Raw genomic sequence first — 72,089 nt, 5'->3', positions numbered from 1 at the left:
TGTGGGTCCAGTTAGCTGAACTTCAAGCAGAAGGGTGAGTCTGCTTGGGATAGAATCAGCTTCCTGCTGACTTGCCAGAGAAGTAGGGAAGCCTGCTTGCTTCTGCCCTGTGGGACTCCTGGAAATGAGAGTCATAGAACTTGAGAACCCTTGAAGTTTCGCTATTCATCTTCCTTATTTTGCGGCTGAGAATAATGAAGTCCAAGAGGAGAATCCAACCACAGGTAACTGGTGGCTGAACCAAAGGAAAAATCTGTTTCTCTGACTCCTTCCAGCAGTCTTTTTGCTTTGAATGCCATCTCCACTTCAAGGACTCAAAGCTCCTTCTTATTCCATTTTGTAATCACTTGCCTGTTCCCCACATCTCTAGAGAAATTTCCCACAGATCCTATATTTAGAAAGATATTTACATATTATGTAATTAGACTTCTAGAAAATGATTTCAAACTACATCTTGAATAGTTATATAAAAAAAAGTCATATACAACTCTTTGTGTTTTTGTTTGCTTGTTAGAGAATAGTGGCTACCAAAAATGACTCAGATATATAAGGAATAGTTACTCACCTCACTACCAGATTCTAAAGAAGTGTGTCACAAATGCTAATGCACATGCAAGACATCCATTAAATCAACATTAGCAAGGAGGCAACAATGATTTGCACAAAATATTCAGTAGCTCAGTGAAGTGCTGACTTTCAGTCTTTTTAAGCTTTCTGGCCTTACTTTGCAGGAACGTTTCTCTTGAGCCAAACACAACAGCTTTGCAGAGATAGTATTCCGGGCTCTGTAGTCAGACGTTCAGAAACCCTCCTAACTAATGGCTAGGCCGAGGGACATTTAGGGACCTCAGGCGCTTTGCCTACACAAGCAGGCTACAGACGTTGCTAGGTTTTATACCGTGGCCTTGTGAGAGGTAGGTGGGGAGGGGGGGCAGTCTCTAAAATATTTCTAATATATCTTAGAAACTTCGATTTTACCAATGAGATGCCATTCCTAACAGTCCTCACACTAGCCAACAAATCAATACTTTTCACCGATAAACACCCTTCTCTGACATTCAGTATGCAAATGAACACAGGGTAGCTTGCTTGAGGTTTGGCTGTTAGAAATACATGTAGTAGCTGCTTCCGAAATGTGTCGTTTTCCAAATAAAGCCAGCTGACCGCCTGCAGACTGTGTACTCTGTGGTAAAGCAATCACTTGCACCTGGAGTTAAAGCTACGGTTACTAGTTGACCTTGATCCATGGTTTCTTTTCCCAAGAGCATGGGCTTCCCTTTAGAACATAGCCCTAGAGAAACTATCTCCAACCTCCTAGATATTCTACCCACTTGGGGATGTGCTCCTAGGAACTACCACAGGTTCTTCAGAGGTGGGATGTTAGAATTTCTGCCTTTTTATCAAGCTGCTAATTAAGTTATTTTCATCATGATCCATGTTGGTAGCTCTTTGCTCATAATATAGAATCATAAGCAGGCAACGGAGCCAAAGTATAAAGCAATGGCCACAGTGGAACATATGGTCTAAAAGGAATTTTCTATATTATTAGGTCCAAGTGGACCCTAACCTACTATCACATGCAGAGTAAATTGTAGCTCAATACCTTTGGACTTCAACCAGCCATGTGGAAGCGAGTACCTCCACCACAGGCTAACTGATGTAGAATGACACAACCAAGAATGTATTCCTTCAACTTAAACTCTTGTCGAGACTTGAATGCAAATACCCACGAAGGGAAGCATTTGAAATTAGGGAAGAGAGCAATGGGGGAGATAGACTTTGTGGAGGATGGGGAGTTGGACAAAGGCCATTCTCTTTGCCTCTCAAATCAAACTCTATTTGCCTATTTGCTCTACCCGCTTGTAGGATTTGCACTGATAAGGAAACAGAACCAAATCCTCTTACCCTGACACATCCAAATAACCTCGTGAGAAGGGATCAAAAAGAGTTCAGGTGGGTTTGTACTCCATAGGTATAATATTTGCCTTGTCTGATTTGTCATCGTGTGCAAACAGTGGCTATTACTTTTATGGTCCGTGGAAGGGCAGAAGGCAAAGCTCTGGCAGAGAGTATACAGAACATATTCCTCAGTGATGGAAGAAGACATTAAAAGCTCATAGGCAAGGAGTCCCTGTATGTGCAGCCCATCCTCGTGAGTTACAGCATTAGTGCTTGCTGTGCACAGCCCTTCCCTGTAATTGGAAGCTGGTCCTCCTTAAAACAGGAAAATCGTGGTAGTTTTGCAGGATTTATTGGGATCTATTGTGTGTGAAAGTACACACTTGAGAGAAAGAGGCATGGGAAAATGGTACTTCCAGTACACTACGTCCAAGAGTGTGTTTATCTGCATTTGGCCCAAGACCTCTGCCTTAGAGGCAGCCCCTTGCAGGGCCCGGGCGACTGGAAGGACCAATTCAGACTCTGCTCCCTGCATGGTCCACAGCTACTACATAATAGACCAACCCCAGGAGCTCTAACTGGGTTTGTCTAACTGTTGCAGGAAGGCAGACCCCTTCCAGGGCCCAGGAGTGGGCTCTTGTCTAACACTCGGAAATGAACTGCCCGAGGAGGCACACGTGCTGACAAAGCAGGAGACTTTATGGGGAAGGGGAGCCTGGGAGCGGAGAGCAGCAGCGTGAGGGAACCCAGGAGAACTGCTCTGCCACGGGGCTCGCAGTCTCGGGTTTTATGGTCATGGGGTTAGTTTCCGGGTTGTCTCTGGCCAAACATTCGGACTCAGGGTCCTTCCTGGTGGTGTGCGCATCGCTCAGCCGAGACGGATTCCAGCGAGGAGGATTCTGGGAGGTTGGTAGGACTTATGGACTGGTGTCTCCTTTCTCCTTTTGATCTTTCCTGAATTCTTCCCGGCTGGTCAGTGATAGCTCGTTAGTTCCGCATTCCTTACCAGGATCTCCTGTTACAAGACACCTTATGCAAACGGTTACTATCCGGTCTGGCCAGGGCGTGTGGTTTCAGTCAGTGGTTCTCCAGACCTAACCACTAAGTTCAGGTGTGGGATGGGTCCCTCCTCGCCATCCTTCAGGGATCCAAGGAACTATGGATGAACACCAAGTGTATATGAGAAATATTTTGGTTATCTGAATGACCAAATATATATATTTCTTATAAATTGCAACATTGCAATCTGTTTCTCCTGGCAAACTTGAGTGACTACCTCTTCTTTATCAGTTAAAATTTTAACCTCACTCCATTCTTTTGCTTCTAGATAAAAGTTATTAAGATTCCCAATCATTGAATTACCCCTGTTTTCTGACAGTGATTTACCCAGAGAGTAACCTTATTTCCTTGAATCTCCCCAAATCACTTCACAGAAGCCCAAATCCTGTAATGGAGTCTTCCTAACGCTCTCTTACTGAGATAGCCCATGGTTCCCTATGGTGTGTAGTCGCCCTTGCTACTCCAAGCATCCGTAAACAACTTAGGATGCAGATGCGTTCCAGATGAAGAGCCTTGAATTAAGAGTTTCAACAGCCATTAAAACTAAACCTCAAGTCATTCTGAATAAAAAAAAATACGTCTGTATATCCATATGTGAGAACAAAACACCTAGTTCCCGCCTCCGTTGAGGGTTGAGATGGCTCTGTGTTTAGCAATACAATTACAGAGACTCCACTTCCCAGAAGGGACGGAAGAAGTGTTTCAGATTTATCTTTTGCCCTTAGGAATGTCACCACCACCACCCTACAGCCATTTTGCTAAGAGAGGCAAAGGAGTCTTAAGTGATTCGTTGGAAACACCAAAGGAAAGCGATTGTATTTGTTTTCCACCCTGGTGTAGTGACTGATTTCCCTATGGATTTTTCAAGTATCTATATCTAGATTTATCATTTGTACCTAATATTTTAAAAAGCATTTGACCAAGTCATTTGCAGGTATAAACCCAAAATGCAATGCAATGCAATAAGTATCATGAGAGCAGTGAACTCAGACAACTAAGGAGCACAAAGGGAGGGAATCTTTGTTCCCTCCCTTTGTTCCCTTTGTTGAGGTTAAGGAAGACTTCCCAGATAAGGCGATGCTTCTGCAGAGTTGAGTAGTTATTAGACAGGCATGTGACCTGCAAGGTATTCCCTGTAGAGGAAGCCACATTGGTAAAGGAGAAATGGTCAAGCTCCTTGGGAGAAATTTACATAGATCAATTTGACTCCCTTGAGAAAACTTCCCAAAGCCCTCAGGCTGAGTTGGTCTGTTCTCACTTTTAGGAAACACATGATATATTTACATACCAGTGTATTTCTATACGACATACTGGGATTGTTTTCTATGTATTTCTTTCTTGCAGTGGAAAGAATGTTCTGGAACATTCCTGATAGCAGTACAGTATATGAGACCGAGAATAGGGCTTTAGTGTCAGATAGAACTAGAGCTGCCATTTATTCATCATGCAACTTAGGCAAGCATCCAGCAGGACAAAGCAGGTGCTCTGAAATATTTTTGAATGAACATAGAAAGTCATTTCAGCCCTTTGAGCTTTAGTTTCCTCATGCATAAAATAAAGATAATACCTACATGGAAGCAGGGAGAACATTAAGGGGCTATGGAATAATCCAGAGAAGTAGTGATGGCGGATTGCATTCAGAGAAGCAGATTGATTCAGGACGTCTTCTGGAGGAAGAGTCCTCAGAACCTTCTAATGGATTGGATATGAGACATAAGGGAAAGAGAGAAAACAAAAAGGGCTCCATCCCCTTTTTGACCTTCAGTTCCAAGTGTCACTTACTGATATGGGAAAGACTAGAAGGTATGTTGCAAGACTTTTCATCCTATAAGTGACATTTAAACGGGATACAAGGAACTACCGAGGGAGAGTATAGTTTGGGAGGAGAAAGGGTCCCGGGACATATCCCTGGGAACATTCCAACATTTAAGAGCCAAAAAGAAAAGCAAGAGTTAACAAGAGACTGGGAGTGATGGGCATGAGTGAGTGGCCCCAGTGAAGGAGAGGCAAAGTCAAGAGAAAGTGATATCACAGAAGCCAAGGAGAAAAAGTGTTTGAAGAAGGAAGGAACATCCATCTGCCCCAAATACTACCTAGAAATCAAGTGAGGCAACAAGAGAAAAGGAATGTGACAAAGTGAGGGTCGCTGGGAACTTTGATGAGCAGTGTTAGCTGGATGTCAAGGTACAGTGAAGATAGGAACTCAGGACAACTCTTCAAGGATGTTTGCTTGGGGAGGGTAAGAAAGAGTAAGGAATTGGTAGCTATAGGGAAATTGTCAAGAGAGGTCTTTATGGTTCTGTTTTGTATCGTATTAAAGGCTGGAGCCACTTGTTTCACGTTGGTATGATCTGGTACAAAGCAGAAATTAATGATGCAGGAGAGAGAAGGGACCGCAAAACAAAACAAAACAAAACAAAACATTCCCAATCATTGAATTACCCCTGTTTTCTGATAGTGACTTACCCAGAGAGTAAGGTTCTTCTTGAGAAAGAAAAAGAGGATGGTTGATATGTGATTGATAGAAGCAGGGATAGATTATTCATCCAGCTGAAGGGAAGGTAAAGAATTTAGGTTGATATCCTGTAGGTTGGTGAATTTAGTGGAGGAAAGGGGAAGGAGTACCTATCTCGTTGTACCTAATTTCTCTTAGCGCTTTAGGGCAAGGTCATCTGTTGACAGTGAAGGGGGCATAGAGGAAGCAAGGTGTTTCAGCAGAGAGGGCAATGTGTCGAAAAGTCACTTTAGGGAGTGGGAAAGGGAATGCTAAGGATCTATAATGAGATTAGCAAGCAGCATTGTATGCCCATTGGAAATGTATGCATTAGAGTGAGACAAACACATGAAACTGTGTGCTTTGCTAAGCCAATATTTGGCTACTCAGCTGCAGGAAAGAAATAAGTGGATGTTTCGTTTCTCCAGGATTGTATTGACCAGGACGGTACAGAGGAGCAAGAGAATTAAGGTGTCTGTGCAAAAATTAGGCACATGAGGGGGAAGACGGCTAGGGCTGAAGAAATGTCTGTAAATGAATGAATGACTTAGGACAGAAAAAACTTCAAAAGTGGAAACATGCGTCATTAGTGGGTTACTTATCAACTCTACATGTTTGCCTTTTCTACTGTGATTGCTATTGAATATTGCCTGAAGCTTGGAGTTCTCAAGTGCCCCTTCTCTGCACGTACTTGTGAAAGAAGCACACGTCATCTGGTTGGGTTGAAGTAACCAAGGAGACGGGAATGATTCTTGCAAAAACCTTGAATGACATTTTCAGGGATGCAATCTTAGCTTCTTCTTAAATGGCTTTATAAATTATAGGTTTGCAGGGTCAGGAAGCCCATCACGAAAAGGTCTCAGAGGCAGAGTGTGAGAGTGGGGAACGAGCGACCTAAGAGGACAAAATGTAGAGAAGGATCAGAATGGACCACCTCCCCCACTTTGTTTCTTCTTTGCTGCCTTAACCGCCAAATGGAAGTTCATCTGCTGCTCTTTCCAAGTTTTCTGTCTCCTTTCCTTGGCCCCATGGCCCAGGCACAGTGGTTTTTTTTGTTGTTTTATTTTTTTTTGCGGTACGCGGGCCTCTCGCTATTGTGGCCTCTCCCGTTGCAGAGCACAGGCTCCGGACGCGCAGGCTCAGTGGCCATGGCTCACGGGCCCAGCCGCTCCGCAGCATGTGGGATCTTCCCGGACCAGGGCACGAACCCGTGTCCGCTGCATCGGCAGGCGGACTCTCAACCACTGCGCCACCAGGGAAGCCCAGGCACAGTGGTTTAATGACAGCTCTCTTCTATCTTTTTTTTAAAGTTTTTTTTTTTTTGCATGTGGACCATTTTTAAAGTCTTTATTGAATTTGTTACAATATTGCTTCTGTTTTTTGGTTTTGGTTTTTTGGCCATGAGGCGTGTGGGATCTTAGCTCTCTGACCAGGGATTGAAACCACACCCCCTGCATTGGAAGGTGAAGTCTTAACCACTGGACCACCAGGGAAGTCCCCAACAATCTCCCTTTTTGATAACAACTTCTTACGTGAAATGAGTGAGACGCCAGATTCCTGTCAATTCTAAAAACCATCAGGAGCTTTCATTACTCTCAACTACTAGTTTTGTTTTCCTTCCCCAACAGATGTTTGTTTGTTTGTTTTTTATTTTTGCCTCCATTAGAGGGGCCCCAAGGGCTCCTGAGATAGGGATACATTTTATTTTATTTTATTTTTTATAAACTTATTTATTTATTTTTGGCTGCGTCGGGTCTTCGTTGTGGTGTGCAGGCTTCTCATTGCTGTGGCTTCTCCTGTTGCAGAGCACGGGCTCTAGGCGCGCGGGCTTCAGTAGCTGTGGCTCTCGGGCTCAGTAGTTGTGGCTCGCCAGCACTAGAGCGCAGGCTCAGTAGTTGTGGCACACGGGTTTAGTTGCTCCACAGCATGTGGGATCTTCCTGGACCAGGGCTCGAACCCGTGTCCCCTGCATTGGCAGGCGGATTCTTAACCACTGCATCACCAGGGAAGTCCTTGTTTGTTTGTTTGTAAATGCCCTTCTGCAGATAGGACCCTCGCAAATAAATAATAGCAAACACATAGGCATCAGTGTCTCTGTTTAGAAGTATCGTGAGTGAAAGGAGGGTGCCGGTTGCCTGGGGCCCCTTTTCCTTCCCCTTAGCCTGACTGCTAAACTGGCAAAAGCGCAGGTAACAGCTTCCTCTCAGAGCCTTCGAGCACAGTGACTGCGTGATGACAGCTGTGGTTGGAGGGCCCGAAGCTGCTGCACAAATACGTCTGCTGTTCCTGAGGAAATGGTATGTGAATCGCGTTTTTTGAGTCCAAGAAAGAGAAGACTAAAAGGTGCTTGAATTTACAGTCTTCTAGCATCTGAAAGTGGTTATTTTTTTTCCCTCCTAAGCAGAAGGATGGCTTTGAATGCCTACAACAAAACACGAAGTAGTAAACTTAGAGCAGGGAATCTTTCCCGTGGGCATGAGAAAGCATCTCCTAACTAATTTTCCTTGTGGAAACACCCAGATGTGCTCCTGAACAGATCAGCCATGTCTCTGTCCCTGGGTCTGTCGTATATAGGTGCTCAGTGAACCTCGCTCTTCACCGTTCTGTGTGCAGGGAGCAAGGCCACGTCAGCACCTCAGCCCCAGCACCTCCTTCCCAGGGCACTTGATATGCGGGGCAGCATCAAGTCACAATGTGCTTGTCTGTTCCTCCTGGAATTCACACCCACCTCTGTCCACCCAGCACGACCTAGGTGTCCCCTCCAAGAAGAGGGAGAGGGAGAGGGCTGGGACCTATACGCATTAACTCCTGCCACATACAAGGCCCTACGGATGAGAAAACTGAGATTCAGACCCAGGACGTAATTTGCTCAAGGCCTCTAGCCAGGCTGACTCCAAACCCTCTGCAGCGCCTTTCTGAAGCCTTTGAAATTTGCAGCCTATCCTTTTTCAGAGGCTCTTTCTGCCTGGCCTGTTTGTTCCAGCTTGACGGCAGCTGTAACCCTGCTGTTCTGTGAGGGGTGAATCCAAGCCCTTGTGTAGATACTGTGCTTTCAGGCTGAGTGGTTTATTGCTCTGATAATAAGAGGTAGACTATTATTCGGAAAATTCAAAGGCTTCTTTTCATTCTTGCCTTAGGTAAAGACACTGCATTATCATTTTTAGCGGAAGCCTCAGAGGGAATTCCAAGCTGAGATGAGCAGGCCCATCTTCCAAGTCCTTCCTTCGCTGTTGGCTGAGTTTGTGGAAGTCACCTGCAATTGTTGGCACTGGTTGGTTTTTAGGGGTTACAGGGTGATCAACTATCCCATTTTTTTTCCCCCTTGGGACTCTCCCAGTTTTAACACTGAAAAGTCCTGCATTCCAGAAAAAAACATCAGTCCTGAGCAAACCAAAAGGTAAGTAACCCTAGTTAAAACCTCAGCTGGAAGCAGTGATAGAAAGACAAAAAGGGCTGGTAACCAGGAACTCAAGCAGAGGTTTGTTAAAAATTGGTTTACTGTCCTTAGGCATTTGAAGCCACTTTTATATTTTTCCTGGTGACAGGATGGGATCTTTTGAAGGTCCAAGAAAATAACCTAGAAGTCCATTAAATGGGGGCTAGTTAAATAAAATTTGGAAACTCTATCTCTAGAATATAGGACAGACTTAAAAACTAAGATAACAGATGTATATATATGACTATGTTAAATAATTTCCAAGACTGGAGGAAAATAAGTATAAGTCATTTGCATATGTACCCTATTTGTGGGAGGGTACTGTATTAATTTTATGTCACTGTGTAACAATGTTATCACACACTTAGTGACTAGAACAATGCACATTTATCATCTCACAGTTTTTGTGGGTCAGGCATCAGGGCTTGGCTTTGCTAGGCTCTCTCTAAAGCTACAACCCAGGTGGCAGGCAGGACTGTGTTCTCATCTGAAGGTGTGACTGGAGAAGGGTCTGCTTTCAAACTCACATGACTGTTGGCAGAATTCACGTCCTTGTGGTTGTAGGAGTGAGGGCTTTATTTCTCAATGACTATTGGGGGTTGGGGGCCACTCTCAGCTCCCGGAGGCTGCCTGCAGTTTTTTTTGCCACATGGGGTTCCCTAGTATGGCTGTTTGCTTCCTCAAAGCCAGCAAGAGAGCAAGAAAGTCAAGCAAGATGAGTGCTCCAATCTATATAACATAATCATGCAATCAGGTGGAGACTGACTTTTCATTACTATTCACAGTTTAATTTTTTTTTACCAAGTGCACAAATTACTTTTCATCTTGCTTTTCTTCCAGCATTTTAAAAATGATTCTATTGTCTTTTTTTATTGAAGTAAAGCTGACCTGCAACACCACTTTAGTTCCAGGTACACAGCAGTGATTCAATATTTCTAAACATTGCAAAATGATCCCCATGATGAGTCTAGTTACCGTCCGTCCCATACAAAGTTATCACAATATTATTGACGATATTCTCTTGCGCTAAGAATGCAAGTTGAGGTCCTTTTTCTGCTTAGGTTGCAAGTAGCTAATTCTCTTAAACCAGAGAGAGCAAAGGTTGATAGGAGATGTGAGGTTTTGGATATAAACTGGGTCACTTTTAAGGTTTACCACCCGATGTCTTATGGTATCCCCAAGTTAGTGTCACTCTTCCTGCATTTAAAAATATAATAAAAGCAATCAATTAACCAAACTAAATGCATAGAATTTGCAACTCTGTATATGTTTCTCCATGGTAACTTTTATTTTATCTTGCAGAGCTCCACAATTTTATTTATTTTTGCTGTCATTTTTTAGAGGAAAAAAAGAGACACAATGGTGTCATAAATTAGCAAAATTTGAGATTTTCCCAGTTAGCTAAAATTTGTATAAGTCTTTTTTGTTTGTTTGTTTTGCCTTTAAGAAAATGGCAATCTTTGGAAGTTACTTAATGGAAGAAATGCCTTTTTGTGTTTGATATTTACTTCTGTAGCTGTCACTGTTTATATATTTTTTAAAAGACACATTTACTTATTTAAACTTAAAGGAATCAGTTTCTTTAGAATGTGTGTAAACGATTAGGAAATTTCTTTTATGTGTTGGATGTTCCTGACAAAATTTTTGGTAGCAGCCCCAAGAGAGCTGTAGTCCCATTTATAATGGGAAAGGTGGTGTCACATTGGTGAGTGAGGCCTATTGCTTTAAGTAATAATGAGTTTTCTCTCGGGCCCATAGCGTAAAAGGGATTTTTAAGCATTGCAAAACAGAAACCACATAGACCTGTTATACTGCTTAAATCTGAGGTCTGACCCTGTATCCAGGGACTCACTGTATGGCTCTAAGAGTTTAGATATGGCTAAAACCTTCAAGGAAACTTGGTCACTAGGCCGGTCATTCTCATCCTCTAATACTGACCAATGATGGTTTTGTTTCCTTTGTTTCCATATTGGTTTATTTCTGGTATCATTGTGAATTCATGGATTTAAACATATTTACAGCGTGTTATGGACTGAATGTGTTTCCCCAACATTCATAGGTTGAAATCCTACCCCCTAATGTGATAGTATTAAGAGGTGGAGCCTTTGGAGGGTAATTAGGACTAGATAAGGTCATGAGGGTAGAACCCTAATGAGTGGGATTTGTGTCCTTTTACAACTCACAAGAGAGCTTGCTTCCTCTCTCTGTCCTCCACCATGTTAAGACACAAGGAAAAGTTAGCTGTCTGCAACCCTGAAGAGGCTCTCCAGACCTGCCCATGCTGACCCCCCAATTTTGGATTTCCAGCCTCCAGAGCGGTGAGAAATTTCTGTTGTTTATAAGCTGTCCAGTCTATGGTATTTCTGTTACAGCAGCCGAGACGTACTAAGGTACTGTGTTTTAATCCTTTGTACTTATTAATGGACAAATTTTCTCACCTTTGGCTGGTAGGAGCCAGTTCAGACAGGCTCTTTCAGTGTGAAAAAGATCCCCTGATCCCTTTCAGTATTTACAGACAACATTCTGGGTATAATTGTATCGTGGCAAATGGGCTGGGCATTGTTTCTAACCTTTTCAGTGGACACAGTAGGAAATAATATATTTTCCTTAAATAAAATATAAATAAATAAATAAATACTATGTTCAGGACAAAAAAATACAGCGTAATACAGTTATAGTTCAAATCTAAGCCTATAAAGTTTTCATTTAACCTCGTCAATTTTATATTTGTATATCCTTTCAACTCTGCTGAAAATCTCACGTAATTACTTATTTGATATTGTTCACAAAACATACAGAAAAATCTCGGAATAATCATATTAACATTTCCTCTAACAAAACAATTGCTGAAAACAGTGTAAGTTTTTTTTCCACAGTGCTTTTGCCTCTGCATCTATCCCACTAGGGCCAATCATTCTATTGTTTTTTAAAGTCACTTGGAATAACTCTTCTCGGTGTGGTTTTGTCACCAAATAGATACACAGTTAAGGTGGTCCATTTCATTTTACTTTCAATTCTAAGTGATTACCTTTTAATTTATTTAAATGTTGTTGAAACACACTATTTACATGGCTCCAAAGTAAAAACTACAACGTGAGATATGTTCAAAGCAGTCTCACTTATATGCTCCCTCTCCTCTCGTTCCCCTTAAATCAGTCTGGCCCTTGTACTCAGAATGGTCTCTTCAAAATACAAATGCTGTCACCCTGCCCCCCTCCCCTCCTGCTTGAGAACATTTGCTCACTGCTCCAGCCACTTCGCAAAGGTCAGCTGGCCTCTGCATGAGCGAGGCTTTGCCCACCTCTCCAGCCTCATGCTCCAACTAAAATGGAATTCATTCAGAGTCTTGAAAGTACCAAACTCAGTAGCACTTCTGGGCCTTTGCCAATCTCATTCACTGTGTCTGAAACACTCCCATTGTCCAGAGTCTGTGTGTGAGTCTGTCTAAATCCTACTCACCCTCTGGTATCAGCCTATTCGCCACCATCTCCAGGAATCCTCTACCTGAATCAGGGTCCTCTTGTGTGTGCCCATGGCACTCCATACACGTAACAACCAACACACTGGTATGTATGTAATTGCCTACTAATGTGTCTGCATTCTCCGCTGAAATGTAAGCTCTGTTAGGAGAGAGACTTTGTCTTTTTGGCTCACCATGTTATCCCCAGAATCGAAAACCTTTCTGGACTCTAGCCCACATGGTTTCTTTATGTGTATCCAGGTACTTTTGTACAGTCTACACACTGCACGAATAGCAGCCCTGCCTGGCATAAAGTATTTGCTCATTAAACAGCTGTTGAATTAATATTAATTATCCCTGGTTTTGACATTTACTTACTGATAGTTTTACTGCTAATCCTCTTTTTCTCTTTACATTTTCTTTTTAGTGTTTTAGAGCATCCTTTAACAATGAAATTCCCTGAAGATGGTTATACTGCCATTTTCCAAACAACAAATTCAGGCTTGCATATAACTTCATTTGGGAAGGCACACGGCTTACTCCACCACACCAAGATGCCCCCAATCTATCAAAAGAAGACATGTGCTTTTTATTTGAAATATGACTCCTGTTCTCAGCTCTTTGAAGAAATAAGTGGGTAGTATAGGAGAGGACACAGCTGGAACCATTACTGTTTGTTGTACAGATAGCAGGCCCTGAACTTCATCTATTCTAAAGTGTGGGGAAATTTGGAAGCATAAAGTTTACAATCACAACTGTGCAGCTTGAGCTCCACTGTTTCTTTTATTAAAGCACGTCCTTGTGTCTAATCTGCCTTGTGGAACTCAAAACTGGGAGTTGGGTTGACCCTCTTCACGTACAGCAAAGCTTTAGAATAATTAAGGCAATAAGTCATTTAAGTACAAAGCCTCCTTTTTTTCCCACATTGTTGAAAGTATTGTCAAAATACCACTTTTTTTTTTTTTTTTTTTTTGCGTACATGGGCCTCTCACTGTTGTGGCCTCTCCCGTTGCAGAGCACAGGCTCTGGATGCGCAGGCTCAGCGGCCATGGCTCACGGGCCCAGCCGCTCTGCAGCATGTGGGATCTTCCCGGACCGGGGCATGAACCCGTGTCCCCTGCATCGGCAGGCGGACTCTCAACCACTGCGCCACCAGGGAAGCCCTCAAAATACCACTTTTATCATAATTAAGGCTCTTCAAAACCCCAAGATAATCATTTTGAATGCTTCCTCCCATGTTCCATCACAGCATAGTCTTGCACGACAATGAAAGTCATGCCACATTGTACAGAAAGGACAGCTATTCTGTCTTCCCTGGGTAGGGCACATTTTACACCCTTTCTAGAAGATACTTCAAATCTGGAGATAGTGCACTGCTGAAGTATTTTTTGGAACAGTGTTTAAAGAACAGGAAGAAAGAGTTTAATTGCCTTACAGGGAGAATCTGGACTGAAACCTATCTCCTCTTCAAGAAATCTTTCCGAAGCTCCTTGTATTGCTTTCTAAAATATTTATGTGAGCAAATATCTTGACTTATCATAAAGAAAGTCTGGCATGACATAGTCAAACAAATTCATTTCTAAAAGAAGATAAACTCCCAGTGGATACTGAGGTGGCCAGCTGCCATTCAACAGTTAGATCTGTTAACAGTAGTAAGTAAATATTAGGGAAAGCAGTTTTCTCATTGACTTCAAGAACGGGCAAATACATGATCATGGAAATAATTCTCTGAAGAATAGATTTAAAGATTTGTGTTGAGAAAGACTAAAAGTGAGTCTTCCACATGGTACTGAAAGCAGGAGCAAAGCTTTGAGATTCCCCAGAAAATTCATTTTTCCTTTTCTGAACTTAGAAGATTTTATATAAAAAAAAAAGAAACAATTTTTAACTGTATAATTGGTGTACAATATTAACTGTATAATTGATATACAGTAAACTACATATTTAACATGTACAACTTGATGAGTCTTGATATCTGTATATACCCATAAAACCATCACCACAGTCAAGGTAATAGATACAACCCACTCCTCCGAAGATTCCTCATGTACCTTTGGGGATTTTTTTGGTAAGAACACTCACCATAAAATCTATCAACTTAACAAATTGTTACATGTATTGTACCGTGTTGTTGACTATGGGCACTGTGCTGTACAGCAGATCTTTAGAACTATTCATCTTGCATAATTGAAACTTTATACCAACTGAACAACTATTCCCCATTTCCCTTTCTTCCTGGCCCCTGGTAACCGCCATTCTATTCTCTGCTTCTTTGAATTTGACTTACGTAGCTACTTTATAGAAGTGGAATCATACAGTATGTATCCTTTTGTGACTGCCTTATCTTATTCCAGGTTCATCCATGTTGTCACAACTGGCAGGGTTTCCTTATTTTTAAGGCTGAGAAATATTCCGTTGTGTGTATATATACCACATTTTTTTGTACCCATTCATATGTTGACGGGAATGTTGGCTATTTCCATAACTTGGCTATTGTGAACAGTACTGCAGCGACACAAGAATGCAGATATGGCTTAGAGATCCTGATTTCAATTCTTTTTGGTATATACCCCAAATGGGGATGCTGGATCGTATGGTAGTTCTATTTTTAACTCTTTGAAGATAAAGATGTCCCAGAGGAAGTGAAGCTGGCAAAAAAAAAAACAAAAAAAAACCTTCACGTTAAAGGAAAACCCAGTGATATTTCATGACACTGAAGGCACAAAGAACACAATGTTGAAAAGTGAACCAGTCTTAGAAAGGAGTATGACAATTCAACAAGGTATGGAAAAGACGTTTTCTCCATGCATGTTGTAACTTCTACAATGAGAAGAAAGTAAGCTCTGTTCAAGTTGCTCTTGATACGTTTTTACAAAAACATGAAAAATTTTCATTGTCAATGTGTCTAGTGTTTTCATTTATAGTATACTAAATTCATACTATTTTACTATTCATATTTTCACTACTTCCCTTTATGTTTACAAGTGACATGGAGAGGTTTTAATGTTTCAACAAAAAGTATTAAAGATCAAGAAGCAATCATAATTTTCCCCATTGATTATTTTTTAACATCTTTATTGGAGTATAATTGCTTTACAATATTGTGTTAGTTTCTACTGTATAACAAAGTGAATCAGCTATATGTACACATATATCTCCATATCCCCTCCCTCCTGCGTCTCCCTCCCGCCTTCCCTATCCCACCCCTCTAGGTGGTCACAAAGCACCGAGCTGATCTCCCTGTGCTATGCGGCTGCTTCCCACTAGCTATCTACCTTACGTTTGGCAGTGTATATATGTCCATGCCACTCTCTCACGTCTTCCCAGCTTACCCTTCCCCCTCTCTCTGTCCTCAAGTCCATTCTCTATGTCTGTGTCTTTATTCCTGTCCTGTCCCTAGGTTGTTCAAAACCATTTTGGTTTTTTTTTTTTTTAGATTCAATATATATGTGTTACCATACTGTATTTGTTTTTCTCTTTCTGGCTTACTTCACTCCATATGACAGTCTCTAGGTCCATCCACCTCACTACAAATAATTCAAGTTCATTTCCTTTTATGGCTGAGTAACATTCCATTGTATATATGTGCCACATCTTCTTTATCCATTCATCGGTCGATGGACACTTAGGTTGCTTCCATGTCCTGGCTACTGTAAATAGTGCTGCAACGAACATTGTGGTACATGACTCTTTTTGAATTATGTTTTCTCAGGGTATATGCCCAGTAGTGGGATTGCTGGGTCAGATGGTAGTTCTATTTTTAGTTTTTTAAGGACCCTCCATACTGTTCTCCATAGCGACTGTACCAATTTACATTTCTACCAACAGTGCAAGAGGGTTCCCTTTTCTCCACACCCTCTCCAGCATTTATTGTTTCTAGATTTTTTGATGCTGGCCATTCTGACCAGTGTGAGGTGATACCTCATGGCAGGTTTGATTTGCATTTCTCTAATGATTAATGTTGTTGGCATCCTTTCATGTGTTTTTTGGCAGTTTGTATATCTTCTTTGGAGAAATGTCGATTTAGGTCTCCTGCCCATTATTGGATCAGGTTGTTTGTTTTTTAGATATTGAGCTGCATGAGCTGCTTGTATATTTTGGGGATTAATCCTTTGTCAGTTGCTTCATTTGCAAATATTTTCTCCCATTCCGAGGGTTGCCTTTTCTTCTTGTTTATGGTTTCCTTTACTGTGCAAAAACTTTGAAGTTTCATGAGGTCCCATTTGTTTATTTTTGTTTTTATTTCCATTTCTCTAGGAGGTGGGTCAAAAAGGATCTTGCTGTGATTTATGTCATAGAGTGTTCTGCCTATGTTTTCTTCTAAGAGTTTAATAGTGTCTGGCCTTCCATTTATGTCTTTAATCCATTTTGAGTTTATTTTTGTGTATGGTGTTAGGAAGTGTTCTAATTTCATTCTTTTACATGTAGCTGTCCAGTTTTCCCAGCACCATTTATTGAAGAGGCTGTCTTTTCTCCATTGTATATTCTTGCCTCCTTTATCAAAGATGAGGTGACCATATGTGGGTGGGTTTATCTCTGGGCTTCCTATCCTGTTCCATTGATCTATATTTCTGTTTTTGTACCAGTATCATAGTGTCTTGATTACTGTAGCTTTGTAGTATAGTCTGCAGTCAGGCAGCCTGTTTCCTCCAGCTCCATTTTTCTTTCTCAAGATTGCATTGGCTATTCAGGGTCTTTTGTGTTTCCATACAAATTGTGCAATTTTTTGTTCTAGTTCTGTGAAAAATGCCATTGGTAGTTTGATAGGGATTGCATTGAATCTGTAGATGTCTTTGGGTAGCACAGTCATTTTCACAATGCTGATTCTTCCAATCCAAGAACATGGTATATCTCTCCATATGTTTGTGTCATCTTTAATTTCTTTCATAAGTGTCATATAGTTTTCTGCCTAGAGGTCTTTTGTCTCCTTAGGTAGGTTTATTCCTAGGTATTCTATTCTTTTTGTTGCAATGGTAAATGGGAGTGTTTCCTTAATTTCTCTTTCAGAATTTTCATCATTTGTGTATAGGAATGCAAGAGATTTCTGTGCATTAATTTTGTATCCTGCTACTTTACCAAATTCATGGATTAGCTTTAGTAGTTTTCTGGTAGCCTCTTTAGGATTCTCTATGTATAGTATCATGTCATCTGCAAGCAGTAACAGTTTTACTTCTTCTGTTCTGAATTGGATTTCTTTTATTTCTTTTTCTTCTCTGATTGCTGTGGCTAAAATATCCAAACTCTGCTGAATAATAGTGGTGAGAGTGGGCAACCTTGTCTTGCTCCTGATCTTAGTAGAAATGGTTTCAGTTTTTCACCATTGAGAATGATGTTGGCTGTGGGTTTGTCATATATGGCATTTATTATGCTGAGGTAAGTTCCCTCTATGCCTACTTTCTGGAGGGTTTTTAATCATAAATCGGTGTTGAAATTTGTTGAAACATTTTTCTGCATCTATTGAGATGATCATATCATCTTGGATTTATCCCTTGATCATTATGTAGTATCCTTCTTTGTCTCTTGTAAGAGTCTTTATTTTAAAGTCTATTTTGCCTGATATGAGAACTGCTGCTCCTGCTTTCTTTTGATTTCCATTTGCATGGAATATCTTTTTCCATCCCCTTACTTGCAGTCTGTATGTGTCCCTAGGTCTGAAGTGGGTCTCTTGTAGACAGCATATATATGGGCCTTGTTTTTGTGTCCATTCAGCCAGTCTATGCCTTTTGGATGGAGCACGTAATGCATTTACATTTTAGGTAATTATCAATATGTATGTTCCTATTACCATTTTCTTAATTGTTTGGGGTTTGTTTTTGTAGGTCTTTTCCTTCTCTTGTGTTTCATGCCTAGAGAAGTTCCTTTAGCGTTTGTTGTAAAGCTGGTTTGGTGGTGCTGAATTTTCTTAGGTTTTGCTTGTCAGTAAAGGTTTTAATCTCTCTTTCGAATCTGAATGAGATCCTTGCTGGGTAGAGTAATCTTGGCTGTAGGTTTTTCCCTTTCATCACTTTCAATATGTCCTGCCACTCTTCTGAATTGCAGAGTTTTGACTTAAAGATCAGTTGTTAACCTTATGGGGATTCCCTTACATGTTATTTGTTGCTCTTCCCTTGCTGCTTTTAATATTTTTTCTTTGTATTTAATTTTTGACAGTTTGATTAATATGTGTCTTAGCATGTTTCTCCTTGGATTTATCCTGTATTGGATTCTCTGTGCTTCCTGGACTTGGTTGACTATTTCCTTTCCCATATTAGGGAAGTTTTCCACTATAATCTCTTCAAATATTTCTCAGTCCCTTTATTTTTTTTTTCTTCATCTGGGACCCCTATAATTCGAATCTTGGTGCATTTTGTGTTGTTCCAGAGGTCTCTGAGCCTGTCTTCCAGTCTTTACATTCTTTTTTCTTTATTCTGCTCTGTGATAGTTATTTCTACTATTTTATCTTCCAGGTCACTTATCCATTCTTCTGCCCCAGTTATTCTGCTATTGATTCCTTCTAGAGAATTTTTACTTTCATTTATTGTGTTGTTCATCATTGGTTGTTTGCTCTTTAGTTCTTCTAGGTCCTTGTTAAATGTTTCTTGTATTTTCTCCATTTTATTTCCAAGATTTTGGATCATCTTTACTATCATTACTCTGAATTCTTTTTCAGGTAGACTGCCTATTTCCTCTTCATTTGTTTGGTCTGGTGGGTTTTTACCTTGCTCCTTCATCTGTTGCATATTTCTCTGTCTTCTCATTTCACTTAACTTACTGTCTTTGGGGTCTCTTCTTTGCAGGCTGCAGGTTTGTAGTTTTTGTTGTTTTTGGTGTCTGCCCCAGTGGGTAAGGTTGGTTTGGTGGGTTGTGTAGGCTTCCTGCTGGAGGGGACTGGTGCCTGTGTTCTGGTGGATGAGGCTGGATCTTGTCTTTCTGGTGGTCAGCACCGCCTCCGGTGCTGTGTTTTGGTGTGTCTGTGAACTTATTATGATTTTAGGCAGCCTCTCTGCTAATGCGTGGGGTTGTATTCCTGTCTTGCTAGTTGTTTGGCATGGAGTGTCCAGCATTGGAGCTTGCTGGTTGTTAGTGGAGCTGGGTCTTAGTATTGAGACAGTGATCTCTGTGAGAGCTCTCACCAATTGATATTACATGGGGCTGGGAGGTTTCTGGTGGTCCAATGTCCTGAACTTGGCTCTCCCATCTCAGAGGCTCAGGCCTGACACCTGGCCGGAGCACCAAGACCCTGCATCCTCACAGCTTGCTAGGTCCTCTGGTCTGTATATTCTCCTTTTCTCCAAATCCTATCACCAGTTGGACCTCTGTAAAAAACGAGTACTGAAACCGAGCAGGACCTGGTGTGTCTCCTGGGAACAGGAGACTTTCTGTTCACCTCTCTGATTATTAAAATCACTTTTCATGGTTTCAGTTTGCATCTGCAAAATGAGGACTACCTGTATTCATAGGAATTTCAAGTGTGAATGAGTGAGTAGGAAGGGTGCTTCAACCACGAAACTGAAACTTAGGTGATTCAAACTATTGGGCACCTTTTTTCAATGTATGTCAAAGAAAAGTCTTTCAGGCTCCAACTACCTTATGAGCCCCATGGGAAAACCTGACGGCATGAGAACAGGAAGGTGTGAGAAGAATGCTAGCTTTGGAGAACCAGAAAGCTGAACTAAATGTTGGCTCTTTATCTTATTAATTCTATAGTCCTGAGCACTCATTCAATAGCTGGGGTTATTGAAATTGAATATGAAAAATACTGTGCGGAGTACCTGGCAGAGACTAGGGACCCAAAAGAGTGTTGCTATATTTTAACACAACCACATGAGAATCAAAACATAACATGCAATAGTAAAAATCCAGTGGAGGTAGTAGAGCCCTTTCCCCACAATCGAGGGCAGGAAGCTACCACTTATTAGGGGCTTAGTGTCAGGGTCTTTGACAGACTCACTCAGTCAGTACAACAGCACAGCAAGGTATGGAGGGAACCCTTCCAAAGACAGCCTGCTGATTTCAGTGACTGTGGACCTTCTTGTGTAAGACATGGTCAACTCTGGGTGATGAAGTTTAGGCCAATAGTTAGGTTAAACTATGGGGCATCTTGGATTTTCTAATAAAAATTTCAGATATCCTAGAAAGAATTTTCAAACTCTAGGTATTTTGTTTTGTTTTGTTTTGTTTTGCATTTAATTATTTCCCTGATTCTGCATTCATAGAAAATGTACCTTAACATCTCTGTTTCTCAATTTGTTTGAGTACACTACAAAGAGAATCAAATTTTAATAACTACTATTATTGTGTGTTTATATGTAATGAGGCTATTTCCATGTTTGCACAGATGGCCTGGAATAACTAAACGTCATTACAACCCATTCTCGTAAACATGGAGCGTCTCTACTAGTTTCTTTGATCTCTATCAATACAATATTGTAATTTTGATATTTGTTTTTGTAATAAACTTTATGCTACACTGGAAATTTACTAGAATCTTTATTCATTCGTGTATTTTTCAGAGGGGCATGGGAAAAAGATTTTGTGGTGGAATGCTCCCTCCTAGAGGTTGAATAGATAGATTTGGGTAGATCATTAGTTAGCTGGGATCTAAAAGAGAGTTGAGTAGATGCAAAGTTGACCTTGGAAATAGTCTTGGTGCCTGTTTATCTCTTCAGCTTATCTACTATCACTCCTCCACACATTTTTACTCTGTCCTGAGTTTACAATTCATTTTCTTAATGTATTATGTTATCACTTGTATCTGTACCTCAAAACAGTGTAATAGTCCAAGAAAAAGATATGGAAGCCTGGACTATGGTGGTACAAGAGTGGATGGAGAGTAAGTATGCTTAAGAAAGGGGTTAAAGAACCAGAAGAACAGATCCTGGTACCCATCTAAATACTTTACAATGATATAAAAGACCCTGTGCTATCTGCTCCTACATCATTTTCTCGCACTGTCACAGGAAATGTGAAATCCAGGCTCCCTCCATGCCCTACAGTTTTCCACTTGTTCTGTACGTATTCACCTCCAGATGGCTCTATTTGCCTGGTATGATTTCCTCCCCAGTCTTGCCTCCTTCATTTTCCAGGGTAAATGTTGCCTTACCCCGCTTTCCCTAGTAGAATTAAGCACTTTCACCTAGTTATTCAGAAGGCCTGTTAAATATATTTCAGATATGATACAACAGGGTAAAAAAAAAATTATTATTGCTTTGCTGTTGGCACCAGAGTTTCTGTTTGGGAAAGAAGTGTTTTTATTTAGGAAAATGCACTGAAAAGCTGAAGCTAACAGAAAGTAAGGCCCCGGAGGGGATGGGTTAGCAAAAGCAACACAGAGACAGTGACCCTAAAAAGACATATAGAGCTGGGAGAGAACAGAGCGGAGAGAGGTCAAAGGTAGGCTGAAGAGATAAAGGGAGTATGGTGGGAAGTGGAGATGGACATCGCCAGAATCGGCAGAGAGACTCTTATGAAAGAGGAATCTTAGGTTCAATTTAAATTCATCTACCATGTGGTCAGGAGACGTAACCCCACCACGGCAATCTCCACTTCTCCCCAGTGAAAATCTCTTCCCTCTGGTGGTAGCATCATATGATTGGAACTTTTGGAGTATGAAGGAGACAGATCTGTGACCCGTATTTCAGTTGATGCCAAGACTGAGAGAAAAGGATGGAGATCAAAGAAGACAGAAGAAAAAAGAATTCCAGAGAAAGTGAGTTACCAGAATTGGCAAGGAAATTTAGAAAAAGAAATAGAAATACCGTCTTTCCCCCATTCCAGATCCTTGCCTCCCTTCCCCACTGTGAACCATATACCAGTAATTTCCCCACCTGTAAAATTAGGGGGATAAACTAGGTGGTCCCTCCGGGCCTCTCCAGCTTTAATATTCTATGAATCTAAGCTTTTCACCAAGCTTACGGAAATTAACAAAAGTTATGTCCTGTTGTGGAAGGATATTGCGTGCTACGAATGAGCTTGATTAGGCTCTGGAGATGACACAAATAATGACAGTCGTTTAATGCCTAGGTGAGAAAAAAAAAGCAAATTAAGAGACATATGCTCATGGCACCAAACAATGGCTTGTTCTGATTCATCTGGCAGTTGTGTTGCATCTGTTCTAAAAATTATGATGTGTTTTGAAATTACTACTTGGGGGTATATACAATGTGTGCAGACATTTATGTAATTATGTGATTAAAAAAGTTTCCAGTGTCTGTGGACACAAACATGCCAATATAAGCAAAAAATATCAACATCCCATTCTCTCCATATCTGGCAGTTTAAAGGTGGTCAACACGAGCTATCGAGTAGCAAATGACAATGAAGGCTCAGTCCAATCAATTGATTAAAATGCGATTATTTGGAAGGAAAATATTAAATTGTTTCTGTTTATCTGCTAGAGGTGATTATCTGATTGTGTTTAAGAAACTCCAGTCACGAAGAGCTATCTTTTTGAAGAACTGGAGTGGGTTGGTTGTTTCGAACCTATTTAAACGATGGTAGCTCTGCCTGTTTTGAAGTGGGGAGACTGAGGCAAGGTGAGAGAAGGCATGGTTGTTACTTCTAAAATGAGCAAATATTGATGCCTTTAAGTCAATTTGCCGTTAGTCATATATTAACTGGATGCACATAGAACCAGTGGAGTCCTGGACAGAGTTCCTTAGGAACCGTCATAGAATCTTTGGCGCCATGTATAGAAGTTAAGCCCACAGACACTGGGTTCAAGCCTGGACTCCAAAATTTATTGGTTGTGTGATCTCAGTTGCTATCTGCACTTCAGTTTATTAATATGAAAAATTATATATATAATATAATATATATAGCTATATATTATAATATTATTATAACTATATATATATAATATATAACTCCTAACTCTTGGGTTTGTTGTGGGGATTACATGAATTAATACAGATGAAGTATGTAGAGCCATGCCTAACACATAGCAAGCACTACATAAATGTAAGCTATAATTTTTGTTAGAAGATTTTGTCATGAGGAGAAATTTAGAAAGAGTATTGATTAGGAAAGAGATAAGCAAGTGTTCTTTGTTACACAATTAGAGACAATATGATGCAATGGTAGGATGGACACAAGGCACCTGGGTAAACAGAGAAGCTACTACATATTTCTTGCCTACTATATTCCAGACACCAGGCTAGGCACCTTACCTGTGGCAACTCATATAAGCCTTCTAACAATCGGAGAAATAGTTATTATTATCTGCAACTTACAGGTGAAGTGACGGGTGGCTCAGGGATATTAAGTTACTTAGCGGAGAGCACAGAGCTCAGAAATGGGTGAGTCATGATGGATCACCCTGTGGTCTTTGCACTACAGCAGGGCACCTGCCTAAAAGCAGACATGAAGGTTGTGGCCACTAAGGCCAGCTGTTCAAAGCAGAGGCCTTTAAACTCTTTGGTCTCAGGACCATTTTACACTCATAAAAAAAGTACTGAGTACTTAAAGAGCTTTGGTTATGTAGATAATATCTTTCAATATGTAGAAGATTAGAAATTAAAGCTGAAAAAAATTTTATTTATTAATTTAAAATGACAACAACAAACCCATCATATGTTGACACAGATAATGTATATTTCTGAAAAATAACTATGTTTACCAAAGCAGAAAATATTTGTGAGAAGAGTGGCATTGTTTTACAGTTTTTTTTCTGACCTCCTTAATGTCTAAAGTATTACCTGAAAGAAATGATTAAAACATTTCAGGCTGTTGCTCAGATACACTTGGTAAGCAAATGGCCTGAATTCATGATTTGACTAAATATAAAACCTACATTTTAAACTATTTCACTCGTGGCAGGATGTACATAAATAGGCAAATTATGCCAATTCAAGCAGTGCTGCGTGAGCACTCCCGCAGTATTTTCCGGTTGAGGAGTTTCTTTAGGTTTGATCAAAGTCATAGAATTCTTCATTAAAATTAATTAAATTAATAAAAACTATTAAATAAAAATGCTCATAAAAATTCTTAATGGGAGGAAACTTACCTTTAGAGAAAGAGTCAACACTGCACGGTATCAGTCCTATTACGGTTTCTGAACTTCCTGGTGAGAGCAAATTTTATACAATCCTATGTATGAGGAAAGGCCTAGAAAAGGAAGAGGAAAAAGGGGGAATGAGAGAAAGGAGGAGGTGAGTTGTTAAGCTGGAGACACCAGTGGCTGAACTTGCCTTCTTCCTATCGCTCCAAACAACTCCACCCAGGTGACCAGGAACCTGAAAAATCATGGAAGATTTCCTTTTCACATGAAGAACACTGTTGAGATTTGTTTCCTTGAAATGAACTATTTGAAGTACTACAGTATATTTTAAGATATCCAATCTGGATGAAAAAGTGTACAGATAACAAGAGCTAACATGATTGTAGCACTCACTGTGATATGAGGAAATCTTCTTAACCAGGGATCCAAGTAGCTAGCATGGGACACCTGAATGACAAGGGTGTACAGACCACTTCATTTCTACATTTCATTCGTACAATAATAAGTGCTAATGGGCAATAAAGTAATATAATTGTAGAATAAAATAAAATAATGGGCGATAAAAATGCTAGCAAAACATATTTATCCATTTATCCAGTTCGACCAGTGGTTAACATTTGTAGATTCTGAGATAAATTATTTGAGTTCCACTCCATTTCCACCATTTACTACTTCTATGACCTTGGATGAGTCTCCTAAACTCTCTGTGCTTCAATTCTATCTATAAAATGGGGACGTTGATAATAATTACTAATTCACAGGGTTATTGTAAGGAATAAATGAGTTAATATATGTAAGGTGCCTACAATCAAGCATTATAAAGAGTTTGCTGTCACCATCACCATCATCATCATCATTGCCATCATCATATGGTTTAATGGTTTCTCTTAATTCTGATTTGAAATGTCTCCACCATAGCACAGCCAAGCCTAGTATACAGTAGATAAGTGCGAGGACTGCCTCGCAAGGAGAGAGCTTAATTCTCACAGTTTCTGCTCACTCGGGATCCCTATGACACCCAAGGGAATTTGGGTGAGATTCCACTGAATTCTTTGGTCTAGAAACTGTACCTGTTGCTAGAGATGAGAGTGTCACCCAAAAGCTCCCATTGGCCCTTCATCTACATCTCTTTTCACAAAGATAAAAGAGAACAGCAGTGTCCGTGTTGAAACGTTATCAACATAAGCTCTATTACAATGAGTTATCTCATTTGGTTCATTCTTCACTCTTCCTTTTCCTTCGAATCTGCCACAAGCTCCATTTAACCAAATAACTCACAAGATAATTTTTTACTCTTTCTTGACAATTTCTCCCTTGACTTCTTCCTGCAGGTTTAAAACGAATGACGTTCTGTTGGAATAAACAAAATTTCCTTCCGGGTCTCCTTCCAGCCCACGTACTCTTCTCCATCCTTTCCCAGGCAGGTGTGGTCCCCGGGAAGGCTCACATCTTCCTTGTGCATCAATGTTTACTAAGAGTTAGCTGGTAGTCCCCAGTGGTTTTGGTAATATGGAGATAATTGGTACTTCAGCAGACACAGGAGGAATGTGGCTGGCAAAGGAAGTTGTAGTGTGACCTAATAATTCATTTTTATCGCAAAGCAGGACTCCAAAGCTGATATGCATTTCTTACATTCTGGAGAGAGACCCACAGACAAGACAAACATCACCAACAGCCACCATCACCTATGCATCACAACGCAAACCAGGGCCAAAAATCAACCAGTGGAAGGATTAGCCAGCCACATGATCATGACCTTATAGCCCAGTGAGCCCAGGGCACAGTCAAATTCCTAAAAAGAGGATCATACTATTTCCCAAACAAAATCTCCACAGACTAGACCCCATCTCTTCTGGAGCAGGACTCCTTTGGAATCTTTTCTAAGCAGAGTAAGTTAGGCAAGTGTTGGTTTTGTAAGCCAAAGATGCTGTAATCTTTAATAGCCACTGCATTACTTTTTACAAAGGACCTTTCTGGGTGAAATTCTTTTGAAAAAGACACTGATGTCTGTGGGTTAATCTAAATTGTAAGGTAGGTTAGAAATTGCTTCACATCAATGGGAAACTAGGTACATGTACTGATTTTGCTTATTTAATTCATATTCCAAAAGGAGAATCAGATTTTATAGGAAGAGAGTGTATCTTTTAAAAAATTATTTATTTATTTATTTTTGGCTGCACTGGGTCTTCGTTACTGCGCGCGGGCTTTCTCTAGTCGTGGCGAGCCGGGGCTACTCTTCCTTGCGGTGCACAGGCTTCTCACTGCGGTGGCTTCTCTTGTTGCGGAGCACGGGCTCTAGGCACGCCGGCTTCAGTAGTTGTGGCACGCGGGCTCAGTAGTTGTGGTGCACGGGCTTAGTTGCTCTGCAGCATGTGGGATTTTCCCAGACCAGGGCTCGAACCCGTGTCCCTTGCATTGGCCGGCGGATTCTTAGCCACTGCGCCACGAGGGAAGTCTGGAAGGGATTGCTTTTTAAAAATGCATCCTCACTTTGCCTTTCCCAGCTGTACCTGGCTAAGAGAACATTTCAAGCGTTTCATGTTTTCAGGTACCGATTGTTTTCTCTGAGGCACTTTTATTTCTAATAAGGTTTTCTATGCCCTCTAGTGGTTAGTGTTTTGTTTCTGGCATTGGAAGCAAGGTCATGTGCAATTAGGTAGCAAAATTTCACCTGAGGGGGATTACTGTGCACTCACTGTAGTACTGGAAGTGGTTTCTGGGGATGTCTTCTCTGAGAGAGGGGGATTCTTGGACGACGTTACCTCCCATTCCACAAAGACAGTTTCAGACTTTGCTTTATTTTTCCAACCTCTTTTCCTGTGCTTCCCAACATGGAGCTCTTTGAAGTTCTGTCCCATTTACAGTATGCTTGATAGTTTATTATGAGAATTGGTTATTTCTTTTGAAAGTTAACAAAGAAGAGCCTATTTCTGTTCTTAAATTCTGGATCCTAGAGAAGAAGCTTCAAAATTCACTCCTGGAGAAATGGGAAGAGTCATGTCAGTTTTTAAAGCCACTGGGTAGAGCCGTATGGCATTTGCTGGGGCCCTTCTTCCTGTCCAGTTAACCCTGTAGAAATGAGGCTATTCTCATGGTTGGGCTTTCAGAAAGCCAAGGTGATTTGGAAAATATATTCTGAGAGGTAACAGCTGCGGCTGTGTGGTTCAAGGAAGATTTATTTTTGGTACAACTGCCAGGCCCTCATCATGCCTTCTGTAAATTTTGATCCCTAGTAATTATTAGAAATGACACCAACTCTTCTTAATTAACCCCTCTGACATAAACAGAAGGTATGCTTCCTCTGTGAGTTTCCTCCAGAGGATAGCATGTAGGGATGGAAAAGATTTCATTGCTCTACCCTCACACCCCTTTACCTACCAATCCTCAAAAGATTAAAATAATGAGGTGGATTTGTTCAGATTGGCATTTCACGTTAATCTAAGAAGTAATGCTATCCACTGCTTGTACAGTGACGAAACAGAAGACCATTTCTAAATATGTGGGCAGGAGGAAGAAGCAAGATAATATGTTACAGAATGTGTCCAATGCGATTAAGGTGGGACCACCAAGACCATCTTTTCCGTAATTCTTACAGTGTAATTTCAAAAGATTATTGTTTAAAATGTTTAATTGTGAAATAGATCTCTCTCTCTCTCTCTCTCTCTCTCACACACACACACACACACACACACACACAGAGTTTACTATTGAATAATGAAAAAGCAAACACCCTTGTACGCACTACCCTTAAGATGTAATGCCAAACTCTTTTACAAATTAGTGTGTAAATGTCCTTTCCTAACAGTACTGTCAGAGAATTCACTTCACTGCATCTCCTTACTGATACTTCTTATTATCCAACTTTTAAACACTTACCCATCTGATAGAAGTAAGATGGCAACTCACTGCAGTTCAATTTTGCATTCCTCTGAGTTCTAGCGAGTTAAAGAGCTTTCCATATATCTGTTGGCCGTTCATGCTATGTCTTCTGGAAATAGCTATCTATGCATTTTTACTTATTGTTTCTACTGAATTATCTTTTATTCACTTGTAAGAGTTTTTAATATATTTTGGATATGTAGGGTCAGCTGTTAATATAGCCAAAGTCTTTGGCAGACAGCCTTCAAAGACAGTTTGAGACTTGTCTTTTTGCTCTCTTTACGGTGTATTTTGATGAACAGAAGTTCTTAATTTTGTATGTAGTTGAGTTTATCATTTTATTTATGGTTTGTATTTTTTGTGGCTTATTTAAAAATCCTGCTCTTCCTCAAATTTTAAAGATAGGCTCCTAAATCTGCTAAGGTGTTTCTGTATTGTCTTTCATATTTGTGGCAAAGAAAGTTAACTGCCGGCCAAGATTCCATGCCCCTGCCCCTCTGCAGAGGATAGAATTGTTGTTGGGAAACAGCTGCTCAGTCAGCAATTGGTTAATCCATTTCTGTATCTAGATGGAGCCATATGGGACTTCTCTGACAGTCCAGTGGTTAAGACTCCACGTTTCCACTGCAGAGGGTCTGTGTTCGATCCCTGGCTGGGGAACTAAGATCCCATGAGCTGAGCAGTATGGCCAAAGGAAAAAAAAAAAAAGAACCAGTGATAGAAGGATCCACATGACTAGTTCTTGCCAATGGACTGTGTGTAGAAGTGGTGTGGTACTTACATAAGAAGTGTGTGCCGGGCTTCCCTGGTGGCGCAGTGGTTGAGAGTCCGCCTGCCGATGCAGGGGACGCGGGTTTGTGCCCCGGTCCGGGAAGATCCCACGTGCCGCGGAGCGGCTGGGCCCGTGAGCCATGGCCGCTGAGCCTGCGCGTCCGGAGCCTGTGCTCCGCAACGGGAGAGGCCACAGCAGTGAGAGGTCCGCGTATCGCAAAAAAAAACAGTGTGTGCCTTCTCTCTTTCCTCATCCACAGAGATGCAAGGACTCTGGATTTGGTGAAGCCACAGGTGGAAAGAACATAGATGTTTGAATCACTGCACGTAGGTAAATAGCCTGCCAACCAGGAACCCCTATGTTGGGCAGTCGCTTGAGCAAGAAAAGAATTCTATTCCGTGAGCCGCTACGCTGAGGGGCCATTTTGTTTCATCGGCTACTATTACCCTAACTGATACGGAAATTAGTATCTTGAAGTGGGAAGCTGCCTTAACAAATTCTAAAATGTGCAGCATTGGCACTGTGGATGGGTGGCAGGCAGCAAGGAAAAATAAAGCAAGACAGAAGTACAGAGCTTTTTTTTATGGCAGCATAAAAATTTGCCTGCTGTAATTTTTAAAGCAGATTAAGTGCCTAGCGGATGTATAGCTCTGCAAGAACTATCTGGAAAGAGCTAGAAATGTTAGTGCATGTGTTGGTTTCTACTCACTGCTTATAGCAAGGTGTAAAAAGGAAAAGATGAGTCCCAGCAAGAAGTGGTTGGCTTGGGAGCAGAGATGGAAAGGAATGGAAAGAGTCCAGAACTATAGAGTTACAAGAATTGGCAAAGCTGACTGTTTCTGCACTTTAAACCAGGATTTAAAAATTAGAATGAAAAGAACTTTGAGCAACAAAAGTCCACTAGGAATTCTCAGTTACATGAAGGGATTTGATCTCGTGCCACAGAACTGATTAAGGTTATTTTTTTCCGACTCAAGGTTGGTTCTTTTATGAGATGGCCCCAAGGTACCTCCCACTGCAGTGAAAGACACAATCATGGGAGGTGGGGAGCAGAAAGCAAACATACGAATCAGGGTGAGAATTGTGTCTGGGAAAGCACTAACGTGGTTATCCACACATGGGATTTACTGGAAGCCTGCTAAGCATCTGTGAGAACTGTCTTGCTAAATAAAATGCAGTCTGGCTTTAAAAAGCCTGTGACTATAAAATAGCCCTCATGTGTCCAAACTTGTCCCAGTGGGAAGCTGGTAGTGAAGATGGTGTGCCCTCAAAGAGGACATATTCCTCAGCCCGTTTCAGATGGAGACTTAGGGCACTGGTTTCTCCCAAAGTGTGGTCCCCAAACAAGCAGCCTCGCCATCACCCAGGAACTTGTTAGAAATACAAATTATCCGGAAATTCTAGGGATTGTGCCCACCAATCTGTGTTGTAACAAGCCCTCCAGGGGACTCTGATGCTTGCTAAACCTGGAAACCACTGCCTTAGAGGAGAATCAAATAGAATTTCCAGGACAGTGGGGAACAGTGGAAAGGAAGTTGCTTCTAAAGAGAAGAATTGAGTTTTCATCAAGCAGTGTCCACCGCAGTAAGGCACAGGGCCTTTACGACGCATCCACGGCAGGATTTCAGAATTCTTATGACTATTGTCTCTATCCTTTCCTTTTTCTGAAGGAGCTTTTATGTTGAAGTTATCTTTCATTTGCTCTGTCTTTATGTATTAAGGTTGGGACAGTTGCCAGATAACTAGCCTTTTAATTCCTAAATAGATAATGAGGATCTACCACCAGACCTTTTGGAAAAGAGCTGTGATCAGTTACTGCCAATGGAATGTGAGAAAGGTGGTTAGAAAAGGGGAGTTAAGAAGAAGACCCCAAAGCCCTAGGCAGTGCAGAAGTAATGAGTTGAAAGGCATTTGGGTCCCTGAATCACTGTGTGGACGTTAGCTGACCAGGAACACCTATAATGATTTTTTACATGAGTAATGAACTTCTATCGTATTGGGACAATTTCTATTGCTTTCATTGTCACAAGTATGTTTCATTTTTTTATTCCTTTGTAAGTTAGTAAGTTGTTTTATATTGTAGATGTGTCTCTTTAAAAGAGCAGAGAGGGACATCCCTGGCAGTCCAGTGGTTAAGACTCTGTGATTCCAATGCAGGGGGCATGGGTTTGATCCTTGGTCAGGGAACTAAGATCCCACATGCTGCCCGGCATGGCCAAATAAATTAACTTATTAATTAAAATAAAATAAATAAATAAAAGAGAATAGATTATACTAAAGTGTGGTCTGAAAATCTACACATTAGATTGGAATATGTCGTTTTTTCACATTTATTGTGATTATTGACATATTTGTTTTTCCATTGTATTTTATGGCCTTATTTGTCCCCCTTTTCTGTTTCTTCTTCCTTCCTCTTTCTTGATTTCATTTGGATTAATTGATATCTATCTATCATCTTTTATAACTCCCAGGTGAACAGAATTGAATTAATCATATCCTTGCTTTAGAAGGATATGATTTAGGTTGTCATCGCTGTTCTATACAAAGCCTTCCTTTCTGTAATCTATTGGTTTGCTTGTCAATTAATACAATAAACATGTGACCTCATTACCCAACTGCTTTTGTTATTTTCCCCAGCCTCTTTGGCATCACCTTCTGAAAATCTGCTCAGATACGTATTGGGCCTTCTCACCTTCTCCTCGAGGCCAAACTCTTTCAAATTTTTCATTTCCTTGCTGCTTTGGGTTGCATTCCAGATAGTTTTTTTCTTATTTCATGTCCAATTTATTAATTTTCTTTTTCTGTGTCAGGTCTCCTGTTTTACCTATCCATCAAAATTTTTATTTTTATTTATTTATTTTTTGCGGTACGCGGGCCTCTCACTGCTGTGGCCTCTCCCGTTGCGGAGCACAAGCTCCGGACGCGCAGGCTCAGCGGCCACGTCTCACGGGCCCAGCCGCTCCGTGGTATGTGGGATCTTCCCGGACTGGGGCATGAACCCGTATCCCCTGCATCGGCAGGCGGACTCTCAACCACTGCACCACCAGGGAAGCCCTAAAATTTTTATTTTAATTGATTATGTTTGTTAGTTCTAGAGGTCTGGGGGGTTTTTGCTTAATAATATTATAGTCTCACTTCCATCTCTCTTCTTCTCAAGACTCAATTTTTTACAGAAAATAAACATTCCATCTTGCAATTAATGTCTGATATTTCCCACATATGAAATCTTTGACAGTCTGCTTCTTCTGTCCTCTAATTCTGATGTATTTCGCCCATTGTGCCTTTTTGTTGACACTTCCTGTGATTTATTTTTACATGTGCTTCTCATTTTCCTTGGAAATTTTACCAATAGGAATTCTTGGAGACCTAGGTTAAAGTCGTGTTCCCTCAGAGAGTTGTTGCATATGCTTCTGCCAGTTGCCTGGTAGTCCTACCCATCTGGAAATTACTTTAAATTTAATTCTCCCCTTGAACTTCAGTTTTAACATGCAGGTAACAAATTTACATGAGCGCTTGATGCTGACGATGATTTCTCAGGGGCAAATTCATTTTCCTTCCATACAGTGTCAAAGTAAATGCAGACTATTTTACATGCTGTTCCTTTCTGCTTTGTAGTCTTATTTATTTATTTATTCATTTTATTTATTTATTTATTTTCGCGGTACGCGGGACTCTCACTGCTGTGGCCTCTCCCGTTGCGGAGCACAGGCGCCGAACGCGCATGCTCAGCGGCCATGGCCCACGGGCGCAGCCGCTCCGCGGCATGTGGGATCCCCCCAGACCGGGGCACGAACCCGCGTCCCCTGCATCGGCAGGCGGAGTCTCAACCACTGCGCCACCAGGGAAGCCCTGTAGTCTTATTTCATATTCCCCCTAACACTGATGTGCAGAATTTTGCAAAGCTCTCCTATTAGAACCCCTACCTTTTTGAGCTCCATACATTATGTCCTGTCTTTTATACTTAGGATGAGCATGTATCATTCCATACACTTTTAAGAATGAAAGTGGGTTCAGTGAATGATTACACCTGAGCAGCAGAAGTTAACTAGTACTGTCCCGGGTAAATCAGGAGGTCTGATCACCCTACTCTTCCCGACACGGATTTCTTAGGCTCAAAAACTTAGACTCAAAAGCAGATACTATTTTGCAGATACTATTTGGAAAATTGCTGCTTTTGCTGCCTGCCAACTTCTCGTTTTCCACTTTTATATTTAATTTTTCTTTAGTTTCGTACCAGCTCACTGAGCATTTTATAGGTGTTTATGAAAAATTTTATTTAGCCATTCTCACCAGTTCCAATTGGAAGGTTGTGCAGTAGATTTAATCTACTATGTTACCAGAAACAGAAGTCTTTTCCCTTCGCCTTCAAAGGCAACCCAAAGGCTCAATTTAAGCATGAATTTCCTATATCCAGAAATTGGTTGAGTAAGAATAGGGATTAAAAAGCAGGCATTTCACATTCTAAAAGAGGCTTGCACTTGTTGTTGTTCTATATTCATGCCTTCTAGCATATTGCTAAGAGCTGGAAACACGATGTGACCTTGCGCTGGAGGAGTTAATAATCTCACTGGGGAGAAAAAGAACACGTGGACACGGAAGAGTGATAATCCAAGTCCTATAAGACAAAGTGCCCAAAGGGCTTCATGAATAAGAAAAAGAATTTGCAGGACTGACTATCTTAGAATGAGTGGTTAGAGAAAAATTCACGAAAGCTGAACTTTAGCAGTCCTTTCATGAATGGTTAGAAGAAATATTTTTTAATTGGAGTATAGTTGCTTTACGATGCTGTGTCAGTTCCTGCTATACAACGAAGCAAATCAACTCTATGTATACAGATATCCCCTGCCTCTTGGACCTCCCTCCACCCCCCCATCCCACCCATCTAGGTCATCACAGAGCACCGAGCTGAGCTTCCTGTGCTATACAGCACGGTCCCACTAGCTATCTGTGTTACACCTGGTAGTGCATATATGTCAAACGTAATCTCCCAACTCGTCCCATCCCCCCTTCCCCTCCTGTGTCCGCACGTCCATTTTCTGTGCCTGCATCTCTATTCCTTCCCTGCAGATTGGTTCATCTGTACCATTTTTCTAGATTCCACAAATATTTAATATACAATATTTGTTTTTCTCTTTCTGACTTACTTCACTCTGTATGACAGACTCTAGGTCCATCCACATCTCTACAAATGACCCAATTTCATTCCTTTTTGTGGCTGAGTAATATTCTATTGTATATATATACCAATGTTCATTGCAGCAGTATTTACAATAGCTAAGACATGGAAGCAACCTAAATGTCCATTGACAGATGAACAGATAAAGAAGATGTGGTATATATATACAGTGAATGGTTAAAATTTGAATAGAAGCTTTAAGATTGGCCTTGTTTTAATTCTTTAATATGAATAATATTCAGATTTGCCCCAGAGTTTAGAGAAAAAACCAGCACTATTATTCAAACTGTTAGGTGGGTTATGTGAATCAGAAATGTTTTGCAAAGTGGAGGTAGCTTATTAGATACCAAGGGCAACATTTGTGGTGCATATGTAGATTTTTTCTTGGCTTTGTGATGTAAGATTAAGATATTCAAAATGTTGCCTTCCCCCCCCCAAAAAAAAATGTTGCCTCCGATAATGGGATAACATTAAGTATTTAATACCAAATACTGTGGTGTTGTTCATCTCCTAGGTGGATTTAAACAGATAAATGGGACATTTAACCATGTACAATTAGCACCCTAGGAAATTTCTGTGGATTTGCCACTTAGAACACACTTTAGGGTTATTGGTGAGAGGGATTTAGATAATTATGTATGTTCCTGAAATGCTCCCTTTGGGTTGAGCTCTTTAGATATAACTAGAATAATGATAAATTATAATGGTGAAAAGAACTTGATAAACTTTTCATTGAGGTTTGCTTGCAGCATGACAAATACTCAACCTAAAAGGCACATATGAATAACACAGTTAGTTTGCAAGATTGTAGTATCTTTGAAAGCAGAATTGTTTATTACTAAGGTTTATATATCCAGGGCATAGCACAGTACTTTGCACATAGTAGGGCTTTAGAAGATGCTGGTGTTAGTTAACCTGAATAGAAATTTAAAATAATCCTAAACAAGTAGGCTGTGCATTCCTCTGTTCTTTAAATCCCTGCATTCAACGAGCAAAGATATAAACTGAATAGAGAATATTTTATGCATCTATATTTACTTTTCAAATGTTTGTGGAAGGTACTGTGATTAATCCAAAAAGCCTCATTTAGGAGTATTAATGTAGTGTTAGCAAGCATTTCCAAAAAGAAAAACAATATGATCAGGCTATGGGCACATTCCCAAATCATGGAGAACAAATTATATGCTATTATGTTATCATATAACATATACTCCTATACGTGTCATATAATATGCAATCATAGAGACAAAATAAGAATAAGGAAACAGAGCAACTCCAAGAAACTCAGTGGTTTAAGTGCACCTTGAAAAATCCCACTTTCCTAAACTCAAATGCACACAAAATAATAAAAATCAGAGAATGCTTTACCTGCACTGAAATCAGGAAACAACTCTGGCATCATACTACCAGCCTCTAAGACTTTCTTCTAGATATCCAACAGTTAGGATAGATTGAAAGAAGATGCCAAGAATACCCCCAACTCCCCGGTGCAAAGGTGCAAAGGACGTATCAAGTTGGAGGCTGTTAGTGGAGGGCATGTGGAATAACCTCGCTAACCTCCTTCAGCTTAGTATACAAGAGCTCTTTTTTGTTCTTTGAATGATCATTCCTTTAGAACCTCCTGGCTTGTTTCAAGGATGTTTCTGAGAGTATTAATTATAGGTTTTTTGACATTGTCCTCGTGTCAAGAATCTTTCTGGTTCAACCTCAAATGCTTAGCATTCTCTTGGTGTGGAAAAGGCAGGAAGCGTTCCATGTGGGTCCTGCTCCCTCAGCTGCTGTAGACTATAGTAGGACATAAGGGAGAGGTTCTCTTGCTGTTGACAAAATACAACTGGGCAAAGTATATGCACTCAGCATTTTCAGGCGTGGGACAACAGACAAAGCAAGACTGTGAGCCCCACAATCACCCCAGCGTGCCGTTTAGGCTTAATTTCCTGACCATGGTGTAGAGATCTGGAGTCTAACCAGAGCACAGTGGTCCCACTGAGCCGAGGAGACAGAGGGCACAGTCTGACATTGCCAGCGTGTCTAAAATGTTTGAAGCAGAGCACCAGTGATAGAGAAGGGGCAGAGATATACGGAGATTCCCTGTGACTCCTGGACCAAGGGCCATGCTTGCATGGAGAACCTTCTTGAGATTAACCACAAAGAGGCTGTTATGGCATCAGAGATACTAGTGGTCAACATTGGTGTTCATGCCCAACTAGAGAGGAAAAACCTCCTAACGCCCTGTGAACTCATTTTGCAGAGACAACAGAAAACTGTACCTTAGGAATAAAGACCACACTCTAGAGTAAGGTCTACTCTAGACATGCTTTGAAAAAAACTCTAAAACCAGGTCTGGACAAAACCATAGGAAAAACAGAATTTGGCAATTGGGTCCTGCTTCTTAAAAGAGCTTGGAAGGGCTTCCCTGATGGCACAATGGTTGAGAGTCCGCCTGCCGATGCAGGGGACACGGGTTCGTGCCCCGGTCCGGGAAGATCCCACATGCCGCGGAGCGGCTGGGCCCGTGAGCCATGGCCGCTGAGCCTGCGCGTCCACAACGGGAGAGACCACAACCGTGAGCGGCCCGCGTACCGGAAAAAAAAAAAAAAAAGGGCTTGGAAAACATCTTGGGCTTTTCACAAATCTGTCCTTAAATTGTAAAAACAAGTCAACATAATTTCAAGGTGCTTAGCAAGTAACTGATGTGTCTGTTAGAGGAAAAGTCAACAGTCTTCAAAGGACAATAATAGAATATAGAGTCTCTACAATGATTTATTCACAATATCCAGTATTTGTGTGACAGACACACAAAACAAAATTGTGTCCCACAGCCAAAGAAAGAAAAAGCAATTAGAAACTGACCTTTATATTGTTTTATATTGTTATTTTTTTTATTGTTTATATTGTTTATATTGTTATTATTGTTGTTTTAACTTGTTGTCCTTTAAGAAACCACTGTGATAGGCTGCACGATAACCTTTCCAAAACGTCCTCATCTTAATCCCCAGAACCTGTGAACATGTTACATGCCATAGTAAAATGGACTTTGCAGACGTGATTCAATTACAGACTTTGAGATGAGGAGATTATTCTGAATTACCTCCATAACTGCAAAAGTTACAATGAAAAAGAAGGCAAGAGAATCAGAGTCAGAGAGAGGAGATATTCAGGTAAAAGCCCAGGTCAGAGAGATTTGAAGATGATACGCTGTTGGCTTTGAAGAGGAAAGAGGGGCCATGAACCAAGGAATGCGGGTAGCTTATAGAAGACGGAAAGCACAAGGAAATGGTTTCCCCTGTGGAGTTTCCAGAAGTAAGGCAGGACTGCCAGCTCCTAGACGTTAGCCCAGTGAAACTGGTTTCAGACTTCTGACCTCTGAAAGGGAGTAGGCTTGTGTGGCCTGAAGCCACTAAATTTGTGGTAACTGTTATAGCATCCAGAGGAAAGTAATACAAGCCAGATGCTGGACTTAATAGACAAAGATGTTAAAGCAGCTATTTAAATATGTTCAAAGAATTAAAGGAAAAAATGATTTATTTAGTGAATAAAAGAGTAGCCAAACTTCAGAGAGCAGTGGAGAGAAATAGAAATTTGACAATTGAAAAGTGAAACAACTGAAAGGAAAACCTCTCAGGGAAGCCTCTTTGATTCTTTCACATGCAATGTCTGTCATTTAGTCAAAATTAATAGATATGCCAGGAGACGGGATCATGTGACCAATAAATAAGAGGAAGATGGCAGTCAGTGGAAGCAGACCTGAAGGTTATCCAGATATGGAAAGATGAGGACATTAAAATAGCTATGATTATTCAGTTCTAGAAAATATTGGAATAGGTGGACAACATAGATTAAAAGACAAAGCAATTCACTGACATGGTAGAATTAATAAAGGGAACCTAATGTACATCCTATAAATGAAAACAATGCAATATCTGACACTAGGAATTCAATGGATAGGCTTAGTAGCAAACTGCGTACAGTACAAGGCAGGATCAATAGAAAATGTTCAGCTAGAAGCACAGAAAAGAAAATAGAATTGAAAAAAAATAAAAAGATCCGTGCGTATTATGATTTAATTTCTTCCTGGGAACTCAGTAACACAAGGGGCTCTCACCCTTCAGGCATTTTTATGTTGTTATTCTTCTATCACTTGATATCACTTGGGCTCATCTAATATATAATATCAGGTGGATTATATTGAGTGATGTTGCCGGGTAAAATTTAAGAATAAAATTAGAACAGGAGAGGAAGCTTGACCCCAAACGTTACATGGCCTTGCAGTTATTAATGTCTTGTTCTACTCCTTCTCAGAACCTCTGGGGGAAGACCAAAACGGCCTGCACTGGCCCAAGAGGACACACAAAGGCACTCAGGTGGTACGGAGGAGAAACTTGGCAGCAGCAAGAAAGCTCCCCTGATAACCTCCTTCCCCAAGGGGGCAGCTCCAGCCCTGTAGATCACAGGCATGGCTGTCAACCCCAAAGAGTTAAAGGACAAAACTTTGTCTCATATTAAAAGGAAATTCTGTCGAAATTTCTGTCAACACTTACACTCTCATGGAGGAAATAATGGAGAGGCAGCTTCCATATCTCTTTCTATCCCTTCCTTGTGTCTTCCCAAAGGTGGAGGAGTGGGAGCTATGTTCAGAGTGGAAGGGGTAAAGGTCGTTGACGAGTCAAAGATCTTTACAGAAAAGCCATGACTAACAAAAGCAGAAGAACGTTAGAATTTTCAAAGTCACCATTGTGAAAAGCCTAGTGGGTCATGACAACAAGAAGCAACGACTGGAAAACTATGAAAGAAAAATGGCTGGAGAATCTGATGATGGAGGGAGGGAGGGAGAGAGGGAGGGAGGGAGGAAATATCTAATCTGTATCTAATCTAACCTCTAGCTCTGCCTTCCAAGTTACAGCAAATGCAAGGTGTGGAGGATCATGATAAACAACAAAATGGAATGCAAACAGCCACACCTACAATGTGGGAAATCGCACAGGACAAACAGCTTGATTTCTTCAGTAAATAAACAGTGATACATAAAGGGAGGGGTAGTTCTAATAGATTAAAAGAAATTTAACCGACATATCAACCAAATGTAACACATAGACCTTGTTTGGATCTTGATTTCAGGAAAAAAAAAAAAAAAAGCAACTGTAGAAGGCACTTCTGAGGCAACCAGTGGAAAGAAAATATGGATTAGATATTAAAGAATGTGAGGGAACCATGTTTTATTTTGTTTTGGTTACGTATGTTTTGAAAGAGATCAATGTTGAAGCATTTATTGGTGCAACTACTATGTTTTCTAGGATTTGCTTTTGAATATTCTAGAAAAAACTGTGGGAAGGGATAGAGGAAACAAGAATGGTAAGATGTTGATTATAGATGAAATTAGGCCATGGGGATGTGAGGTCATTTGCTAATTTCTCTAATTTTGTGATTATTTGAAAACTTCCATGATATAAAGTTAAAAATGAAGTGGGGGGATTACTGTCTCCCAAGTTCAGAGCAGGTGTGTCTGGGTTCCCCGCCTGCAGGTTCAGGGAATCTGACTTGCTTCTCGTTCCTAGGCTGCGAGCAGAACAGGCAGGTCCCTCTCTGGCAGACAGTCAGAGCTCTGCTCTTTTGTTCTCGTACTTTCTCTGCCTACACCTGGGAGAACTGGGCAAAGGGCGTTCAGGTCCCACTCTATTCTCAGAAGTATCATCAATCTCTTTTTTGGCCTCAGTTCCAAACTGCATCCTCCAGCACAATTAGCCCAAAAGTCTTTACTTTGGAAAAGAAAACTGACCCTTGGAATCTAATTTAGCTTGGATCTTTGTTATTATATTCTATCAGCAGAACGCAGGAGGGCAGACAGTCATCTGCACCTGACCCATGAGTGCAGGGAACCAGTCAGATAAGAGAATGACAGAACTGCTGAGTCAAGGGAGGGTATTCTGAGGATAAAGGAAAATGATGCATGCTCCCAAACTAAGGTCAACTATCCAGGGTAAGAGAAACGTTAAAAATTTGAGAAAGTAGGATTGAGTGTTGAAGCAAGTCCCTAAGAGAGCAGAATAAGGACCTAAGACACGGTGGGAAGAATCACAACTCCTGAAGTCCGCGCGCCTAGAGCCCGCGCTCTGCAACAAGAGAAGCCACCGCAGTGAGAAGCCCGCACACCGCAATGAAGAGTAGCCCCCTCTCGCCGCAACTAGAGAAAGCCCGCGTGCAGCAACGAAGACCCAACGCAGACATAAATAAATAAATAAATTCTTAAAAAAAGAAAGAAAGAGATGATTTGTTGGTCTGTAAACTGGAGGGAAGAAGGAAAAGGATAAAAGAATCTATAGTGACAAGTTGAGATTGGGATGAAGGAGACTGAGGCAGCTTTTCTCTGGTGGGTGAAATCTTTGGAATAAGAAAGAGAGAGAGGGAGAGAGAGAAAGGAAAGGGCTAGAATAAAAACCGTGGTATTACTATAAAGGCTATTCTGGCCACGCTTTGGTGATGGCCCAAGAGCTGAGCTGCGCATCAGGGGTGTGGGTATGGGGAGGAGAGCTACCCAGCTTCTCGGTTCCAAGTGGAATTTTGAACGCAGTTCCACACTGTGCACCTGCACAGAGGGGCAAGTTGGGCCCTCTAGTGAAAGAGCTCATTCTACATGCTATAAAAAAGCCGGGATAGGACTCCACGCTTCTACTGTCCAGGGCCTGGGTTCAATCCCTGGTCAGGGAACTAAGATCCCACAGGCCTCGCATTGCGGCCAAAAATAAAAAAGAAGAGAAAGCCCAGGAAAAGACGGCTCAGAAGGTAGTGGGTAGAGAGAATGCCATCATCCAGAGAAGTTCATGCACAGAGCCGCTGGCTTTCCTCTTTCTCCTCCACACGCCTGGTGTCTCCTGACTCCAAGCATCCTCACTTAGGTCTAAGTCAGATGTTAAGTCCTAGAAAAGCCTGAAAATCATGAAGAGTTCCTATGATACCCTTTTCTTTGTTTAAATCATCTCTTCTGGCCTTATTCCATAACTGATTCTTAAAATTATTTTTATTCTGTAAACATGGAGAACATAAGCTTCCAGTAAGTATAATAGCGGTAAAGCTACATTTTCAGAGAAAACTATTACCAGCCTATTCAGTGATTTTAAATTAGTTTATTAATTGTATCAACATATTTACCAGGGTTTTGAATATCCACACTAGGCATTTTCTCAAATATTTACATTTAATGATAATTAAATACACACAGTTCAAAAATAGCTCTGGCTGTTATAATAGAGAACATATTTTCAAGAGAGGCACAAAAGAGAAGGTAGCGAAAGAGAATTAGTGTTTCCTGGAATATTTTCCCACAGAAATCAAAACAATGTTAGATTTTATTTAATACCCAATAAATACATGAAAAGTACTTCTGTTCCCCTAAAAGTGCTCCTTCCTTCCCCAGGACATGTTGATAATTACTAGTACAACTTGATCATTTTTATAAATTCAATAACAATTTTAAAAATGATCTACAACAATACAGACATAATTCCCCTATTTGGGAATTATGTATGGACATCGATTATGTCCATACATAATTATGTAGGGACAGCTATCTGTATGGACATCTTTGAATTGTCTCAAGGGTATTGTACCTGGGTTGCTTTCCTCTACACAACTGACTAAAGCCTAGTGAAAAACACAGTTTAATAATCTCAAAGCAAAGTTTGAAAAAAAATTAAAGATATGAAATTTTTTAAAAAACGAATATTGAAAAATATACAAATAATGCCTTGAGTAGTGTAGGGCTTCAATACAAATAGACCTGCGTATAAAGAAGCAGGAAACTGTGAATGAAAATATTGGCTTTCTCTTGTTGTGGCAAATACTGAGAGATTTAGGGCAAGGAGGTGAACATCAATTTTTATATATATATATATATATATATATATATATATATACACTATATATAATTTTATAAATTTATATATATAAAGTTGGTGAGACTAGATTTCCTCCCACAGTTCCAATTCTGCATCTGAATTCTTTACTGACACGCATGTACCAGTATTGAGGATCTCAGTAGACAGGTTGCAAAGAACTCGCAGCAGCCCTGCCCTGGCTCCAGCATGTCATTACCTGAGTGCACAGTATGTCCTAAGAGTTCCACCGAGGGAGATAGTCTGGACTTCGTAGAAGTTATAGGTGAAATACCAGCATTTCTTTTTGGCTGAGCATGTGAAACGTTTCAAGGGTTGTTTGAGTGACTGACTTTCTTCCCTTGCTCTAGGTCCCCACCTGCTTTGCATCTCACCATCGAGCAGACGGCCTGCTGGAAGTTGTTGCTGACCACCACATACAGTAACAGGTTGCCAAAGGTGTTCAGGGCAGCCAGCGGTCTAGAAACGATGTACGCCTCGTGGATCTGATTCTCAATGGAGCAGCTGATTGAAAGCAGGCGAGATTCAATCCGAATGACCCTCAAGATATGGAAAGGCAAGAAGCATATATAAAACACGAGGAGCAGCAGAATGGTTAGTCTTCGAGCTTTCTGCTTAAGGCAGCTGTGCGTCTGAGGTCCTTGTGTTAGGGTGTAGATAATCATCGTATAGCAAAGTGTCACGATTACCAAGGGGAGGCAGAAGGTGGTCGCCGTCAAAATTAGATTGTACCATTTGATGGTCGTGAGGTCATCTGAACTGGTGAGGTCGAGGCAGGCGGATCTGTTGGTCCTGGTGGTTGACGTGATCAGAAAGGTTATGGGCATGACGGCCACCAGTGAAATGGTCCACACCACCCCACAGGCCACCACAGCCCATCGAGTTTTATGGATGGAAAAGCAGCTCATCGGGTGAATAATGACAAAGTAGCGGAAGATGCTGAAACAGGTGAGAAAGAGGATGCTGCTATACAGGTTAAAATGGAAGCCGAAGCGGATGAACTTGCACATGAAATCCCCAAAGATCCAGTTTTCTCCGCTGGCGTAGTAGTGAATCAGGAAAGGCAGGCTGGTGAGGTACAGCAGGTCCGTGCAGGCCAGGTTCAGCATGATGATCGTACTGCTTCTCCAGGGCCGCATCTTGAAGATGTACGTGGAAATTGCTACTGCGTTCCCGGGAAAGCCCACCAGGAAGATGATGCTATAAATAACTGGGAGGTAGTGCGTCTTGAGCGGGATCTTTTCATCAGTGCAGTTTCCAAGAGCAGCTGCATAATTGGGGAAATCAGAAGCATTTGCAACATCATCTAGTGGCTCATTCATGGTTGTCTCCTTTCATTTTGCAAGAAAACAAGAGAGTGCAGTTTGGCGATACGAATCGAGAGAAGGTAACTCGCTGATAAAGGAAAATAGAAAACATTAACGGTAGGGGAATGAACACAATGATCCACTTTTCAAGGAAAATTGCTCTAACAGCCTAAATTTGCCACTCTTTCTCTTTAATCTCCAAAGAGACCCTGAGGAAGAAATTGAATTTCAAAGAAAATGACTGTAAGGCAAGTTACTAAAGACATCTAACAATAATATAAAAGTTAAATACTATGAGAAGTAAAATGAAGGACTGGGGTGGAAAACCCCACGTTGTAGCTGTAGAAGACGACTTGGCCAGGTTGCTGTTGAGGTATGCCCTAGAGTGTCACCATTAGAGACTTGACCACAGCAAGCTCCACCACTAATCACGTGTGAGGCACCTCACCAATGTGTTACCTCTAAACTTGACAAAACGCTGAGGACATTTCTTATTATCTCTATTTTACAGAAGAGACTAAAACCGCGACCTGTTCCTGGTAACACAACTAGTGGCACAGCTGGGATTTGAACCTATGTTTGTCTGACTTAGAACCCATTCTCTTTCCAAACTGCCTCACTGTGCTGCCTCTCAGTCTGGATGACCCTAAATGAGGGATGCAATGGGAAGTGCAAAGGCATGACGGGACTGAATACCAGACATTTCTAAAATGTAGATTTCGTGCATTCCAACATCATATGTCTGGTAGATTTCATTTTCAAATTTCAGCTCTTCCAACCCATTTTAACAGGCAACATAATTTGCTCATGTTGTGGGGGGGGGGGGGGTTTGCAGGGGGAAGAGGAACAATAGCTTCATGCAGTGTTAAGAGCTAGGGTGCTATTGCCAGAGGCCCTGACCTTGACTCTGTTTAGCCAGAGAGTAGTTGTGTGTCCCTAAGCAAGTTGCTAACTGCTCTCCAGGGCTAAGAGGAGTGGGATTTTAACCTTTCTTCTTCTTGCTTCTCAGTGTTTTCTAAAATTTTGACTGTGAATTTCTGCATGAAGATCATTTAAAAGAAGAATGACTTACAATTAGGTTATTATTCGGATGTAAACGCTGTTGGTAAAATGCATCCACTTACATATTTATGAAGCACCCACTGTGTATTAGTTAGGCACTCTGCCAGGTCCTACAGATACCAAATGAATAACACGCACAGATGTACAAGCCACTATCTCAGTCTACTCGGGGAGATGGACAGAGAAATTATTTTAACAAAATACAACGCTATCTCATGGAACTGTCAATATATCCCCCCCAAAAAAGACACGAAAAACACTTGGAACACTACTGGGCACATAATAAGTGCTCAATAAATGTTAGGTGTTAATCACTAAGTCCTTTGATAGATGAATAGTACAAGGCTACTGATATTACAAAGAAGGGAGGGAACAGCTACTTAGAGAATGGGAGAGGGCACTAAAGGAACATCATTTAGGAGGGAACATTTCATCTGAAACTAGCAAGAAGAGAGGAAAGGCCTTCCAGGCAAAGGGAATAGCGTGTGCAAAGGCACTGAGGTGTGACAGAGTTCAAGAGGTTTCAAGAGAAATCTCAGAATGCATTTAAACATTTATTACTTTTATTCTGAATGAATTGGGGAAAGAATAGTTCAGGGATAGGAAGCCTGCCAGGCACTGAGGTGTGACAGAGTCCGAGAGGGCAGCTGTCAGGACCCACACGTGAGAGGCCAGCGCTCCCTGGGACCATGTATTACCAATCAAAAGCGAATGTTTCTCTCCTGGTTCAGTTAATTTACTCTCACTGGTATCGCTATTTGTAGAACTACCACAGACACAGAACTAAGGGTGACAGGAGTTAGGCACTGTTGACCAGCAAGGGTGCTGTGAAGCCAGAAAACCACAGTGGAGAGCTTTTCCCTTGACCAAAAGCCATAATGGGCTTATGCATGGAGAGAAGGCAGTCATTTAAACCCAAAAGAAAATGGTCAGGGTTAGGGAGTCACTGAAGTAGCACTTTCTGAAGTCTGTTCTTAGCAAGTCAAGATTCAAGACTGCTTATCCGTCAGCTCCTTGAAAGCAGAAGCAGGAAGTCACCTCGTACCCCAGGGGCCGACACACATATTTATTGTGTGGGCCTCAATAAATATTGTTGAATACAAGAACCATGAGTAACACCAGCAAAATATATCTTGTGCCGCAAAACTAGTAAAGCAGCAATGGTTATTCAAAAAAAAAAAAGTTTGATTCTTTCATGGATTTTAAAATAAGGTGCAAAATTAATTTCTGTTATTGCAAATAAACCCCTGCCATGTTATGGGGCCATTTTAAACCGTAATCGTATCAGGAAAAGGCAGGCTGTAGGTAGAAACAACCACCTTATTGTTTTGAAAAACAACAGCGCAGCTTGGGATTTACTGAACAATGACTGACCACTTGTAAGGGAGCCGGGGTTGACCAAGAAGAGTCACCCCTCCCCCTAAACCTCACTGAAAGAATGGTTTGAGTTTACAAAATACGTGTGAAGTTAAGAACAGGAGACAAAAACTGGTCAGGGCTGTGAGCGAAGTAGAACGAGGCAGTTTCTTTCCTCGACAGTTCCAGAGTCCTGTGCAATTCACTGCTGCCACCAGAGCACCAGCTGACCACAAAGGCACCATTTCCATTCAGAGGACACTGTGGAATGATGTGCTGTATTCCCCACTGTGGATCTCAGTCATAGGGCTGTTACAGACCCCCGAGGACTACTGTATGAACTCGAAAGAATGATCTATGAAGCTTCAACATAGCCAGATGGATACATTTGCACTAAAGTAGATGCCACACAAATAAAAGCAAGGACCAAAGATTTGGGAATTTTTTATGATGGAAAAAAAACTCCATCATTTTAGCCTCTACTTTTTTCTCTGAAATTGGGAAGACATTGGGAGTGTTTGAGGCTAGCTGCAGGATGTCAGTGTTTTGGGGATGCACAGCTCAGGACCGTCATCCTAAGGCCAGCCCGCATATGAACCTCACAGACTGGGATTGCAAGCTTCTGAGGATAAAGATGGCAGGACGCGGGACGTGGTATCTATTCAGGTGCAGCAGATGCTACTTTGTGTCCATAGAGGATTCTTGCCCACTTGGTGGGAACAAGTCAGGTGGGATTAATGAAGCAATGTGATTTTTCTAGGGTATCTGATAATTTTGTAATAAACTCCTTATCCAACAGCCCCCAACTGCTCTGCAGCTCCTCCTGCCACACCCTGGGCTCTTCTGGTGCTGAAAACCCAAGGCTAAGTTAACACCCGTTCTCTCCTCCTTTTCCCAAATTTCCAGTGGACCAGGGAGGGATAAACTTGGAACACTGCTCCTCTCACCCTCCCTCAGAGGCCTTGGAAACCCCGCAGCTAGGGTTGCATGTGGTTACCAAGAAGAACCTTGGATAGACCTTTCATTCACAAAGATTCATCTTGGTTTCCTCATCTACCTATTTGTAAACTAATTTAATTTTGTACTTGTGGAAAGCGGACCAGTTCTCAGCCCAGACATACTTGTGAAGAGAGTGAACATTGTCCTCCCTGGACCCTGAAGGACCCCTCTCCCCAACTCTTCCCTCAGACCCAAATTTCAAATAAGAATCTTCAACTCAGGTACCCTGACGAGTCTTAGGACCTGCCACATTGATGGGGCCCAAAGGTATGATTTTAGCTATTTGATCTTTGACATTCTCCAATCAAATAAAATCTATGGAAATGCACACACAGACACACAAAAGTTTTACATCCAATTTGGAGGTTTAGAGACAATCCTAAACTTGTTCGCTTAATCTATAGCAAAGACACAAAACAAGATATAATAAAGGCATAATAAAGGGAAATGTTTTTTTGGTGTGCTTGCTGAGGGGTTTGTGGGGCAGCGTCTCTGGGCTTTGCTAACACCATGAAGCCCAGAAGCATACGGTGTGATCTAAGTACGCATCCGGAGGGCGGAAGCAATCGATGCCCCCAAAGTCCCCACGCTTGGTCGTGAAAAAGTAGGAGAAATCCATAGTCTGGAACTTCTCCAGGCCTCCCTGAGACAAATCTCTGGCCATTCTAGGCTTTTATTTTGCCCAGATGCGCCCCTACCCCCTGCCAGGATGCGGGGTTGCTACTGCTGCCCCGAGATAAGAAGCTGGGGACGGGAGGCTCTGTTCCCGCTGGCTCAGGGCGTCCCGCAACCTGGGTCCCCGCTCCCGGATCAGCGCAGGTCCCCCATACCCGGCTCCCTCCCGCCCGCGGGGCCCGCTCCCCCCAGATCGCGGCTCACCTGGCACCCCAGGCGCGGCCGCCGTGCGCCCCGAGTGGCCGTCGGAGCGCGGCTGCGCCCTGGCGGCCGGACAGTCAGGAGCAGAGGCCAGCGCGCCGCCCCTGCCCCTCCCACCGCTCGGAGCCCACGCAGCAGGTGCGCCCCGGTCCCGCCCAGCAGTCAGAGGACAGCATCCTCCCTCGCTCACTTTCATGGCCAACACAGGAATAGCAGCTTCCTCTCCCGGGGATCGCTGGACATCCTCCATGTCTGTTTTGCGCGAAACTGCCCAAAGGGAGTATTCCCTTTGGGCAGTATTCCCAGGAGCAAACACAGCCTGGCAGGAGGGCTCTTGCACCAGGACAGTTGCGGTCCTGGGTCCTGTCGTCTGGGTCCAGAACTATCACCTGCTTGTCCACAGTTCACGGCCTTTCATTTAGTATAGAGTGGAAGCAACTTAAATTCCGGCTCTCTAAATTGAAGACCTCCGCCAGAGGGTCTTTTCACTGTGTGCAATTACAGGCCTGCCCTCCACAGCTCAGCAAAGTGGTGTAAAAATAGTTTGTAACTGTGTGGGGAGAGCACCTGTCGGAATCTCCAGATCTAGGACGCAGCCCTGTTGCCATAACCTGAGAACAGCATTCTCCCTTCTCTGAAACCCGGCTACGCCATCCAAGAGAACCGGGCTCTGAATCATTGGATCCCGGGGTCCCTGACAGCATCAGAGACAAGTTTTCTGTGTTGCCTGATGGGGACGCGTGGAGAAAGCCCCCTCTCCGCTCCACCGTGAATGGGCACTGAATGCCCCTTTTGCACTATCATGTTGATGGGCATTAAAGCAACCAGTCCATCCTCTGGGCGGGCCAGCCTGCAGGAGCAAAAATGTTAAACTAGGCATCCCAGAGCCCAAGTGAGAAGATCCTCCCTTGCTGATGGTTGGGACAGTACTATATTAGGTATTTTTATGAGTATGCTTATCATTATTTGAGTCCCAGACTCTCCCAGGAAATATTTTGCATCAGAGAAAAATTATTCTCCAATTTTACTATCTTTAATCACTTCCTCAATTCCTCATTTGGAATTATTTGATCCTATTTATTTCCAATCCATCCACACATTCATTCAACAGACATTTGCTGCTCGATTATTCTGTATCAGGCACTGGGGAGCTGAAGAAGAATAAAACTTGATCTCTGCCTTCCAGGAGCTCGTATTCCTGAAAAAAATAAACAGTTAATTTAAAAAGTGATTAGGGTTTGACCCTGGAACATAAGGGTGCTATGAGGGAATATAAGTCAGTTGTAAGAGAGAGAGAGAGAGAGAGATCACAAGAAGCTTTCAGAGTAAAAGATGTTTGAGCATTTTCCCTTGGTGATCAAGATGTCCATATAAAGAGGAAATGGCTTAGAGGGATTATTTAAAAACAGGTATTGGGTCCTAGCATTTTAGATGTGGAAAGGACGTTTAAAAATATCCAGTCCTGGGAATGTAAAATGGTGCAGCTACTATGGAAAACAGTACGATTGCTCCTCAAAAAATTAAAAATAAAATTACCGTATGATCCAGCAATTCCACTCTGGGTATGTTCCCCAATGAATCAAGGTCAGAGATTCAAAGAGATATTTGTACACTCATGTTCATAGCAGCCTCATTCACAAGAGCCAAAATGGGGAAGCAACTCAAATGTCCACAGGTGGATGAATGGATAAATAAGGTGTAGTATGTACCTACAAGGGACCCTTATTCAGGCTTTAGAGAAGAAGGAGATTCTGACACATGCTACAAAATGGATGAATCTTGAGGACATTACATTCAGTAAAATAGGCCAGTCTTAAAAGGACAAATACTGTATGATTCTGTTTACATGGGGTGTTGAGAGTAGTCAAATTTATAGAGACAGAAAATAGACTGGTGTTGGCCAGAGGCTGGAAGTAGAAGGAATGGGAAGTGTTTGTTTAATGGGTATAGAGTTCAGTTTTGAAAGATGAAAACAGTTCTGTGTGAAACTCTCTGAAGATGGCATAGGTCTTCACGCCCAGAGGATGACGATAATGATGGGAGCATGACACGTGAATGTACTTAATGCCACTCAACTGTACGTCTAAAAATGGTTAAGACGGTAACTTTTATGTCATGTGTATTTTACCACAATTTTAAAAATTCTGTTAAAAAACCCATAGTTATGGTCTCACTTTACAAAGGAGGTCACTGAGAATTAGAGACGTCCAGGTGACAAGCCTGAGCACACAGCCAGGGAGGCCTGTGGAAGACCAAGGCACCAGCCCTCTGTTCTCACTGCACCGTGCTGTTGGTAGCTGGACCACTTGATGGAAGCCATTGCTCTGTCAGAAAACAACGTGCTTTAACCCAACACTCTAAAATGGCTCCATCAACAAGGTGATTATGAGCAACTGTCTTTTTTATCTTTTAATATTTATCTAAAAATATTGTTTCTTATTACAACTTGAAGTCCTCACCAATAAAGTAGTCATTTCCAGGAAAATAGAAAATAAAATAAAATACTAACTGATAGATCTTAAACATCTCTGATTAAAGAGAATGATATAGTTTATACGTCTTTAAAACAACTTGCCTTAGAAAAATGACGTCACTAATTTAGACTATGTTTTAAACTTCAAATTTTGGATCTGGAAGTAGTCTTTTACCAACCCTAAGTCAAAGACTCATATAAGGGTAGAATTCAACTTCCCTTTAAAATTGGTCTCTTGCCCAGATTGAGAAATGCTTTTCCTTCTTTAAAATGAGCACCCAATAGAACAGAATTCCAGCACTTAGATTCATAGCTATTTGAGCAGTACAGGTGCCACCTGCAGTGTGCTGCAATTGCTCCTCTGGAGCAGGGGACGGGGTTTAGCTCCACGATAATCTGGCTACTCAGAATTTCTCTAATTAAGAAGCACCTCCAAAAGCCCTGTGAGACTCTGCAGAGAAGGCAGATTCAAGGAGCATCCTCCAAAGGCAGGAGGAAGAAGAAGGAGTAACATATTACAACTATCCTCTTCTTCAGGGTTGAGTGAGAAAGGAAAAAGTCATTGGTGATAATGTGGGCCCTACAATTTCTCTCTCCCCTGGTTATCATTCCCCATCATTCCCGACCATTTGTATTAACCATCTCTGTTCTTTTATTCTGATGCTTTGATATGTGGGGCTTTGCTGATGGGAAGAGACTGCCTCTCCCAGAGTTAGCCAATTCCTAGAGTTAGTAAACTCATCAGAGAGTATACTCTCAAATGCAAGCCAACCAATCCAGAGCCCATAGCCCAACCACCTTCTTCATTGGGCTGTCACACTCTGGCCCAGCATCCACCTGCCCTAATCATCCCAGGACCAGGTACCAGACAACTAGGGTCAGCCCCTATTCCCCAGAGCCTGCTGAAATTATCCAAACTAGCCAGTCCTAAGCCTGATTCCCTGCCTTGCCTGGTCCTTCCCACGGAAACCACAGTAAAGGTTCTTGCCATATTTCCCCCTCTCCTTCTGCCTCCTGACCCACACTGGTGCTTCCCTGTGTGACCTCCTGAGGTGTGGTGTACCCCCTCCTCTTGGGATCTGCGAGTATAACAAACTACCTCTTCAATGGCAGTCATCCCCTGGTATGTTGGTCTCACCACACCTGAATGATAACAAAACGTATATTTTGAAACACTGTTCATGGCCTCGTCAGGCCACAATATGATACGTCTCGGTAGGATAGCAGTACTCTCATGAGATGAATTGTCTTGATTTAAAAAAGAAAAAAGGTTAACTTTTTTTCTAATGCCTTTAAAATGGATTGCTCAGTGAAGATGCGTCGTTTAGATAAAACAAGGTTGTTTTTTTTTGGGGGGGTACGCGGGCCTCTCACTGTTGTGGCCTCTCCCATTGCGGAGCACAGGCTCCGGACGCGCAGGCTCAGCGGCCATGGCTCATGGGCCCAGCCGCTCCGCAGCATGTGGGATCTTCCCGGACCGGGGCACGAACCCGCGTCCCCCGCATCGGCAGGCGGACTCCCAACCACTGCGCCACCAGGGAAGCCCTAAAGCAAGGTTTTGATCTATACTAGGCAACAAATTCAGCTATTGCAATGCCTTCCAGATTCCTACAATATTTCTTCAGTGCAGAGGAAGACTTTATGGTACAGCAGAGAGAGTCCCCGAAGTTTGAGACCTGAATTGTAGTGTTCGGAAAGCAACTCAATTAGGTGGGAGAGGAAATTCCCTTTCTAGTTCTCCATCCAGGAAAAGCAGACGTTGGGCAGGTCAGTTCCAGATTAAAGGGATCTCAGTTTTGAAAACTTAAGAGAAACTCCAAGCTTAGTTGCTTAGACGACGATGTATGATATTGCTGTGCTAATGTGAGTCCCCGCTATGCTTCTATGTGAACATCTTTTGATGATTTTTAAATGTTTTCACAATGATATGTTCTTTGAAAAGAGGCTCTTCTGGGGAATTTAGAGAACTATTAGGAAAGGGGTGGACTAGGTCGTCCAACCTTAGACCCAATCCCAGTATAATCTGGAAGATGGCATGGGTCTTCTAGGTGGGTAAAGAGCCAGGCGGTCAGTAGAGCTAGTGGATGGGCACAGCTAAGCACGGGGTCCCAGTCTGTCCAGGAGGAGCTTTAATGTGAAGTATGGTAACCAATGGAAGCAGGGAGAAATGGAAATTCGAGACTAAGGAAAACGTCATATAGAAAAGCCAGGGAATGGAGAAAACCATCAACAAGAAAATGAGCGCTTTGCCTTTGCTGGTGCAGGGTCCTCTGCTTGGACCATCCTTCCCATCTCATCTTTCTGGCTTGAATCTTAACAAAATACACCACTAGTCTGTGACTATCTTTGCCCAGAAATATATTTTCTTCTCTGAATACTTACTGTACTTATAGTATGTACCATACAGTCTAGCATGTATTCATTTGAAACTGTTTAATAGTATGATAAACTACAATGGTTTTGTAGTTTGAGTCTTGTCTTGAGTCTTGTCTAATCAACTTGAGTCTTGTCTAATCAACAAAATTGTCTCTATCTCGAGAGAGGAGTTTATATTCTCCTCTTTGGATATTGCCGCACCATCAATCTGTGTACAGTAGACTATTACAACTGCCTACTGTTGTTAGGCAATTATTACTATAACCATGAATCTGATTCCTCATTTGACCTTGATTAATACTAAAATAGGTTTTAGTTACTAGTTGAGACTAAGCTGTCTCCCACTGGCCTCTGTCCAGTCAGTTGAACATATGAAAAAGGACGTGGGGAAAGAGTGGCCAAGAATTTAACAGAATGAGCACTAAGCTGAAAGACTGAATGGGGCAATTAGGAAATCACTGCTGGCCCGAGAACAGTTCAGTCACGTGGTAGGGGCTGAAGCTCGTTTGTGCAGTGGGTAGAGCAGTAAAGAGGGAAGTTACAAGTGAATTAGGAGGGATGGGAAGAAAGAAACAAGGATGTAGCTTGAAGGCTGACATGTTTAAAGGAAAGATTTTATTTATTTATTTATTTTTAGGTTAGAGAAACCCTAAGCATTATTGTAGAGTGAGGGAAATAAAAAAGCCAATGGTGCAGAAAAGATTGAGTTGGTATAATTAATGGACAAGAACATGACACGATAATACTGGTTGTGAGGTATGACTCAGCAAATAATAAACGTGTTTGAATTCTGGCTCCTACCTTTATAAGCTGTATAATTTCTTTCTTTAAACCTCATTTTGTTCATTTGTCAAACTTGTTAACACACCATACAAAGTTGAAAATGATTAGGATAAATTTTGATTCTCAAAGTTGACTATACATTGTAAATACTTTAAAAAGTTTAAAAAATACTCATGCCAACCATGGCTGAATTTCAAAAGCATTACATTGAGGAAAAAAAAAAGCCAGAAACAATGAACGCACTTTGTATGATTCCATCAAGATCAGGCAAAAATCATCATCATCATCATCATCATCATCATCATCATCATCATCAACATCTATGAGGATAAAAATTACAGTAGTAGTTGCTTCTGGAAGGAGAGGAGGGTTGACCCAAATGGGCAAAGAGAAAACTTTCCAGGTTGATGTAAATGTCCTATATCTTGATTAGGATGTTGGTTACTGAGATGAATACATTTGTTAAAACTCACTGAACTGGATACTTAAAATCTGTGTAAAAATACTCTATGTATTTATACTTTGATTAAAAAATAATTAACCCCAAAGGAAGATTTGATTTAATTGGTATGGGAAGTGGATTGGAAATTGGGATTTTTATAAGCTGCCCTGGTGATTATAATATAAAGAAAAGTTTGAGAACCACCGGGCTAAATCATCTGCTGAGATGATTGAGATTGTGAAGAAGCGACCTTGAGAAAAGTTTGAAATTAGAAAGTGCGTTGAATGGGTACAACCTTTGTTCTCAGGGTATGCCCGTGGACTATCCGCATCAGAGACCCCTATGGTGCTTGAAAAAATGTTCATTCCTGGGGCTCACAACAGATGTACTGATACATACTTTGGGAGTAAGTTCCAGGGTTTTGCATATTAACAACTTTTCTCCAGGTGATTTTTATACTCTAAAGTTACAGCAATTCCTGAATAAAGGGACCAGCATTTCACTGGAGAGGAGGATTGGATAGAGAGCAATTCCTAGCAGGGGAGGGCAGGCTTAACTCGCAGCAGAGAAAGTATTTGGAAAACCAATCACATGACAATCTGGACTGCCAGGTACCCACATAAAGTTGAGGAGGTGATGTGCAGCTGTAACGCAAAAACAAAACAAGCCTGGAAAACCAAGAGAAACAAAAGGAGTAGTAAAGTATGGATCTGCTCTGGAGTCTGAGGCTCAGCCCTTGGACCAATGATCCTCTTGGGATGTACCTTTTGGACAGCAGCCAGAGCTTCTTAAAGCTGATTCCTCTGAAATGAACCAAAAATATATGTCAGGATTGACAATTTTTATGGGAAGTATTAGCAAAGTGTTAACATTTCAAAAAGGAATACAGCACACATTTGAGAAGGACTTTGGGTAGGATTTAGACCAAGGTAGATGTCAGAGGAGCTTCCTGGTGGTCTAGTGGTAGGATTCGATGCTTTCACTGCCGTGGCCCGGGTTCAATCCCTAGTAGGGGAACTGAGATGATACAAGCCCTGCAGTGCGGCCAAATAAGAAGGTAGATGTTTTTAAGGAGGATTTTCAGGAAGAGAGGTCAGTCTATATAAAAATACGGAGGCTGAGGATTGAAGGAAGTGTTCAGGTAATAACCTGAGGTCCAGTTCTCCTGAAATATTAAATAAAAACTACATCTAGAAGAGTAGTGGCAGGGACAGGTAAGTCCTAAAAAGTAGAATGGGAGCACGTTTTGGTGAGACTAAATTCGCTTTCTCCAGCCCTGGCTCTGAAGAAGCAAGCTGCCATGAATCATGAGTCCTGCAGCCTCCAAGGAAGCCATTTCTGCTAACAGCCCAGGGAGAATGGAAGTAGGTCCTTCCATGCTGAGCCTCTGGTAAGAACTCAGCCCTGGACAACAGCTTCATTGCAGCCTGGTGAGACCCTGAGCAGAGAACCAGCTAAGCTGTGCTTGGACTCCTAACCCCGGACTCACAGAAACTATAAGATAATAAACGTGTGTTGTTCTAAGCCACTTAGATGTGGTCATTTGTTATACAGCAACAGGGAAAGGATGTAGATTTTGTAAGCTGTCTTTATCTAATTACACAGGCAGTGGGGAGCCATTAGAAGTGTTTGAGCTGGGAAGTGGAGTCAACGTGCTCAGCACCTTATCATCTACTATTTTTTCTCTTGGGCAGGTGTTCAGTTCAAATTGTTGATCAGCAAGTTTCCACCAAGAAAAAAGGAAATCCCAGGAAACTGTGTGAAAAAAAGAACCAACTTTGTGTTTTTTGTCCTTGTTTTTACTTTAAAGAGTTAGTCATTCATATTTCTTATATTATTTATGTATCAAGTTATATTTATTATATATTATATTTTATGTTTTTAGGTTTTCATCTTCTGCTGTTTACTCTTGTGGTTAAGGTTTTATTACCTCATTTTTTTCTTTGGAACCTTTGAAATTATAAAAAGAATGTTGGACCAGAATCACATGGTTCCTTAAGCTATCTTCTTGTTTTATGAAAGACAAGTAGATTCAGGGGTCAATGCCAAGTCTCTTGCCAGCATAAGGGAAACTTTATTATACCAGCATGTCACACAAACATTATCTTTGTCTTTACCTCTTAAGACCATGAAGGAATGCACCCCTCCATCGCCATCATGCACACACACTGCCATTCACCATGTAAAAATACCGCCATACCCTCTCCTTTGCTGAGGTCCCCATAAGGCTACTTGTGACTTTTGTGAGCCCCAATGACATGACTAAGGACAGAATGGTTAAGTCTGAAGCAGATAGGAGAAAATTGTTCCAGGATTGCCCTCGACTTCTGTACCTCACCTTGTTCTATTCACCACGTGAACAGAAGATTAATCCCTCTTACACGCTGATGGAAGTTCAGGGATTCAAATTCTTTGGTGCTGAAGTAATGATTGTTCACATTTTTTGAAATTTGTTTCTCTACCCTGCTAAAGTCTTATGTCACTTTTCCCCTTCAGCGACCACATTGCACAATACTATCTTATTATATCTGTCATGCTTCTGCATTTGAATTAAAATGCCTCAAAAAGAAAAACCATAACAGGCTCTGTAATTTCTTTATTATAGCTTTTCAATCTCTTCCTTTTGACCTTTTGGTATTGCTTTCACGATTAATTTTTTTCCAGGGCCCTGTTGACACAACAGACCACTGTACTAACCTATTAACCTTTGAAAAATCAAAGTTGAAATCTGACTTGAGGAAGGGAACCAAAATATTTTTCAGCTAGCCTGGGCTTTATGAACAATAAGGCAGACAAGTTCATCTCCGCGATGGACAGGCTCTGTGTGTGGAGGAGTTGGTACGAAGAAAAGGAGATTGAAATGCAGTGCAATGCAACTAAAATGGAAAGTTAGCATCGTGTCTAATCTTAGAGTGGCTGGTCTTCGTGCTCACTTTCAGGGAGAAAATGAAAACATAAGTAATTTAATGATAACGGCTGTGTCTTCCTTCTTCCATTTTTCATAGACAGTCCTCCAGAGTCTGCCCTTCCTGCTTTGTGCCTGGTGTATGTCTGTTAGTTAAAATCGTTAAGCTGTTTATTGTTCCTCCCTTCCTAATTATACCAAACTGATATTTCATTAAATTGGAAAAATTTTAAACCTCTTTAATTGTAAATCCTGCTTTAATCCCAACTGTGAGTTTAACTGTACCCAGACTTTTGTGAAATTCTTACAATTGTCCATTGATAACTGAAGAGACAGTGTAAGCTCCATTTGGGTAACCTATACTTGGAGAAAAAGTGACTCACTCACCTCTACCCCATCTTCAAAGGTGGTTTATTCCTGACCTTTGCAAGCTTCCCTTAACCCTCCTCCCCATGTCAAAATATACTGATCGCTGGTTCTGTGGTTTTAGATGTCCTTTGAGCCCTTATATCTGAGCTTTCTGTTTTATTTTATTTTTAACCAGGGGCAAATAGGTTGCCCAAATCTCAGTGATATTCTTTGAAGAAATACATCTGCATTTGGTTATGTTATTATGCATTTATTTGAAAAAGAAATATTGCCACTTTGCTGCCTCATAACTGCTTTCCAACCTGATTACCTTTGGTCTCTGTGGTCATAGCACAGTGATGCCCAGGTGGGGGGAAAGCAGGGCGTGTGAGGGGATGTCAGAGGGATGTGAGTGCTGGTAGACTTTCTTCCTAAAGGCAACCTTGCAGACCAGTCATGATAAAGGAACAGCTCCAGGGATGCCTAGGCTTTATCACACATGTACCCAGCGATTGTAGTCACTTGCCCTTTGAAGGCTGAGCTCTTGAACAGTGTTCTTGCCTGATTTTATTCCCTGGAGTGGACACTTAATGCAGCCTCTTTTTGTACCATGGACGACGCACTTATTAGCCCTTGAGCATGGCCTGCTCTATGATTCGCAGGGCCATTGCAAAAGGAAAATGTGGGCTCCATGCTTAAAAAACGGGAGAAAAGTGTCTTTAAAGGTTTTAAAATATAAATCTTTTTCCTTTCTTCCACAGTCTCTCTTGATGTCATGGTGTTTTTTGTTGTTGTTGCTATTTAATGTCATTCTAAGTAAAGAAAAAATTAACATGTTAAATTATTAGCATGAAATGTACCATTCGTCTTTATATGATGCAGTGTTAGTTTTAAATGCAAATATAAGAGCATCCAACTTACATGAAGCACCCTCAAAATGACAAAGCCGGGCTTCCCTGGTGGCGCAGTGGTTGAGAGTCCGCCAGCCAATGCAGCGGACACAGGTTCGTGCCCCGGTCCGGGAAGATCCCACATGCCGCGGAGCAGCTGGGCCCGTGAGCCATGGCCGCTGAGCCTGCGCGTCCGGAGCCTGTGCTCCGCAACGGGAGAGGCCACAACACTGAGAGGCCCGCGTACTGCAAAAAAAAAAAAAAAATTACACAAACCATATTCCAAAGCTCATCCCTACATGGATGTGTATTTTGGTTTTACCGTAACTGTGGAAGCATGACACAAAACCAGCCCATCTGTTTTACTTTATTCTTTTCCCCACACACCTTCTATGTACTCTATCTGCAGATATTGATGAGCAAGGGAAGACTGAAAGGAAAGTAATCATGGGCCGTCCTATCTTTTCCTTTCTTCCTATGCCATCGTTTTCAGTATAATTCACTGGCTCACTCAGGGAAATAACACAAGTTAAAAAAATAACATGTTATGGTTCCTTGCTCATTAGTGTTTATTAGAGCACCAGTGCCTTCTTTCTGGGTGCAAAGCAAGTTCTGGCTCAAACAGAAAGCATAGCCTCTAGGGGCTGTCAATGCCCCCTCTTACTTAGTCATAGATGTAACACTGACCTTGCACTTGCTTTGAATCACTGAACTCCTATGCCCCATAGGTCCCCCAGTGTTCCTTGATTATCGAGCATCGTGAATGCTGTTTCATGGGCTGCAAGGAGTGACAATGGACACGCATCGCATCTAACTCCCCTGCTCAGACAACTATTCCATTGTCCGTCGTATTTCACTCACAAAGCATGAATTCAAAGGTAACATTGTGGAGATTTTCAAGACAGGAAGAGCGAACATGAAGCCCAAAGAGGGGGTCTTTGGAGCATGGGCCCTGGGCTACCACACGAGTCACATGCCCATGAAGTCAGCCCTGCCGTTGAACTAGGAAATCACTAGTTTGACGGACACAGACTCAACCTTGGAAAAGTTATGTGAAGTTTTCAGAAGTGTCAGTTGGGAAGAAACATAGTTATTATTCCCCGTGTTTATAAACCATGGGAGACTTCAAAATTTGGTTTCTTGATTGAGCTAATCAGGATGAACTGCTCCCTGTTCTATGTCACAAAATAATTTCATAAACTATGAACACGCTGGATTATCTCTAGCTTCTAGTAGAGTTTTCTGTCTGAACGACTGCACGCACCTAAGCTTCTCAACTCAATGAGTCTCAGGCTACAGAACCTCCACCTCTGATTTATGCTGGGTCATTCTAGCTCAGAGCCTTGAGTGATGCTGTCTTTTGCACATGGCATTTGTACATATGTGATGTATCAGAGGTTTTCAGTGATGGCCTTCCATCCACAACGGGGATAATACACAGATAATAATGCTGTGAGAGGCAAAAGGGGAACTGGAGAAAGACCTTTACAAATTTGCCTAAAAGGAGCCATGCAGCATTGAGTACACACACACACACACACACACACACACACACACACACACGAGGAGGGAGAGGAAGCAGTAACATGGTTTCCCACCTCAAGGACGAAGATGGCAAGTTGTCTGTTTGTAAGTGACATTTTTTAAGCTGACTCTGTGCACACTTCAGACTTTTATCTTATTAAGTTACTGGAGACAAGGACTTTGCCAATAATCTGGACCCCTCAGACTTAATAGGAAAGTTGCCAACCACTCCTTATTTCTCTAACTTATTTCAGAGAGCGAACCTGCATATCAACAGAAATAACCTTGGGGCCAAATGCACCTGTTTCTCTAGCAAACAGCATTCCAGTCACATTTTTCTCTTTGTGTACTCTGGAGGGCTGAGGAAATGAACCCTCAACGCCCTGCCGCTTTTCTAGCAGCAAGGAATGAGAGCGAGTCTGCTGCCCGCAGGGGCTCAGTATGCCGGTTCTTAAGTGCGATCAGTAAGGACCCTCCTCCTCTCCTTGTCCTTGGGCGCTGACCTCGGCACCACACGTGTGCCAGGGTAAACAAAGACCAGTTTGGCTGTGCCTCTGCTCTCGCCATCAGTCTCTCTCTGCTGTCTCTCCTCCCTTCGGCTGGAGCATGTGCCAGAGGCATCGTGCCTGAAGCTGAGTGAGTCCAGTGGGCACGGTTGCGTCTAGAACATAGTAGAAAGGCATTACACCCTCAGTGTCTTGCAAATTCTCTTTACGGGACCTCCCCAGGCGCCCAGCTTTCACTATGACCTGTGACCCCATCCATCAACCAAACCAGGCCACAGATATTCACAGGGAGCCTCCTAAAAACATCCCGGTGACACAGACAGGGCACCACTGAGTTTGAAACAACAACAACCATAGTTCAGCATTTGACTATGCATATTTTAACTGGATGAGCTGAGACAAGTTACTTAATTCCGGAGGCTACTGTTTTCTCAATAATAAATTAGAGACGAAAATACCTCCTTGCCTACCTCATGGTTCGTGGGGAAACTGAACAAGTTTAAAACTGCACATATAATAATATGCCCTAAAAGAAACTATTTAGGGCTATTGAAAAGTCAGGCATTACCCGCAAGTGCCTAATACCATGCCAGGCAATGTGGAATCACAGTATCTAAGATGTCATGCCTATCAGAAGTAAGCTCACAGCCTAGTGGGGAGGAAAGACTCTGTACATGGTACAAATATGCTCTTTTAGTTCCCCACGTTATACATTGCTAATGACAAACAACACTTCACGCTATAAAGTTGGTTCTGTTCATCTTCCCATTTTACGTATGAGGTAATGAAATGCAGGGATCTTGAATAGTTCTGTAGGTCATATAGCTGTAGGAAAGTGGGGAAATGGCAGGTCCAAACTATGAAACCCATCTGGACAAAACTATAATTCAAAAACATACATGTACCCCTGTGTGCATAGCAGCAGTATTCACAATAGCCAAGACATGGAAACAACCTAAATGTCCATTGATGGATGAACGGATAAAGAAGATGTGGTACATATATACAATGGAATACTACTCACCCATAAAAAAGAATGAAATAATGTCACTTGCAGCAACATGGATGGGCTATCATACTAGGTGAAGTAAGTCAGAAAGAGAAAGACAAATACCATATATCACTTATATGTGAAATATAAAAGATGACACAAATGAACCTATCTATTTAGGTCTTCCACCCATTTTTTAATTGGATTGTTTGTTTTTTTGATATTGAGCTCCATGAGCTATTTGTATATTTTGGAGATTAATCCTTTTTCCATTATTTCATTTGCAGATAGTTTCTCCCATTCTGAGGGCTGTCTTTTCATCCTCTTTATGGTTTCCTTCACTGTGCAAAAGCTTTGAAGTTTCATTAGGTCCCATTTGTTTATTTTTGTTTTTATTTCCAACACTCTAGGAGGCAGGTCATAAAGGAGCTTGCTGTGGTTTATGTCGTAGAGTGTTTTCCTATGTTTTCTTCTAAGAGTTTTATAGTGTCTGCTCTTACATTCAGGTCTTTAACCCATTTGGAGTTTATTTTTGTGTATGGTGTTAGGGAGTGTTCTAATTTCATTCTTTTACATGTAGCTGTCCAGTTTTCCCAGCACCACTTATTGAAGAAGACATACAGACAGCCAAGAGGCACATGAAAAGATGTTCAACATCACTAATTATTAGAACAATGCAAATCAAAACTACAGTGAGATATCACCTCACACGTCAGAATGGTCATTATCAAAAAAACCAGAAACAATAAATGCTGGAGAGGGTGTGGAGAAAAGGGAACCCTCCTGCACTGTTGGTGGGAATGTAAATTGATACAGCAACTATGGAGAACAGTATGGGGGTTCCTTAAAATCTAAAAATAGAATTACCTTATGACCCAGCAATCCCACTACTGGGCATTTACCCTGAGAAAATCATAATTCAGTAAGAGTCATGTACCACAATGTTCATTGCAGCTCTATTTACAATAGCCAGGACATGGAAGCAACCTAAGTGTCCATCAACAGATGAGTGGATAAGGAAGCTGTGGCATGTATATACAATGGAATATTACTCAGCCATAGAAAGAAACGAAATTGAGTTATTTGTAGTGAGTGGATGGACATAGAGTCTGTCATACAGAGTGAAGTAAGTCAGAAAGAGAAAAACAAATACCATATGCTAACACATATATATGGAATCTAAAAAAAAAAAAAAAAAAGGTACTGATGAACCTGGTGGCAGGGCAGGAATAAAGACATAGACATAGAGAATGGACTTGAGGATACGGCAGGGGGCGGGGAAGCTGGGGTGAAGTGAGAGTAGCATCGACATATGTACACTACCAAATGTAAAATAGATAGCTAGTTGGAAGCAGCAGCATAGCACAAGGAGATCAGCTCGGTGCTCTGTGACCACCTAGAGGGGTGGGATAGGGAGGGTGGGAGGGAGGCTCAAGAGGGAGGGGATATGGGGATAGATGTATACATGTAGCTAATTCACTTTGTTGTACAACAGAAACTAACACAGTATTGTGAAGCAATTATACTCCAATAAAGATCTATTTAAAAATTGAACCTATCTATGAAACAGAAACAGACTCACAGATATAGAGAACAGACTTGTGGTTGCCAGAGGGCAGGGGGGATGGAGTGGGAGTTTGGAGTTAGTAGATGTGAACTATTACATATAGAATGGATAAACAACAAGGTCCTACTGTATAGCACAGGGAACTATATTCAACACCCTGTGATAAACCAGAATGGAAAAGAATATAAAAAAGAGTGTATACATATGTATAACTGAATCACTTTGCTGTACAGTAGAAATTAACACAACATTGTCAATCAACTATACTTCAATTAAAAAAAATACAAAGAAACCCCAAAATATGAAACCCTTGAAGTCTAACTTCAGAGCCCAAACTTCACTTTGACACCATGCCATCTCCTTTTACTGGTACCAAATATCTAGTACAGACAATAATTATGTAGAATTAGTTATGGAAGAGATCAATATAGTAATCCTTTCAAAGATCCTCTGTGAGTATCTTTCCCTCAGAGCTCTATTTTTAACTTTATGAAAAGCCATAGTAATAGTCTAAATATGAAAACTAAGCCTCCTTAATGCGCTCCCACCTCTGAAGTTCTCAAAATCCGTCAGTCTATTTAAATTGAAGAGCTCCTTAGGAAAGTCTTTATGGAACACTCAGGACAGGAGACTTGGATGCCTAGTGGAGAAGGTGTCTTTCAGGAAATCTCAAAGCAGGTCCTACAGATGCCAATAGCTCTGCCCACACATGGGACTGATTCTGCCGAGGACACCATATTTGCTAGTATAGTTTATGTCTCTCTTTCCTCATGGCCCCTTGCTCTAAACAACCGAACTTTGCATCATTCCTTTGAAACAATGCCGGTCCCATAAATGAAATAGAATCTAATAGCATTTCTGGCTCTTGCAGGGTCAAAAGTATATGTCAGATGATAAAGAGCAATTTAAACACACCAAGGGGCAGCACAATTGAAAAATAAAAGATGAGGTCTTAGTGAGAAGGCTGCTCTGGAGAAGAAAATGACAAACTTATTCCTTCTTCGAATCTGATAGAACTCACTGGTTCGTGAATCTTCCCTTATGTCTTTTGACACTTCTATCCAAAAATAATAGAATCTTAACGTGCCTGCCCCTATTTCTGCCTCTGCTAATGACTATCTTGGATTCATTTCAGCTGACTCTCCCCCAACATGGCCACGTGCAACAAAGAGGCCATAGTCTAAGAGTTTGAGATAGTAAGGCTGAAACCCTACAGATCTCCGCTTGATATCAGAAAATGGGGTATTTTTCTCTGAATGGCTTTTTTCATAAGTTTGCTCATGAGTTTTCATTTGATGTTTAAGTGTTGAAGAGTGAGTGGACAGTTCAACCAGGCTCCCAGCACTCCTCACTGGACACCAGTCCTGTGCAGCTAAACTTGGTGTGTTTGGGTGGCCACGTGTTGGTGGACATTCACCATTAGACTTCTAAGAGATCCCTAACAGATTTTTGCTTTTGGCAGAGTTCTCCTTCAGAACCCCAGGCATCACAGCCGGATGACTCAGAATCAGACGTTTGCAGAACATTTTCTTGGGTAAATTTCTAATAGATTTGGAGCAACTCAACATGTGACATCCAGCCAGGGATTTGGTCACAGAGCCCCTAGAGGCCAGCAGAAGCCAGACACTCTGCAGCATATAGCCATGCTGTGCACGCCAAGTCTTGGATGTCTGTGCTCCACAAGAATAAGTTTGGACTAAGGAAAACCCTTAAAGGCTCTAACAAGTAACCAGAGGCCAGTCCCAGGATGACCTGAACACAAGTGCTTTCTGGAAGTCCTAAAGAATCATCACATGTCTTCCCCACTAGGCTATAAGTCTGTGTTAACCATTGTTTTCCCTATGCCTGGTGCAGGGTCTGGTGCACAGCAGCCACTGAACAAGTCAGAGTTATTATTTTGGGGGCCGGGAGGTGGGGTCTTTAGGGATCAAGCTATGGGACCTGACCAAGTGAGGCATCATCAGGACCCAGCAATTGCCCTGTAATATACATAGTACATTAGTAGACCCCAAATTTTCATGCTGCCCCTCTCCTTGGAGTCAACCCTTGTGAATTCTGAACATGGACATGCTTAAGAAAAACACAGATGAATCTGTATTTCTGTAGCCTCTTTAAAGTTGTTCCCTTGAGCAAACTTGCTCCAGCTGTCTCCTAGAATAAGTCCAAATTTGTTTTCAACTTTTTATTTTTCATTTTAAAACTTAGCTTGTTAACATAAATAGAAGAGAATGAAATGGATTCAGCAATGACCCTTAGCTTTGTAAGAAATGTGCTGTGTGACCAGGGAGCAATAAAAAATTCCAACCCAGACAAGTTAGAGGCAGCAGAAGGCACTTCCTTGAAGAACTAAAGCAGCCCAGTGTTTTTGGTATTGGCATTGTTGATGTTTGTTATATAACATTATTATTTTTAAAATTTATTTATTTTATTTATTTAATTTTTGTTTGTGTTGGGTCTTCGTTGCTGCACGCGGGCTTTCTCTAGTTGCGAGCAGGGGCTACTCTTCATTGCGGTGCGCGAGCTTCTCATTGTGGTGGCTTCTCTTGTTGCAGAGCATGGGTTCTAGGCACATGGGCTCAGTAGTTGTGGCACGTGGGCTCAGTAGTTGTGGCTCGCGGGCTCTAGAGCGCAGGCTCAGTAGTTGTGGTGGCTGGGCTTCGTTGCTCTGCGGCATGCAGGATCTTCCCAGACCAGGGCTCGAACCCATGTCCCCTGCATTGGCAGGCGGATTCTTAACCACTGCACCACCAGGGAAGTCCCAATTCTCTCTTTTTTTAATTGACTGCTCTGTTTTCCTCCTCAGTTTCAGGTTGTTAGTAGGGATGCTGAAAAGATTAAGGATTTATGGTAATTTGGATATTTGCGAAGTTATTTCAAAGGTAGTATCTTTTGGTTGGATAGATTTTTAGGGGTTACAAATGTGTTCTCCGGCATCTCCAAATGTAAGGGTTTTAAATTGTCATGAGACTTGAAATTTTATCATGCTGTTATTTCTCCAAAAGAAGGGTGGGCATAACATAAATCTCCTCAGGAAATAAAGCACATTTTCTTTCCATTTCAACTCATGTTGAAAATGTTCAGTATATTAAGAAGTATCTTATTAAGTGCTTTCTTTTTGCAGGTACTAAACTAAGTCAGCTATATGCATTTTTGCATTTATTTTCAGGACATCCTCACGAGGTCCCAGAGTATTATTCTCCTAGCTTATATGTGGGGAAACTGAGCATCACAGAAATTTTTCAACTTATCCAAGGTCTCAGAGGCTGTACCAGCTATTATTTTCGTGTTTCTTAGCTCACACTTTTTTTATCCTGCTTTGTGAGCTGAGGTCTCCACAAGCCTCATTTCCCCTTTGCCTTCCAACAGGTAGCCCTGGAGGGGAGCAGCAAGGCTGCAAGAGGCAGCAGGGACTTGTATTAGTTACGAAAGACTGTCTTAATCAAGTCCCACACACTGGGTAGCTTAACACAACAGAAAAGTAGTCTCTCGCATAGAAATCTGAACTCAAGGTGTCGGCAGGGCCCACTCTCAACGAAGCGTCTAGAAGACAGTCTGTCCCATGCCTTTCTCTTGGCTTCTGGTATTGCCGGCAGTCCTTGGCATGTCTTGGTTTGTACATGCGTCACCCAGTCTCTGTCTCCATCACTGCATGGCCATCTTCACGTGGCATTCGCTTTGTGTGCGTCTGACTTTGTGTCCCTTCTCTTCTCTAGGGACACCAGTCCTATTGGAATAAGGGGCCACCCTACGCCAGTAGGACCTCATCTAATCTCACACCTTAATGAATCTGCAGAAACCCTATTTCCAAATAAGATCACATTCACAGGAACCAGGGGTTATGACTTTAATACATCTTTTGGGGGGATACAGTTCTACCCGCAACAGGACTAGTCTTCTTCTGCTCCACACCCACAGGAAATCTTCTCCATCTCAAATAATCATACCAGCCTTCATCCAATCGCTCAAACTTCAAACCTGGAAGTCATTTCTGATTCTGTTCTCTCTAGCAGGTTCCCACGCAATCCATCACTAGGTCCTACTGGCTCCGGTCCCAAAACTTTTACCAAATCTGACTGCTTATCACCGCTTCTGCCCCATCGTCAGAGTCACCAGTCTGAGAACTAGTAAACTGCAACCTCTTAACTGATCTTTCTGCTTTCACTCTTAGACTACTCACATCCATTTTCCACACAGCAGCTATAGTATTCTTTTTAAAATATGAATTACATCCTATTGCTCCTCTACTTTGGTAACCTCCAAAGGCTTTCTGCTACACTTAGAATACAATCAAACTCCTGTAGAAAAGGTAAATTATAAACCCCATAGCTGTTCATTTAGAAAATGTAACTGAAGTTAGAAGCCACAGGCCTCCTTTCAGAGTGTCGTAAGAAATCTTACAAGAATGGGAGACTGTTGATTTGGGCGCTTGAGAAGACAAATTGTTCAACTCTCATTACTTGTTGTCAGGTAAGTAAGAGGAAACTGTAGCTAGTATATATACATACTAGCTACCTACAAACTCATGGGTGAATTTGCATTTGTCTTTTTACTGAGGAGGTCAAAGAACTTTCCTGTAATCTTAAAAGGATTCTTAAAAGTTCCAAGACTGTTGGCGTGTGTTCTTAAAAGATTAAAAATGTCTACTATAAGATGTCACACTTATAAGATTGTTTTGTTGTAAAAAAAAAAAAATGTTTGTTCACCTAAGGTTGTTAACTAGTTTTGTCATGGGCGATTGAGTTTCACCTACAACCTTGGGATAATCATTTCACTCTGACCTCCCTCATCCATCTCTAATAAAACCAACTCATATAAAAGGACTATTGCAGATTCTTTTCAACCTAGGAAGAAATTTAAGAAGCATTTCTTCCTTGTAATAATTTGTAAGTAATAATAGATTGTTTTAAAATAAGTGTTCATTAAAAAGCATTACTTAGTGTCTCTTTCACAGTATTCCTTACCTTGGCTTCCAAGGCCCTATGTGACTGGACCACCATCTACCTCTCTGTCCTTTTTTCCTGTTTCCTCACCCACTATCTCCAGGTACTTTGGTCTTGTTGTTTCTAGAACACTGCAAGCTCATTCCAATCTTAGGCCCGTTAGGCTTGGTGGTTTTTTGGTTTTTGTTTTTTTTTTCTGGGATATTTTAGCATCTTTTAACAACAGGCTTAAATTTGTTAGCTAATCACCACAAACTTATAAGCATGCCTCATAAATATTTGGCCTTTTCAGATTTATTGAATATGTTGATAATTTCGACCTTATTCTTTGGTTAATGTTTCCTAAACTTCTTTTTAAACTTTTTATTTTATATTGGAGTATAGTTGATTTACAATGTTGTGTTAGTTTCAGGTGTACAGCAAAGTGATCCAGTTACACAAATACACATGCGTCCATTCTTTTTCAGATGCTTTTCTGGTATAGGTTACTACAGAATATTGAGTAGTGTTCCCTGTCTATATAGTAGGTCTTGTTCTGCCTGAAATGTTCCCTGATCTTCCCATGACTCAAGTACTACACATTCTTTTTTTTGGGGGGGGGGGGGAGTTTTTTTTTTTTTTTTTTTTTTTTTTTTTTTTTGGGGGGGTATTTTTTTTTTTTGAATTTTATTTATTTTTTTATACAGCAGGTTCTTATTAGTTATCCATTTTATACATATTAGTGTATAATGTCAATCCCAATCTCCCAATTCATCTACATATTCTGTTTGGTCCAAGTGCCTCGTCCAAGAAGTCTTCCCATATCACTCTACTAAACTTCCCCCCAAGCCCAAGAAATCTCATCACCCTGCTTCTTCTCTACATTTTTTTTGTTATATGAAACTGTGTTATTTGCTACTTGTTTGTCTCCTTCCATTAGAATACAAATTCCATAAAGGCAAGGACCTTGTCTGTCTTGTTCATCAGTTTCTCCCTGGCACCTTGAACCCCATCTAGTCTATAGCTGGTCAAATAAAGGATTGTGGAATGAGTAAATGTTTATAACTTCAAAGGCATTTTAATGGCTAGTAATAGCACAGTACTGTCTTACATGTCTAGATGAATTAGGGCCGAGGGCAGTTCTGCACAAAGAAAATTGCTTGGTTCAGGCAATATTCTAGCACACGTCTTTTGTGGGCCACAGCTGTAAGTGGTTTAGATAATGTGTTTTATATCAAAGACCACTTGAAAATTGTCTGTATTGATCCACCTATGAATTAGCAAGAACTCAGCCCACAGTTCCAAGGTTTCACAAGTGTATTGTGAAAGTTAGGCTGAGCTGGTATAGTACATAAGTGCAGTTTTCTGAAATAATTAGGATTCCATAAAATCCTCCTGCTAAGAAACGTCTCAGCATGTCTGTCTGCAGATCAATAACTGTGCCTGAATAAAAGTTGATAGAGGCAGAAGGTTGTGGTCTCATCTAAGCGGCTTTAGTTGGGTCAGCAGCTCAGTTCAGGGAGTGGCCAAGGACTCAGTGCTTCAAGTGGACCAGGATTGAGTAAAGGAGACATAAGCCCAGGCTGGTGGTAGGCACTCAGATAGGGTACATCAGTCAGACATTAAGAGACCAGTTGTCGAGAAAATTGGGATAATCCTTCAATATAAGTTATAATTTATTTTGTTTGTTATGTCTATTTGAGATTCAAAGATGGCTGCATGGCACAGTGAAAAGAACACCGTAGAAGACGGTGACTCTCTGCCTCCTAAAAGCTTGGTGGGATGTACCTGTACAACCTTTTTGGCCTGGAGCTTTTTTTAGTTACTACAGCATCAATATATAACATGGTTTTTAGTCCATTTTTATTTTCTATTTCTTCTTATGCCAATTAAAAAAAACATTTTTGCTAGAAATTTATCTTTTTCATCTTGATTTTCAAGGTTATAGTGATTTCATCTCTCTTATAGATAAGTATATATCTAGAGAGAGATTCTGTTATATTTTACTTTATTTCACTCTTTGATTCTGCATTTTGTGTGGCTGTATCTTCTATCAATCTCCCATCTCTCTTCTGGCATTTTCAGGGCTGGGCTGAATGTGCAGGAGAACTTACAGCCTTAGTTGAGCATCTCATCCAGAGATATTTTTAGTTGCTTTCAAAACGTTTTATGAATTTTTCTGTTTTTACTAGCCATTGAATTTACCAAAAAAATCAAGAAAGACATTTTCTGATGGAGAAAGCAATGATAGGTAGACTGTGTTGATGCAAGGTAGGCCCCATCTGCAAATCTCTCTTACGTTTTTCTCATTTGAAAATGAGTTTAATTAGAAACAGGCAACCAACTCACATATTTGGGTATTTTACCATGAAATTCCCTGCAAATGGATCAAAACTGTTTCATATGTAAAACAAAAATCAGCAAAGCACTTAGTACTTCATTCGCCTGCTTTCATCCAAATATTGTAAAAATTGAATTAACCTCAGTTTATCAGTCAGATGTTCAAGTATGTCCTTGCAGCGCATTAAAATTTAAGGTTTTTTATAGGACAAGTTTTTTTTTTTTTTGATAGGCCGCCTCTTTTTGACCTGAAACAGATTTGAAGGCACTTTAGTACAAACTTTCGTCAATGCTTACTCTCTTATGTTAGTTTGTCTTTCAAAGTAATTCTGAAACTGACCTGAATTACTCCATTAGACAACGTGTAGATGTGGAATTCTGCTAATTTTACTTGTGCATATTTTTGATAAAAACGTATACACTGGGCTTCCCTGGTGGAGCAGTGGTTGAGAGTCTGCCTGCCGATGCAGGGGACACGGGTTCATGCCCCGGTCCGGGAAGATCCCACATGCCGCGGAGCGGCTGGGCACGTGAGCCATGGCCGCTGAGCCTGCGCGTCCGGAGCCTGTGCTCCACAACGGGAGAGGCCACAACAGTGAGAGGCCCGCGTACCGCAAAACAAACAAAACAAAACAAAAACTTATACACTGATGTGTACAAAATTGATGACTAATAAGAACCTGCTGTATATAAAAAAATAAGTGATCAAGTGTATTCTATTGGAAAGAAGCAAAAATAGACCCTATTTACTGTCTAAATTATATAATAATTTAATGATTAAAAAAAAAATACGAAAAAAAATTTTCCCCAAATTGTTAATGTCGCTTTGTTTTCCTGTGAATCTGTGTCCCTCCAACATAGTTCTGGCCCCAGAAGATGTGCAAACCTCTGTTTTATATATTTTTTTAATTTTTAAAATTAATTTTATTTATTTATTTTTGGCTGTGTTGGGTCTTCGTTACTGCACGCGGGCTTTCTCTAGTTGCAGCGAGCGGGGGCTACTCTTCATTGTGGTGCGCAGTCTTCTCATTGCTGTGGCTTCTCTTGTTGCAGAGTGCACTTCTCTTGTTCTCTCTAGGGCGCGTGGGCTTCAGTAGTTATGGCGCATAGGATTAGTTGCTTTGCGGCATGTGGGATCTTCCAGGACCAGGGATCGAACCCGTGTCTCCTGTATTGGCAGGCAGATTCTTAACCACTGTGCCACCAGGGAAGCCCCAAACCTCTATTTTAAAACAGTAAAGAGGTATAGGCTGACTCTGTACTGACCACAGGGCAACTCTTTGTATTATGTTGTCATTGTTATTTTTTTATTTTTTGCCTCTTAATATAGGGAACAAAATATTCTTAATCAAGAAACACTCTTGCAGTGGTTGTTAGTATTAGGTAAAGTTTCAATTAATGCTACTTAAGTAATGCCATGTAATATGCTAGTCTTGGGGATCTGCTTATATTTATTTATTTATTTATTTTTCTGGAGAAGTAGACAATTGTAATTCAGGATCTGCAACCATGTGATCACATGTGAGTCCTCACGCAGGATCTGCTTATATTTCATTTAGGATTTAATATCCATGAATACTTAAAACATAAAGCTATTTTTAAACTCTAAAATAAAACCATTCATTTGGAATTCTAAAAGAAAGAGAACTCTATCTTAATGCAAAGGTGACTTTCTATTTTTTCTCTTGATTTTTTTTTTCGGTATATTCAATGGCTAGTGAAAATAAAACAATTGGTAAAACTTTTAAAACAGCAAAAAATTTCTTGCTTTAAATTTGCAGGAAGGTTTGTAAATTTTAGGATTACCTGACGGATTCATTTTGCTTTCATATTGATTATGATGAAATATCTGACATGTCTGAAGTTCTTTGTTTTATTTCTTTCACTCCCGAGTCTTCTCCAGATAATCATTCAGGATTAATATGAAGCATTTCATAACACTACTTAAATAGCATAATAATCCTTAAAACTCAGAGTGTTGGGCTTCCCTGGTGGAGCAGTGGTTGAGAGTCCGCCTGCCGATGCAGGGGACGCGGGTTCGTGCCCCGGTCTGGGAAGATCCCACATGCCGCGGAGCGGCTGGGCCCGTGAGCCATGGCCGCTGAGCCTGCGCGTCCGGAGCCTGTGCTCCGCAACGGGAGAGGCCACAACAGTGAGAGGCCCGCGTACCACACACAAAAAAAAAAAAAAAAAAAAAAAAAAAAAAAAAACCTCAGAGTGTTTACTAAATTCCAGAGCCCATATTTGCTCATATTGACACATACTAGCTCAAGACTACCTCTTATGCGATAGGTTTTATTATCTTTATCCCCACTTTATAGATAAGAAAAGTGAGCCACAGAGAAATTCAGTTACTTGCCCAAGGTTATGGCTGCTAGTGGCAG

At 41.3% G+C, this 72,089-nt stretch overlaps 1 protein-coding gene across 1 annotated transcript; it reads right to left on the bottom strand.

The window, feature by feature from the left end:
• Positions 1-42,253: 42,253 nt before the first annotated feature.
• Positions 42,254-43,373, bottom strand: OXGR1 (oxoglutarate receptor 1). The gene has a single exon (XM_027116099.1). It carries the CDS (start codon positions 43,361-43,363, stop codon positions 42,350-42,352), a length of 1,014 nt encoding a protein of 337 aa, XP_026971900.1. The 5' UTR covers positions 43,364-43,373; the 3' UTR covers positions 42,254-42,349.
• Positions 43,374-72,089: the final 28,716 nt, after the last annotated feature.

This window comes from Aethalodelphis obliquidens, unplaced genomic scaffold, assembly GCF_003676395.1.
Source record: "Aethalodelphis obliquidens isolate GAN/ISIS:26980383/991018 unplaced genomic scaffold, ASM367639v1 scaffold15, whole genome shotgun sequence".
In the NCBI taxonomy this organism is placed as follows: domain Eukaryota; kingdom Metazoa; phylum Chordata; class Mammalia; order Artiodactyla; family Delphinidae; genus Aethalodelphis; species Aethalodelphis obliquidens.
The sequence above is the reverse complement of the archived record's forward strand: the minus strand, read 5'-3'. Positions and strand labels throughout refer to the sequence as shown.

Excerpts from the sequence above, each read along its gene's own strand:
- OXGR1 (XM_027116099.1), bottom strand. The coding sequence starts at position 43,363 with ATGAATGAGCCACTAGATGATGTTGCAAATGCTTCTGATTTCCCCAAT.